This window comes from Quercus robur, chromosome 12 (genome assembly GCF_932294415.1).
Source record: "Quercus robur chromosome 12, dhQueRobu3.1, whole genome shotgun sequence".
NCBI classification, from domain to species: Eukaryota; Viridiplantae; Streptophyta; class Magnoliopsida; order Fagales; family Fagaceae; genus Quercus; species Quercus robur.
In genome coordinates this window covers 40860352-40932440 of record NC_065545.1, presented here as the reverse complement: position 1 = coordinate 40932440, position 72089 = coordinate 40860352, and the positions used below count along the sequence as shown (strand labels likewise).

Below are 72089 nucleotides of genomic sequence, written 5' to 3'. Positions count from 1 at the left end.
TAATTCATGACAAGCACCAAAGTAAACAATGCAAAGCTTACAGAAAGCGTGAGCTCAAGCATTTAGAACTTGACATCTAGTACCGGTGCAGTAGGTTGTAGTACTGAATACCGAATGTGCAAAGTGCGGCCTCCAAGCTCAGGACAAGGGTGTCCATCCAATGCTTCCAAGGCAGCTCTGGCAGTACTCTCATCACAATAAGAAACGATAACACGTGCACCACTCTCATCAGCTGCAAAGACTCCATTCACTTCCCCAAAGGCAGCAAACACTGATGCAATGGTGTCATGAGAAAGCCCTACTGCTGGCCCACAGTTGGCCACAAAAAGGTTGGGACTCAACTTGCCTTGCATATCCACACCCTTCGGCCGCCCAAATCTTGGCAACCCCATTATTGATAGTTTATCTCAACTTCTAGTCTGGGAATCAGCCTCTCCAATAAACCCGCTAAGGATGCCTTCCAATCACCTCTCCCTGCAAAAATAGGAGCTTTGTGATCTGGGTATGACCTTTTTTTCTAATCCAATTACAAAGTCACTTTGTTAAAGGTATTTGCATATTTTTAAAGTTAACAGACAATTAATCTTGTAGCACAATTGGATAACAACTTTGCCTTAAGACTAATGAATTCGCTCTAACTAATCATCCAAAAAACATAGTAACCGTATAAATTAAAAATCTTTAAATGGTAGAATTTTATACAAAGATCAACAATATATTAAATGAACCCAATTCAGCAAATCCAAAAATATAATTAATTGATACGGTATTTAACAAAATTAATCAGTAAATCCAATTATCAAACAGTTTATGAAGCAAAACTTTCACGCAAGGAACATATATTACTTCCATTAAAAAAAAAAAACACACACACAATTGATGGGAACACAACGTACAAATTTATCGAGGGAGAGAGCTTACTTTGTGATTAGTGAAGCGGGAAATTGTGAGAAACGAAAATATTTCCAGGCGAGCGAGGGCTCTTGTATTTATAGTATGAGGAGTCAGGTTTTTAATTTTGGCAAAAATAACTGGGCCGGGCTCATAAGACTCCAATACAAAGTTTAGTTTTTTTGTTTTTATTTTTATTTTTTAAAAATGATTAGGGGCAATAATAATAATAATAATAATTATTATTATTATTATTGGGAGGAATTAGCAGGAGATCATGAGGAATCTGTAGGAGCAATAACTAGTGTCCAAATCTTGTCGAAAGAGAGTTTGGAATGACAGAAATCATGAAGAATCTCTTTTTCCAAAACATCATCATGGGACAGTAGTGTGAAATAATAGTAGGAATTATTATTATTATTATTATTATTTTGTTGAGAAGAATGATTAGAGGTAATTAGTGTGACTTTCCCAATTATAACAGTAGCACTCTAACGGCTCTCAAACTAAGTCATTGCATACACTCTAATTGCTTTCGAGTTAGACCAATGTTGTGTATGCAATATAGAGGTACAAGGAGTACTAGGTAAGGGGGAAACACGAATCCATAACAAAAGTTGTGTTGGCCCAAGTTCCTTACCACTAAACCACCAAATTAATTAGTGACTCTGAATTCCAATACAAAGTTACCGGCAAACTTTCATACCGAATTAATTAATAAAATAAAACACATTCTTAAATATTGGGTTGTATGTTTCAAAATTTCTATTTAATTTCTTTTTCATCTACTTCCGTTAGTATATGAATTCATATTATTTTTTTCTACCAAAAATCATGCATTTTACAATATTATAAAGTTTTTTTTAAATAGTTATAACATGCTGCTGATCTCGCGGCTCGAATCATTTCTCCCTAAAACCCTCCAAACACTTCGTGTAAAGAGATGCTAATTAAGCTAGAATGCTCTTAATCAGTATCATTGATATGGTATTTCATGAAATAATTAAATATGAACGACACTTAATAGTTTGATTATTAATAAAATTGGATGGCAGGACCAATATGAAAAGTTACCAAACATAAAAGGCCAAAATATAAATTCTGAAACTTATTTGAATTAAACTAATTAATGTCTTAGCTTGATAATGAAGAATAATCATTATGGAGTGAAAAAAAAATTAAAACATTTGTAAGCTTTAAGGTCAAATGTTTATCCAAGTAAAGTTTAACTCAAGTTTTTAAGGAAGATGATGCTATAGACACAACAAAAAATTACAACAATTTCGCAATATTTTCAAATTAGCATGTTACATTATTAAAAATATTAAAATTGAAAATTGTGGTAGACACTTATACGAGTTGATATATTAATTTAAGAATGTTGTGAATTTATTGACTATCCTACCAATGCACCATTGCTATAAGAAAACATTTACAATTCAATTTCTCTTTTCCTGTCTATCAAATTATAACATTTTTTTAAAACCAAAAATTAAGAGGGCTGGGCCGCCAGGATCAGTAGCTTATTAAATGATGCCAAACCTTGTAGAGTTTTAGGTTTAAAATCAATACAACTATTGTGGGATCCTCGTTATGCCACGCCCGACAGCACGCGCGTGCTACATCTCCTTCCGACAATTACACATAACCAATGTTCACACAGCGTCTAGCTATAACACCGAACCCAACAATCTTCTCAACAAGGTGCGCGTGCTATCCAATCGCGGCCACCTCCAAGAAGCGCTCTCAATATTCTACACCCAAACCCAAACCCAAGCCCAAAACCAGCAAACCTATGCGACTCTGTTCCATGCATGTGCTCGCCACAGAGGCCTCCATGAAGGCATATCTCTACACTATCACATGCTTTCCCACAACCCCACAAACCCTTTTGATCTCTTCGTTACCAACCATCTCATCAACATGTACTGCAAATTTGGATACGTAGACTATGCCCACCACCTGTTCGATGAAATGCCTCGCAGAAACCTTGTTTCTTGGACTGCTCTCATTTCCGGGTACGCGCAGCAAGGGAGAGCGGACGAGTGTTTTCTCTTGTTTTCGAGTATGTTGGTGGAGTATTATCCGAATGAGTTTGCAGTGGCAAGTGTGCTTAGTTCTTGCTTTGGTGAGCGTGGACGGCAAGTGCATGCGCTTGCGTTGAAACTGGCTTTGGATTCTTGTGTTTACGTTGCAAATGCTCTTATTACCATGTATAGTAAGAGTACTAGTTTTGGGTGTGTGTATAATGATGATAAGGATGAGGCTTGGAGTTTGTTCAAGACCATGCAGGTTCGCAACCTTGTTTCGTGGAATTCAATGGTGGCAGGGTTTCAAATTTGTGGGCTTGGGACCCAAGCTATGAATCTTTTTACGCAAATGCACCGTGAGGGAACTGGTTTTGATCGTGCCACTCTTCTCAGTGTCCTTTCTTCCTTGTATGGAAGTGAAAGCAGTGGCAATATACAAGTTGATGATGTGACGAGTAGTAGTCTCAAGTTTTGCTTTCAGTTGCATTGTCTCACTATCAAAACTGGGCTTATCTCAGAAATTGAAATAACAACTGCATTGGTGAAGTCTTACTTTGATATTGGAGGAGATATTGGTAACTGTTATAGGATTTTTATGGAGACAAGTACTTCTCATCGAGATATTGTTTCATGGACTAGCATTATTACGGCACTTGCAGAACGTGACCCTGAAGAAGCTCTCTTCCTTTTCTGTCAGTTGCGTCGAGAGGACTTAATTCCAGATTGGTATACTTTCTCAATTGCCTTGAAAGCTTGTGCAGGCCTTGTGACTGAGCGGCATGCTATGGCAGTTCATTCTCAAGTTATTAAAGCTGGGTTTGAGGGTGACACTGTACTTGCAAATGCTCTGATCCATGCCTATGCTAGGTGTGGCAACATTGCTTTGACTAAGCAAGTTTTTGATGAAATGGAATTTCGTGATTTGGTTTCTTGGAACTCAATGCTAAAAGCGCATGCCTTGCATGGAAAAGCTAGAGAAGCATTGCAACTCTTTTGGCAAATGAATCTCCAACCTGATCCTACTACCTTTGTCGCTCTCCTCTCAGCTTGCAGCCATGCTGAACTTGTGGATGAAGGAATCATAATTTTTGACTCTATGGTTGGAAAATATGGTATTGTTCCTCAACTTGATCACTATGCCTGCATGGTTGACATTCTTGGGCGATCAGGGCGAGTTCTTGAGGCTGCAGAACTTATAAATAGAATGCCGATGAAGCCTGATTCTGTAGTTTGGAGCACACTCCTTGGATCATGTAGGAAGCATGGTAAGGCAAGTTTGGCAAAGTTAGCAGCAGATAAACTGAAAGAGTTGGAGCCAAGTAATTCATTAGGTTATGTACAAATGTCAAACATATATTCCTCCAGTGGTAATTTCAATAAAGCTGTCCTAATTAGGAATGAAATGATGGGATCTAGTGTGAGAAAGGAACCTGGATTAAGCTGGGTTGAGATTGGAAATCAGGTGCATGAATTTGCCTCTGGAGGCCGATGTCATCCAGAACGGGAGGTGATATTCAGGCAGCTCGAAGGATTTGTTGGGCAGTTAAAGGAGATAGGTTATGTACCCGAGACAAGCTTGGCATTGCATGACATAGAAGAGGAGCAGAAAGAGGAGCAACTGTATTGTCACAGTGAGAAGCTAGCTTTGGCATTTGCCGTAATTAATGAAAGAAGTTTGTGTTATGGTGGGAGAGTAATAAGAATTAATAAGAACATTCGAATTTGTGTGGATTGCCATAACTTCATGAAGTTAGCTTCAGATATGCTTAAAAAGGAGATTGTTGTAAGAGATGCAAACCGCTTTCATCATTTTAAAGGTGGGGTGTGCTCTTGCAATGACTATTGGTAGCAAACTAGCATCACTGACTCAAATTTATGTGGTTTGCACTTGTCTTTGGCTGCATGGTTCTTCTTTTTAGTAAGTAAAAGAAATGGGTGCAACACAAGGACTTTCCAAGAGGTCACCCATCCTAGTACTAATCTTTCCCAAGCATGCTTAACTACATGGTTCTGATGGGATGTGGTGCATTAGTACCAGTATCATTGATTCCAGCAGAAATGGATTGAAAAGATTCATGTTGAGTTTCTAAATGATAAAATTGGGTTTTTTGAGTGATTGGACCATTGTAAGACTCTTGTGGAGTTCAATCTATGCCTGGAGTAGACCATTCTATTTATGTGGTTCAGGGGACCAATTTTAAATAAATCACTTTTACTCTTACAGAATGAGTAACATGCCTCAATTCTAATGGAGCATTTGATCTATTATCTTGAAAGAAAGTCCCACATAATTTGACTGCCATAGAACCAGACTTGAGAGTGCCGGGGTGGGACCTTTTGCAGGGCCTTGAGAATTCAAGATTACCTAATTATATGGCAATGTAGCTCACTGAATGTATGATCTGGCTCTACTGTTGAATTAGCACTAATTATTCAGTTTGTTTTCAGATGCAAGGAGAGGAACTGCAATTGGATTTTAGAAGGGTATGTTCGAGTATATTTTACACAATAAACTAAATAAGCTGATGAAAATAAGCTCATATAAATACATACTAAACTATTTGCAGTTGTAAATGTTATTTATTTATTATATTATATAGAAATTCCTTTAAAATTGATTTCTAATGGGTTTCCTTCAAGAAAGGTTGTAAACGTTTACTTACTGTGTTATATGCAAGGCTCTTTTTCTCTCTTTAGGTAAACATTTATTATTATTTTGGTCAGGTTGAGAATCCTGTGGAAATTTCATTTGCTGGTCTTTGAAAACAAATTTGTTGCATTGAATGATTTCAGTCTGATTTTTCATTTGGTCTATATTTAGGCTCCTGTAACTGAATGATCATTTCTTTATCTGGGTCTCAAATAAGAAACTTATGGATTATGGTTCATAATTTTCTGTTTTCATTTAAGAACAAGTTGAACATAGAGATTTATATTTTGTATAGAATTATACTCCTGATTTTTGTATGTGAATCACATAAATAATCTTTATTTGTGTGTGAATCACATAGAATTATACTTCTTCATCCCCATATTGGAAGATTGCATCATCAATGAAGAGGAGCATGTTTGTTTATAGGGAATTGTTTTTTGCTACTCAGGATCATGTTCAGTTGATACACTTAGTTAATATTTACACAAAATTACAACAAAAGGGGGAAAAAGAGGCCACATCTCAATCAGTACAACATGTGTGAACTAAAATTGTTCAAATCTAATGGAAAGTGTGCATTAATTATTTAGATTGTCTCTATTTGCTCTGTTTCTCTCAGGGAAAGCTTCTTATTTTCCAATGTTTGGTTCTTCCTGGAAATTTTCACTAATGTGTATGCACCCTAGACTTCTAATTTATTGCTTCTTTCTATTTCATCTTAATATGCATGAATGCTGGTCCAAGATACGTTTCTTCCTTCTTTTCAATTCTTGAATAATACATGCTTAGGGTAGACTGTGAATGATAAAAACATATTACTAGGATGAACCATAGAAATAGAACACCCACCCTAATGTATGTTATGTGTGAGCCTTTGTGTCATTTGCCTAATTATTTACTTAAAAATATTATGTATGTTTAAGAGGGATCCTGCTTAGGGGGAACCCTTATTAGAACTAGGAAATACAAGTGGAGGGATTCAGATTTTTTTCCATTTGTTTGTTTTTGAGCAAGATCCACCTCTTGTTTTTGCGATTTTTTGAGCTTAAACTTGTTATCTAACATACCCAATTTTTATTTTTGGTGATTTTTGTAGCCTAAGCTTGTTTCCAAAGAGACCCACTTCATGATTTAGTGCCCAGATCTATTTGTTGAAGCTGGGTTATTGGTTTTCATTATAGATGTTTGGTAATGGGTTGTGTAATTCAAGCTTAGATCTTGGCCTAATCTTCCTCTAATATGAATTTGAGATTTAAATATAAGGTACCTATTTGGAAAAACTGTTACTTTTTCAGGGATGTTGGGTTTGTTTAATGGGACTTACAGAGATTTGTGAATGTGTGAGGGAGTCAATTAGATGGTGGGTCTATGTTTGTTTGGCTTTATAAAGTTGAAACATTGACTCTCGCCTTATAACAAAGTTTTATTGGACAGTTCTTTGATCAACTAATTTTTTAGTTTGCTTTCATATTGTGGTTCTCTTTTTCCTATTCCCACCACCATTGCCATGCGTTTGGAGAAGTTTCAAAGGGATTTTTTTTGGGATGGAATAGGAGATAAGTTTAAATTCCATCATGAACTGATACACTTGTTGGGGGGGGGGGGGGGGGTGTCTTGGGAATAAGAAGCTTAGTGTCTTTTAACCAATCTTTATAGGGCAAGTGGCTATGAGTTTTGCCACAGAGAATGGTGCTCTTTGGAGAAAATATGATAGTGAATGAGTTGTCTGGTGCTCGAAGGTAAGTAGGGGTCATACAGGTGTATGCCTCTGTAAGTATATTAGAATGGATTGGGGTCAGTTTTCCAGATTTATCAATTTTGAGGTTTGTAGTGGGACTAACATTTGGTTTTGGTGAGACTGGTGGTGTGGTGATGGGGCTTTCAAATATGCATTTCCAGATCAATACAGAATTGCTCAGAATAAGGAGGCTGTTGTGGTGGATTATTTGCTCTGGAATGCAAAAAACATCCATTGGGATATCACTTATATTCAAGCTATTCAAGATTGGGAGATGGATATGTTAATAGCTTTTCTTGATCTCCTCTATTTAACAAAAATCAAGAGGAATGCTGAAGATCAGATCTGCTGGAGGCCAACAAAGAGCAGATTATTTGAGGCAATATCCTTCTATAGAATGCTTTTTGCTGGAGGTGCACAATCTTTTCCTTGGAAATGTATTTGGAGGGTTAAAATCCCTCTAAATGTAGCTTTCTTTACATGGACAGCTGCTATGGAGAAAAGTCTCATGTTAGATAACTTATGTAGAAGAAATATAATTGTTTTGGCTATACGTGTAAGAAGGTTGAATAAACAATTAATCATTTGCTGATACATTGTGATTATGCTAGAGAATTATGATATCTTGAATTGCAGTGGGTTATACCAGAGTAGTTGATTTGTTGGCTTGTTGAAATGGGAGGTTTGCTAGACATTGTAATGGTGATATTTGGAATATGATCCCGTTGTGCATAACGTGGACTATTTGGAGAGAATGCAACAACAAGGCGTTTGAAGGATTTGAACGAACTATGAATGATCTTAAGATGATCTTTTTTGTTCCTTGTATGAGTCAATGGCTGCTTTAACTAGCCATTCTTTCTCTAATATGTTAGAGTTTCTTGATAGTTTTACTTTTTGTTGACTTTGATGCCATTCAAGTACACATCCTGTGTACTTGGTGGTGTCTTTCCTCTTTTAATAAACTTTACTTATTTGTCAAAAAGTCTTTATTAGTTAATTAAGTTATTTATATTTTCTTTTATTTCCTAGAGTTAAGGTTATTCTTGTAATTCAATAATTAGGCTTTCCTAAGTCAATTATAATCAGGGCTAACTCATATTAATATATATGAGCACGCTGCACACTATTGTATTCCAATAGAGACAATTTATAATTTGCTTGAGTAATAAAATTATTTGTTAGAGTTTTCTTCAATAGCATGAGCTGATTCTAGGCGATTGTAGGTGCAAATTCCTAGGTTATGCTTCCTTGTTTGCTGGCAATTCTAAGCAAGCCTATTCCAATGGAGATAGTTTTATAATTTGCTTCAGTAATAAAATTATTTGTTGGAGTTTTCTTCAATAGCTTGGTAATGATTCTAGGCGACCCTAGGTGCGAATTCCTAGGTTATTCTTCCTTGCATAATGATTTCTAGGTTATTTTATTTTTCATTTCTTTAATTTCCGAGTTGCATCAGTATGGTTTTGTCCAGCATTTGGGTGACTGTATTTGTGCATATTTTTCATTTCTTTAATGAGTGTTTTTTGCTACATTTGTTAAGTTATCTGATGTTACTATCTGGGGAACTTCATAGGTTTCGTAAGCTGTCAAGTATGAAAACATCTGATCTTGTGGTTAATTGGTGCAACTTATTCAAGATGTTCATTCTGGGGAGCGTGGGAATGATTTTACAGGCACTCCATGTCCCTGTTTTTGTAAAGCTTCTGGTAGGTTTTTTTGATAGTCAACAGTGAAAACTTTATTGAAAACAGAAACACTATTACAACTGGACTAGATGAGGTTGCTCTGATACGATAACCTCTTCGAAAACAGGAGCAGCCCCCATAACAAAACAGCCAAACAACATGTTACAGAGAGACCAAGACACTAGGACATGAGTTGTTTGATCCTCCAGTAGTTCAATTGAAACTCACATTCTTAGTCATGTTAGCTACCCTTAAGGTATCCTGAGATAGAACTGAGAATCTCCACTGATCTGCACTGCTGGGCTTGGTTAGAGCCTCCACACAAACCTTGGCGTCACTCTCAATAACTGCAGCGGCTATATTGCAGCGCACAATCTGATGCATTGACCAATTAATTGCCTCTGCTTCCTCTTGGACAGGGATATTGGTTTTCACTTGTTTAGTAAGGGCAAAAACCAATGTCCCTCTCCAATCTCTAGTGACAATTGCTATTCAGGACCATTTATGTCCAATGGCAACTTCGCATTTGACTTTGATGACTCCTTGCAGTGGCTTGGACCAAATAGAGGATCTGGTTGAGGCTGGACCTAAATGGTAGGTGTTTTCTGTCTGTCGCTATTATCTCTTTTATTGAGATTAATCTTTTGATAAGTGCTTAGTTAATTATCTGCTTGCTTTCTTTTTCATATTTTAATTTTGTTTTTATACATTTTTCTTCTACGATTACAAATTATATTAAGAGTACTCTATTTTCAGATTTTGTAATTGTTTCAATGAATTGTAAAATCCTTAAGACTTCTTTGGCAGACTGATGTTATCAAAGATTTCTGCTAGTTGAATGATCCTGAAGGTGTTAGACAGGAGCTTAGTCATTTGAAGTCTTTAAATCAAGATGGTGTTGTTGTAGGTTGTTGGTGGGGTATTGTTTAAATCAAGATGGTGTTGTTGTAGATTGTTGGTGGGGCATTGTTGAAGGCTGGAGTCACAGAAATACGTATGGTCTGGCTATAGGGAACTTCTTAGCATCATTCAAGAATTCAAGCTGAAGTTGCAGGCAGCCTCACAGGATTCAATTGAGATATATTGTAACTTCTATAGTGTAACTTTTGAGGTTGACCATTCATTGCAATTTTGGAAAGAAAGTGATAATCAAAATTTTGCCAAGTGCCAAAAAGCCCTATAGCTCAATTTGGTCCCTTCTATTAACTTACTAACAAAAAATGCATGTGGCACACGGCGTGAATAGCCAGCACATGTAAATCTAGTTATAGATTTTTAACTTATATATTTTATTTTTTTAAGTGAAAATGATGTTTTGGCTCCTTTATCAATTATGTAGCAGATTAATTAATTTATGTCAATTATCCAATTATGTGATCAAGGTTTTCAAAATTTAAATAACACAAACTAGCAAGTCACCATAACATAAAAATAGTAAATATATAGTAATAAATATAGTGATTTGGTGACAAAATGAAAAATCGATGGAGAACACCTCAAAGAATAAACCACTACAGGGGCACTTATCCCAACAAGGAAATTCACTATTAGAAATTTAGAAGAAAAGTTACAAACTAGTTCAAACCCTTGGCACTAAGACACTATTATATATTTAACTTATTGATGTGAACCCACACTAGCTTTAGATCTTCTGAACTCTTTGTTCATGAATCCGTCTCTTGAACTGTGTTTGTGATCATGATTAAACCTAATAATCCATTCCAAAGATTATGTTGAAGAATTTTTTTTAAATTTTTTTTTTATTTATAGCAATGTATTGGGATTAATGATTTTGAGGCTTCAACTCTTCATCAACAAAACAACGCAATTGTGAATATGGAATTTTGAACTTATGGATTGATCAAACTAATGCTTCGTTTGTTTCAATGGAAACCTTGTGTAAAGATAGTTTTCCGTATTTTCCAGTGTTTGGTAGCATAAAAAAAGATGAGTCAAAAGAAAACTATTTTTGGTCAACATAAAAAGTATGATTTATTTTTAGAGATTGTTTTTCATTAATTTTTTTTTGGGAAACAACTCTATCTCATAGCAAGCTAAATAAGTGAAGTTAGGAGGTTGTTTTTCAACTTATTTAAATTTGCTACCAAACATTGGAAAATGAGATAGTTTTATAGAAAATGCTTCATGGAAAATGACTCATTTTCTAGAAAACGTCATTGCTAAAACAAACAGAATGTAAGGTCTATATTTTCTCCATATTTGATGCATGGAAATAGTCTCTAAAACCTCTTAATGAATTCATGAAATAATGTATTTTATATGTGTACAGGCAGGGAAAAGAAAATAATAGGCAACAATCGGTTAATAAAAACACGTTACTTTCTAGTTTCACAACTTTAAAACAATCAAGCTGCCATCGAACATCTATTAAAAATCATCTTTCAAGTGATCGAGTCGTGATCAAAAGTCTGTCGAAATACGAAGTTCAAATGTTCGAAGGGTTGTCAAATTCTAGAATTCAATTGCGTGGCTCATATTAATAGTATATTAACCTTCCATAGCAATAAGAAAACCTTTATTGGAGAAAATTATTACTTTATTACCTTTCATAGCAACAAGGGCTTACCACATTTTCCCTTGACAAGTTCACTTTACCTTCCTTATCTCGGTCAAATTGGCTATTTACCACTTTTCGTGGAAATTATTAGCAATATACCACTGTTTGCAAAATAAGTAGGAAAATACCACTTGTTGAAACTCAAGTTTGCTGTGTAAATCGAGTTTTAAATACTCGAGTTTCATAAAAAAACTTGTGCTAACGTGGATTCTTTTATTGAAAAATTGCCACATGGAACCCAAGCTCGGTAAACTTGAGTTCCATGCAACACAATACTCAAGCTTAGCAAGTTCGAGTTCTTTGTAAATAAAACTCGAGCGTAATTCTCTTGTTTTTCTTCTATGGTACTCGAGCTTACCAAGCTCAAGTTACTTGTAATATGGAACTCAAGTTTGGCAAGCTCGAGTTCCTTATACTTTTTTTCCCATAATCAACAAATAAACATAAACATAAAAATAAGTAATTTTTTTTCATTTGAACGCACAAACATATGTTTTTATTTATTTAAATAGAAGCATTGTAAAATATAGAAATTTTAATTTTTAGGCCACTCATACCCCTTGTTCATTCATTTTTAACACACTCATCAATTTCTAACTTCTCGGAAGCGTTATGGTCAAATTGGTTAAAATATTGGGGGTTACAATGGTGATACGTTGTTACACATTTATGATTAATATGATTTTTTGATACAATCAAATGAGCTTCTTAGGCCTTATGAGGTATCTTAAATGCCTTCTGCAATACTTCAAACTACTGCTCTATAAGACTCTCCAAGTCACTCTCATCTTCTACATTACCAGTGAATTCTAACAGAGTTAAATACAAAGCACATTGGACTATGACAAGATCCTCAACGTAAAGCATATCAGAGTCATTTGGTGGCTTCCTCCTTTTAGGCTGAAGATCTTTAAGGTTATACTCATGTTTTTCCTTAGAATCATACCGAATCCCTTCCAGTCTCCTGTTGTTCAAATGCTTCAAGACGCCAAGGTTGAAAATTTTACAAGTTGCAGTTTGGGTAGCTTGTGTTGGTTGGAGGTCAACAAGAGGATTAAACCAACACAACTTCAGGCATAAAACTTTTAGGCCTCAACCAACATTACTTAAGCTGATCCAGTTAGTTTGTTGCAACCAAATCAACTCTGATTGAGTAGGGATATGGCTTCTCCTAATAATGGTTGGAGAGAGGTGGCACTTATTTTCATTTGCCAGAGCTAGCTTTAGTCCTGTCTCAATGTCAAGGATACTTGGAATCAATACACTTGGAGTGTTTGGGACATATATGCTAGGCTGATGTGCAATCTTCTATCCAGTAATACCTTGAGTAATTCCGGGCAATGGGCCGACTATAGCTCACTTCATCTTCTCTTGCATAGGAAATCGAGACGATGCAATTTTATGGATCAAATTAATTAAAGCCGACTTGCCAACATTAGGAACACCAATCACCAAAATGAGTAGAGTAGGTTCCCTTGAAATCACTTCCCTTATCTTGAACTCGACAAGCTCAAGAAGCAACTTTTGCCATCTGTGGTACACTCCTGTGATGTTTTGCCTCTTCCATTGATCCAAATCAAAGATATTCATCCCATATGCCTATCCACATGCATGAGGGTCAAAATTATTTGAGATAAGAGGATTTGAGAAGTTTAGATACTGATCAAAATGATGGAAGCTCTCTCCACAAGTCTCAACAACACCATTAACATTCCCTTTCAAATCAAGGGACCAAAGGGCAGTGAGATCCTTAATTAATATTATTAGACATGATTTTATCAAATAAAAAAGCATTCAAAATGATCTTTGTATGATTACATGTTAAGTATAGTTTAAAAAATATTATAATTAATATTTTTTTAAGATTAAGAAGACAATCTGTTATGCTATGACAATCGACAAAAATCAGGGACTTGCCAAGTTCATTGTTCAGCCACGACCAATTGCACGAAGGACTAAATTTTTTAATAAAGAACAATTACAAACAAGAACTAGGATACACTGAAAATGTAGTGTACAAAGAGGTATTCAACAATCTCCCCAAATTTAAAACAACTTCTAAATTTTTTTTTTCATTAATGTTATTGTAGATAATAATATTACAGATTTGCTATACAAAATTCAGATAAAAGCAATTTGATACATGTAACTACAAGTCTCATTAGAGCACAATTTGTAAGTTACAAGCTAATAATTTTCTATTGAGGTGTTTTTGTTTTATATTTTCAGTGTGCCCATGGCTAAAAATGGAGTGAGATTTTTCTTTTACATATTGTTCTAATTTCTCATTTGTAACTCCCAATATTTTAACCAATTTGACCATAACGCTTCTGAGAAGTTAGAAATTGATGAGTGTGTTAAAAATGAATGAACAAGGGGTATGAGTGGCCTAAAATTTAATATTTTGAAATTAAAATTTCTATATTTTATAATGCTTCTATATAAATAAATAAAAACATATGTTTGTGCGTTCAAATGAAAAAATTACTTATTTTTATGTTTATGTTTATTTGTTGATTATCCAAAAAAAAAAAAAAAGTATAAGGAACTCGAGCTTACCAAACTTGAGTTCCATATTACTAGGAACTCAAGCTTGGTAAGATCGATTACCATAGAAGGAAAAAAAAAAAAAGCATTATGCTCGAGTTTTGTATTTACAAAGAACTCGATCTTGGTAAGCTCGAGTATTGTGTTGCATTGCACTTGAGTTTACCAAGGTCGAGTTCAATGTGGCATTTTTTCAATAAAAAAATCCATGTCAGCACAAGTTTTTTTATGAAACTCAAGTGTTTAAAACTGGATTTACATAGAAAACTCGAGTTTCATTAACTCAAGTTTCAAAAAAGTAGTATATTACTATTTATTTTGTAAACAGTGGTATGTTGCTAATAATTTCTGCAAAAAATGGTAAATGGCCAATTTGGCCTCCTTATCTCAATTTCAATCTCTACAATATTTTTTCATTAATTTTAACATGGTATTAGAGCCACTTTCTTGTCAATTTTAATAGCTTTCTAGATCGACCCTACATTGTCTTCTATCATCGCTTTCAATCCCTTCCACCACAAATTAATGGGGTTTCCTAATAAAAAAAATCCACCAAACAACTGTGAACAACTATTCACTCAAACATCCAAGCCTTCTCATCATTGGAACTACATATATTCTGTTAAACCAAAGGCCACCACACCTTGGCCAAAACTCATTATCGTACGTAGTTGTCACTCACCAAGAATAACCATGCTCACAACTCCACGGCTCCTCCACTGCCAAGCTGCACCACTCAGCCCAACCACCATCTCTCTATAAACTGTAGATCTGTCTTAGTATCACTACAATGCCTCTTGCACTCCACGCTCCCCTTCGAAGATTCCCATGTGTCCATGAGCCTACATGCATCTCACGAGTTGTCCAGCTCTCTAGTCACACACCTCCATGCGTGGTTCAAGTTCAACCTTCCATGACATCATGACGCCACGTCTCACACTGCAATCATGCTACACCAACCAACTTTTCCACAACTTTACTACGTGGCGACTCATTCAATCTTCAGAGCATAATATAATATATATATATATATATATATATAGAGAGAGAGAGAGAGAGAGAGAGGCTGCACCCTTGGTCCATTTAATTGAAGTCAGGCTAAACCCATGCGAATGAGTAGAGTTGTATTAGTACCTTTCAAAATGGTGGTTCGACTTATATCTTCACTCTAGATGAAGTGTAATCATCACTTATTTTATTATAAAGAAAAGTAACAAAACCATAAACATTTCTTTATTGATTTGAAAATTAGTATACATTGTCCTAGGAAGTTACATGGCTATGGTTCTAGATAGAATTTAAGATAAAAGTACATAACTACATCCTTACCATTTTCCATCCTTTTAAGCAAACAAACGTGAGTGAAAACTAAATCTTTTTCTATCTCATGACTTTTCCATTCTCTCAACCAAACGAAGCCTAAGCAAAGGTATTGTTTGGATATCTTTTTTCTCTCTTAGATTTTGAAGTACAAGAGAAATGGGATCAGTTAATTTATAGAGAAGCATAAATTGAAATTACCAAGTTCTCCTTTCCATTCATAATGCTTGAAAACAACTCAGTCTCCAAGTCCAAGTGGGACTTCAATTCCATGTAGTGAGACCAACATGGTTAGATGAAGTAGGACCAAGAATGAGACGTGTGATGCTAGGGTTGCTTCGTTTTGTTATTTAAGGTAAATGTAGTAGAGCGCTCTAATTTCCTTTTTGGCTGAAACAATGTTAGTAATTTCTTGTTGCTATGATGTGGCACAAAGTGATTAGTAAGTTTTGTGTTAATTGACACCGCACCAAACTTTTTTTATTTATATAATTTGATTTTTTTTTTCAGAAATAATTTGATAGTTACATTGTTTGGAGAAAAAGGATTCAAACTCTAATTCTCCTGATTGATTATAGCATATTATGTCACTGAGCTATAGGGCATCGGGCCACTTGGCAAAACTTTGATTATCACTTTCTTACCAAAATTGCAATGAATGGCCACTTTGTTGTTGGGGTTGTTGTTACTTTAGAATTATTAGTTTCTATATTTCAGTGGGTACAATAATGTTTCTAGGGCTCTTAGGGTTCAATTAGGTAATTTTGAATATAGGCTTATTTAGAATGAGGGGTTATGAATTATCATTTTTGGCATATGATATTCGGGTGATAGCATAAGATTGTGAGATTTTTGGATTTAGTCTGGATTTGCTTTGCTCAAATACAGACTTTAAGGTACAGTTAATTTTTTGTCAAAAAAAGTACAATTAATTTGACAAAATCTACCATTTTTCCCCTTTCTATTTTTGGACATTATTGCCACCTTTCAACAGATTTCATTTGCTTCTTTTCTTGGTGTCCAAGTGTTTGACATGCACTTGCTTCTTGTCTTTGCCACCTTTCAACAGATTTCATTTGCTTCTTTTCTTGGTGTCCCAATTGTTCAACATGCACTTGCATGTTGTCTTGGTGCCCAAGTGTTCAGCATGCACATATATCTTATTTAAGAGTTAATTGTTTTAACTTAAAATCTCAAATTATTTTTAAATAAAATAAATTCATACAAATAGACTCTAATAAGTAATGAGACATGATTCCTAGGGGCAGAAAGATGAGTACGATGTTTCAATATTAAAATTTCCATTAAATTCAACTCTGATATAAGTAGGATTCAATTGGGTGAATAATGCCAAGAGTGTTTTAGCTCAAGTGGCATCTCAGTTGTTTCTAATATAGATATCTATAGTCAAATCCTCCTCTCCTATTGTTGTATCTATTGAACTATCAAAAAATGAGTGAATAATAGATTTTGGGAGAGACCAATATTGGTTAAGGGTTTTAAAGTTACTATATTTACAAACATACCTTTAATACTCTCTCTCTCTCTCATAATGTTAAGTGAATCTCATGATATCAACCTCAACAGCTACTAGTACAATAGATTTGAATTGCAACTCATGAAATGAAAGTTCTAAGTTTTACTTTCTCTCAAGGTTACTCTTTTTTAGTGATAAGACATGCATCGAATAAACCGCATATTTTTTTCACTCCCTTTTCACAAGCAACTAATCATTTGGCTCCCACCACAGTACAAAGTGTGAGATGGAAGTGAAAAACTTCCATACAGGTTTTTGGTGCCTATCAAATTTTCGTTTTTTTTTTTTTTTTTTTTTTTTTTTTTGAGCGCTAGAGTCACCTAACAAAACATCCAAAATTTTCACATCCACTTGTTGGGAAATTTAACAGATTAAGTCCGATTATGTCAATTTAATCATTGAAAAAAATAAAAGCATATATGGCATAAGGCGTCACCAATTGCAATTCAAACAACTAGATATAAGAGACAATGATATCATGACAAACTGAAAAACCTAATTACGAAAACTATCTAAGGGAAAACCCACCATGGAGGAAACCTTCCCCAAAAAGTAACTACAACTGAGAGAGGTTTTTACAATATAGCATCAAACCTTTACCTATACTCTATAAAATCAGTAGATTAACTTATTATAGAAATTTTCTATAACTTCAAATCCTCTAAAGTCTTTAATTGACTGAATGCTTCACGGATGACATGCCTACATTCATAACCGAAATCTCTAATTAAGTCCAATAACATCTTGAAGATTGTTCCATAATATTAAAACTAGGATGATGGCTCTATGACTTCAACTTCTGATCTCACCAACGAGATTACAACTCAAAGAATATGCCTTCAGAACTCACGGATATACTAGATAGTAGTATATGCTAAAAGAGAATTAGGAAATCAAGAATGCCCGTATCGATAGCGTTGGGAAAACTCAAAAAAAATGCTGAACAGAAGGTGACTTTGCCATATTTGTTGAGATACCTAGCCATTACAATGAGTGCAACAAAGCATGCAGCTAAGCACTCCTTCCATGTCACAAACCTGTCACCAGGAGGACAGATAGTCCTAGAATGGTAGCAATGATGATTTTTGGTGGTGCGGAGTCCCTTGAAAACTATTGTGCCTACTTTTGCTATCAAAAGATGAGACATATTCAGCGTGTTGGTGGCAAAAGAAAACCTCCCAAATCTTCTTGGATGACTTAAGAGAAAAACAAGATTGAATCTATTGAATGTTACATATGGAGGAGAACAGTTTTCAATATAGCAACTGATGCCATTAGGAAGAAGATATAATGAATGTGGTTGTGTAATATCATATATTAAGACTAGTCTATGTGGGAAGGTGGTTGCATGTCAAGGAATGGTACTAGTTAAAACAAATAGGGGATTTAAGTGTGCGTTTGGGATTGCTTAAAAAGTTAGTTTTTTTTATTATTTAACTTATTTTTTTTAATATTCATGAGTTTTATTGCATTTTTTTAGTACTATTCATGGATCTTACTGTACTATTCAACTACCTTTTATTTTTATCTATAATACTTTCAGTAAAGAGTTTTTAGTTTCAATTAAATAAACTGTTTCAAATAGATACTAAGAGAAAGAAAATTCTTCAATCTATCTAATGTGAAGTTAATGTATGTATAATCACACATAAATATATATTAACTTTCTATAGAAATATATATTAATTTATGCTTTGCGGCATAAATTAATATATATTAAGTTTCTATAGATATATTGAGAAAATCTTTACAAAATAGAATTTCAAATTTATTAGAAACTATAGTAGCAACAAGAAAAAAGAAAATTTTCATGGAGGTTCACTTGTTGATAACATATCCTCATGGCGCTCACAGAACAATGATCCATCGAACTAGCTTCCTGCCCGAACAAAGTTACCAATTGCAGGTCAATGTGCAAGAGAACTCACTTCATCCTCTACCCAATATCTCTGTTCAAGTTCATACCATACCGACCGCGAGACTCCTTCAACCGAAGGTGCACTTTTACACGTATCACAGGACTTTGTCTGACAAGTAAGAAACTGTTTAAGCCGTGACCCCTTTTCAATGATTGACTGAACAGGTTCATGGTATAGTGTGAAGGAGGTTTCAGAGCCTTTTTCAAATTGTATAAAGAGGCAGTGAGAGATATTCAACACCTCCAATTTTTCCGAGTTGTCCAATATATGGATCAAAGCTTCGTTGTGCACTGTTTTGCATCGGAGACTTAACACCTTAAGCTTTCGAAAATTTTTAGTAAGGGCACAAGCTAAGTTTAGGTCAAACTGGAAATCAATTTTAAGTTCAAATAAGTTTTTGCAGTATGTACCAATCACCTCCATGTGTTTCATACGACTACAAAACCAAGGAATAGTCAAAGATTCAAGTCCTTCCCACATTTTGAAAGCCTCTTTAGTTCCACCAATTGTTATTTGATGCCAGGTAGCAGGTAGAACGAGTCGTTTTAGGTTACGGGTCCTGCACATAATAGTGTCTCAATTTTAGTATATATATCGTTCGTTTGGTAACAATTTATTTAGGTGAAATTAAAATTATTTTGATAAAAATATTGTAAATAAAACTAAAAATTAGCTAAAATATTATAGTGGGAATTATGAATAGTTCCAAAAAATACAATGAGACTTATAAATAGTACCAAATATAAGTTGAATAATAGCAAAAAAAAAACTAAATAGAAAAAAAAAAAAAAAAACTATCTTTTTCAGTCAATATCAAACATAACCATAATAGATTCTTTATTTTGATTTGAATATACTAGTAAATTAGGGAATAAAAACTTGGTACCTTTTGGCTATAAAGACCAAATGCTCATCTCTTATGCATTCAAAGAAGTTGAAAATCAAGAAAGTCACATTTCCGTGACTGAGATTTAAAGACCTCTTCAAAACTGACATTAGTATCGTAGCTGGAAGGCGGTTAGACCAAGGATATGGTTTTGGGGGATTACAAACGAAGCTAGGCTTCAACATACGTAAGTCAAGTTTCTTCCACAAGACAGGCTCACAACAAGCTGAGCGCCATGAGCTGCACACTTGAGAAACGCTAGTAATCAAATCCATAACATTAAGAGTCATGAATATCTTAATAAGTATATCATTGTCCATGTTGTTCCAGCTGTGATCACTTGAGCCTTCATTCCTCATTTGTTCAAAATAGATTTTCCCTTCAACATGAGTAAATAAAAACATAGTAAGCAACAAATCTATCTCAAGGATATACGTTTTTTAGGTCCAATTTCTACTTGTGTAAACTAAAAGTGCATTCAAGATTGGAATTTTAAGGTCATTTTTCCCACTTTCTATCCTCTTTTGCATAAGTTGAAACTTCTTATTACATTATAGATATAAATAAATTTAAACCACACAAATCATAGTAACACTTAAAGAGATAAAAGATCACTATCCTACAGTCATTACTTACAAAAGTTTCAAATCCACTTAAGCAAACTAGCCAGGCAACAAATTTGCATACATTTGCAATTACAAACCAAAAGGATATCATGAAATGATTAGGTTTCTTATGAAAGATTTTCTCAAAAAAGAAAAAAAAGAAAAAAAAAAAAGGCTACTTATGCTAGAAAGAGAACCCATTCTTAGAAAATTTAAAATTCTTTTGCAATAATGAAAATTTTGAGATCTCAATAAAATATTAAGGTCATTGCAAAAACAACATGAGAACAAGAATATTAGAATATAAATGCCACGTATAAGCAATTGCATAATTTTTTAGAGATTACCCTAAAATCTTTGAGAAAGTTCTATGTAGACACGTCAGAAGAGTTGGATTTCGTTAACAATAAATAGCGTCCATACAAGTCTAGAGATTAATTAAATACTCAAGATTCTCTAGACAACTCGTTACTAGAAAACTAACTACCATATAAATTACAAATTGTCATATGAATGTCAAATGGTAAAGATTCATTTTACACTATACACTTAATCATTTTATGTACCATATCTACCTAATCATAACCGTTCATCAAATTATCTTATATATTTAATGAAGCAATATCCTATGAACATGTAAAAAAACAAATGTGTATCGTAGAATTATCCTAAATTATTAAAAGATTTGCCTAAGATTTTCAATGTTAACGCATTCCTTTAGTTGTTCAAAAAATATATTTACAATAATATTTCAAGGATGTAATAAAAAAAATAACTTTTCAACAATATTTCAAGGATACAATAAAAAAAAGCCTTCATATTTCAAAATCAATGAAATCTACAAATATGGATGAGATCTCCTATAAAAATCATAAAGATTGATGGGAGTCACTCATATTTAAGAAGTAAATTAAGATGTTTCAGTAGTATATTTTATTGTTTCAGTTTGGACATTAAGGGTGGAAAAAGTGCTTACGGAAATTTCAGTTTGGACATTAAGGGGGAAAAAGTTTAAACTTTTACACATAACAACTAATGATATTCTTAGAATCAAAGGAAATGTCTCAAACAACTTGAATTTACTGACTTTTTCATAGTTTGATTCAAAAAGAACTCGTCTTTGATTTTCGATCCTCACAAATTTTAATTCCTTGACGGACTATTTTATGATTTTACGATATATCATGATTCCTTTAGCTTAACATGTAACGCAAATTCTAATTTATTTATTTATTTAATTTTATTTGGATTTCCTGTTGATTCTTAGTGAAAAAACTTCACCATAAATTATCACACACCAGAAAATAATATCAGGGAATTTTTTAGGAAAAATAAACGAGGGAGAGAGAGAACTTTAGATTATAATCAAGTCTCTTAAACGCAAAATTCACCCAAAAAAAAAAAAAAAACCTTTTAGCCACTTCATTAACCCAATTAAAGACTTCAAAATCAACATAAATAAGTAGAATATAAATGTATTGCTCACGAAGATGGAAAATCAAACCCCTCATATGTTACCTAAGGCACTACAAATGGGGTTTTTGTCATATTTTGATAATTTTGCAAACTTATTTTCCTTTCCAGACACCATACATTTAGACACTTCAAGCTTGAACTCTCCTAGTCATGAAAACAAAAGCACCTAAAGTACTACTTCAGATTAAGATAAGAAAATAATTTGACGGATTATTTTCTTGTCATTAAACCTTGAGCTATTTTATAGTGACATTGACCTTAATACTTTTTATAACATGCAAGAAGAGGAAATTTGTCTAGTTTGAGAAAATCCTAACACACATTAGAAAATGAAGGAAACAAAAGAAGAAAAAAAATGGTATCTTTGTGAAGCAATTGGCTTACCTTTAATTGAAGGTGCTGTTTGGATCTCTTCTTTATCTCTTAATTTTTGAAGACAGATAGAAATCAGACAGGTTAGATTTATACAGATGCAAGCCTTGAAATTACCAAATTTTCCTTTGCATTTGTAACGTAAGGTAACTACGCATGCTTTTACTTAGATTTCACCTCAATGCAGTGAGATTAGTGTAGTGACATGAAGTGAGACCAATGAGAATGAGACATGTAAGACACTGGGGCCTAGTTTTGTCATTTAAAGGAAGTGTTTTTTTTTTTTTTTTTTTTTTTTTTTTTTGATAGGCTTAAAGGAAGTGTTGTAGGGGAATTTACTGCATGGACCATGCCTTATAAGGTAACACAAACGTGGCACAAAGAGATTAACCAATGTTGATGTGTCAATTATTTCACCCGTCTAAACTAGGTTATTACTTTCTTACCATAATTGTAATGAAGGAACAAACTCAAATTTTTAAGTTTCTTCACTTCCAAAAACAACAAATTCAAATTTATTTTTCTCTATAAAGCATTGGAAATTGAGATATGTAATGTGAACATGAATTTAATATCATAACAATAAGTTTAGTAAGTTTAGTAAGTGTGGGTTCCAGTTAGCTTAACTGATAAAGTTTTTGAAGGTTGTATAAGAGATCTGGGGTTCAATCCCCACTTATACCAAAAATTGATTGGTGTCTTGGTCTGATAATATAATAAAGAGTTATTATCAGGAGCGGACGCCATAGGATTAAACTCTCTCAAAAAAAAAAAAAAAAAGTTTAGTAAGTTTAATGGTACATAAAATTTCATGATTATTACATGATATGTTCAGTTATGATTGATGTTAATAAAAGTGTTGTCGCAACATAATAATTTAAGAAAAGTTCTCGGTAGGTAGAGTGGTTCCCTCTCTTTCCTTACTGTAGCATAGTTTTGTCCCTTCCCGAGGGAGGTAGTTTGTCCCCTATAGTAGCTGTGGTTACTAGTAGGGCTTCAGTAAAGTTTTCTTAGTGGGTTTGCGAAGTGGTTTGGTATGGACGAGCTTGCTCAGAAGTGGAAAAAGCTGTCTCTCACTGACGTAGAGTGGAGAAGAGTTGATTTATCGAAGAAGAAGAAAGCAGGTAGTCATGTAGTGGCAGCAAAATTCCTAACGCGTCGGAATATTAATATTGAGGCTGTAGCTCGCACCTTCCGACCAATATGGAGAACAAGAGGTAATTTTGAGATCAATGATGCGGGTGGAAATGTGATTCTTTTTTATTTTGAACTGGAGGTTGATGCTGTGAAGGTGTTGATGGGTGAACCTTGGGCTTTTGATAGGCATCTAGTAGTCATGGAGCGGTATGATAGCTCAGTACCGATTCAAGATCTGAAGTTCAGGTCAACGTCCTTCTGGGTGCAAATACATGAACTCCCATTCTCCTTTATGTCAACAGAGGTTGCTATCAGTATAGGGGAGTCCCTTGGAGATGTAATACCTACGAAGGATTCATCAGAGTTGAAAGGTAGTAATTACATGCGTATAAGGGTTGCTATTGATATTACGAAGCCGCTGTGCAAGGGACGTAAAGTCACATGGGACCAAGATTCAGATGGCTGGGTACCATTCAAATATGAGCGATTACCAAACCTCTGTTACTGGTGTGGGAGTTTATGCCATGATGATAAAGAATGTATCCTCTAGCTTCAGAGTAATGGGACTTTATCAGCGGAGGATCAACAGTTTGGACCCTGGATTTGGGCTACTCAACCGAATCAGATGAAGAAAACCTCAATTGAAGTGCAAGGTTTCGAGGAGCATAGCCAGAGAACAAAAATTATGTCTCACAGAGTTACGGAGAGGCCGATACTAGGAAAGGATGTATCTCTGGTGAGTAATGGTCAAGTTACGAATCAGATGACAGTGGTTGTGTCCGAGGTTACATCGGAAAAGGGGTCGGTGGCAAGCAGAGAAGGCACAAAACTGAATCCGGTTAGTCCGGATTTTGAGGAGGTTTTGCGGGATTTGGATGAGTCAATCAACGCTTTTCCAGGGACTTTAAATGCTGATTCGAATATATCTAATCATCGTGAGGAAAAAGGGGAGGAGATGACGCTTTTGGAGGTATCGGTGTTACAGGCAAAAAATAAGTTGATTTTAGAAGACAAATTGCATGAAAGTGGGGGTAATCAAAAGGAGATAATTTCGGTGGGCAGTTTCCAAGTTGGTTGGACAGCTGGAGACGGAGAGAAAAAAGGTAGAAAGAGTGGTGGAGGCAGAAATAAAGATAAGACACATGCAAGGAATAAAAGTCCATCTAAGGGTGACGTAATAAACCTGAATACTCTAGATTCTATTCCTGATAAACGTAGTGGGCCAAAAAAAGGTACATGGTCCAGAATTATGCTACGGCCCAACCCCACGAGTGAGATGGATTGCATGGTTGAAGAGATAGGCCCAAAACGCAAAGACAATAAGTTGACGGATGTTGAGGTCGTGTCGCATGCAAAGAAGTTTAAGAAGGCAGAGAGTTCTGTTGTAGAAAGCAATGTTGCGGTTAACCACTCAGGATCGGTGGAGGTTGCGGAGCAACCCCGCCGGGTTCAATGAGTCTCATAAGTTGGAACTGTCGAGGGCTTGGGAACCTTCGGACAGTTAAGGCTTTGGAGAGGATGGTTTCCAAAGAAGATCCCAACTTTGTCTTCCTTATGGAGACAAAAGCAGACATGGAATGGATGATTATGGTTCGTGATAGATGCAAGTTCAAGAATGGTCTCATTGTGCCGAGTGAAGGGAAAAGTGGTGGGTTGGCTTTATTTTGGAAGGAAGGTATAAAACTGGATGTTCAAACTTATTCTTAATCTCATATAGATGCATTGGTACATGGTGAAGGAGAGGTAGGCTGGTGGCACCTGACTGGGTTTTACGGTGATCCGGACATGAATAAAAGACCTGAATCATGGAGAAAACTTAGGTACCTTAGTAAAACATCAGATTTGCCATGGTTAGTTATTGGTAACTTTAATGAGATTGCAAGTGTTTTTTAGAAAGAAGGTGGTAGTGACAGGCCACGGCAACAAATGGGTAACTTTGTGGACACAATAAACTGGTGCAGTCTTAAAGATTTGGGCTATACTGGTCCAAAGTTCACATGGCTGTATCAAACGGCTGCTGGAGTTCAAATCAGAGAACGACTGGATAGAGCACTTGCTACGAATGGGTGGACGGATCTCTTTCCGGAGGCTAAACTCTTCCACCTTACCTCCGCGGCCTCGAATCACTCTCCACTATCATTGCACATGGTAAGAAGGAGGCGAATGCGAAAAATGGGCCGGGTGTTTAGGTTCGAGTCAATGTGGCTAAAGGAACCTAGATGTGAAGAGATTGTCCATGAAGCTTGGGATGAAGGTAAGGCCATTGCCTCGGATTTTTCATTGATGTCATGCTTGGACCGTTGTAGGGCTAGGTTGGAGGATTGGAATAAGGTGGAGTTTGGCCACGTGGGAAAAACTATTGCTGATTTGCAAAAGCATTTAGAATGGCTAGAAAGACAACCTGTGTCTCCGGAGAATATACGGTCTATGAAAGCAACTCGGGTTGAACTAAATTGTTGGTTAGAAAAGGAGGACGCCATGTGGTTGCAAAGATCTCGCATCAACTGGTTACAAAATGGTGATAGGAACACAAGATTTTTCCATGAGAAAGCGTCATCTCGCTTTAGGAAGAATTTTATAGAGGGCCTATTGGATGAAAATGGGCAGTGGCAGGAAGATGAGTCTCAGGTGGAGAGCATTGTGGTGGATTATTACAGAAGCCTTTTTCAATCTAACAACCCTACGGATTTTTCTGAAATTTTAGAAGTTGTTCAACACAAGGTGAGCCTGACCATGAATCAAAACCTCACTAAAGATTTTAGTGTTTGTGAAGTGTCGCGGGCCCTAAAACAGATGTACCCCTTGAAAGCGCCTGGTCCTGATGGCATGCCTCCTTTGTTCTTCCAGCACTTTTGGCCTAAGGTGGGAGAAGAGGTCACAAAGACAGTTTTGGATTTTCTAAACTCAGGTATTGTTCCTCCAAACTTTAATGAAACTCATGTGGTGCTTATTTCTAAATGTAAAGAGCCAAAAAGAATTACTGATTTTAGGCCAATTAGCTTATGCAATGTGATGTATAAAATTGCTTCCAAAGCTGTTGCCAACAGGATGAAGAAGATTCTTCCTTCAATTATCAGTGACACCCAAAGTGCATTTATGCACGGCAGGTTGATCACTGATAATGTTCTTGTAGCTTTTGAAACGATGCACCATATCAGTCAGAAGAAAATTGGCAAAATTGGTGAGATGACTCTAAAACTGGACATGAGTAAAGCCTATGATAGGGTTGAGTGGTGCTGGCTGGAGAAGGTAATGCAGAAGCTGGGTTTTGATGACAAATGGAGAGCTTTAATCATGAGATGTGTTACGTCAGTCACCTACTCTTTCAAGATTAATGGTAAACCGCGTGGGAGTGTCACCCCTAGCAGAGGAATCCGACAAGGAGATCCTCTATCTCCATATCTCTTTCTTTTATGTGCAGAGGGATTATCAGCACTTATAAAGAAGGCAGTGGACTGTGGTCAATTGAGAGGGGTAGCGGTTTGTCGAAATGGCCCTAAATTGTCTCATCTTTTTTTCGCTGATGATAGCTTGATTTTTTGTAGAGCTTCTCTAGAGGAGTGCAATGCTCTTCAAAGTGTTTTACAGGTCTATGAGAGTGCATCTGGTTAGCAACTGAATCGTGCGAAAACATCGCTATTTTTTAGTAGCAATACGCCAAGTCAGATTCAAGATGAGATTAAAATAAAGTTTGGTGCTCAGGTAATTAAGCTGCATGAAAAATACCTGGGATTGCCGTCTCTAGTAGGTAGACGCAAAAGGAACACATTCAATGACATCAAAGAGAAGCTGAAGAAAAAGTTAGCCGGTTGGAAAGAAAAACTGCTGTCTAAGGCTGGAAAGGAGGTTTTAATCAAAGCTGTGGCTCAAGCTATACCAACTTATACTATGAGTTGCTTTAAAATACCTGACTCTCTTTGTGCGGAGCTTACTGGCTTGATTCGGAATTTCTGGTAGGGCCAAAAGCAGGATGAGAAGAAGATGTTGTGGCTGAGCTGGGATAAACTGTGTTCTCCTAAGGCAGAAGGGGGTCTGGGATTTAAGAAGTTAAAAGAATTTAATCTAGCTCTTTTGGCAAAATAGGGTTGGCAGCTTCAAAATCGGTATGACACCCTTGCATACAGAGTGCTCAAGGCCAAGTATATTCCACACTGTGAGTTTTCTCAGGCCTCTCTGGGTAATAATCCATCTTATACATGGCGCAGTATCATGGCAGCACAGACAATTGTGAAACAGGGTCTGCGATGGAGGATTGGAAATGGGGAGCATGTACGAGTCTGGGGAGACAAATGGCTGCCAACGCCCTCCACTTACAAAGTCACCTCTCCTAGAATGTTTTTGCATGGTCAAACAATGGTGAGTGAGTTGATAGATAAGGAGAAGGCCAGCTGGAAAACAGAGGTGGTTGATGCTCTGTTTCTACCTTATGAAGCAGAGGTTATAAAAAGTATTCCTCTGAGCGCGCATCTCCCAGCAGACAAGCAAGTTTGGGCATGTAGTTCTAATGGTGTCTTTATGGTACGAAGTGCATATTGGGTGGCAGTGGAAATGACGAAAGGGGTGAGGAGTGGGTCGTGCTCTGATGATAGGCAAAATAGGAAGTTCTGGAGAAAGATATGGGAGCTTGCTACACCTCCGAAAATCAAACATTTCACCTGGAGAGCATGCCGGGACATATTGCCTACAAAAGCAAACTTAGTTCGGCGAAGGGTGTTAATGGAAGATGTATGTGATGGCTGCAAGTTGGCGTCGGAAAATTCAAATCATTGCTTCTGGACATGCAAGTTTGCACGTGAGTTGTGGGAGAGTTCTAAGCTAGCTCTGCCTTTTGAACTGGATTGTGACTGTAGCTTCAAGGATATTATGTGGGGCTTGCTTATGGAGGAGGACAGTACACCGGAAATGGCTGCCAAAGTTGCGACGTGTGCTTGGGCGTTATGGGGGAATCGGAATGAGGTTAGAGTGGGTGGGCAACGCAAATCCGGGCTGACTCTGTCTTAGATGGCAGTACAATTCCTAGAAGAATACTATGCGGTTTTGGGTACTGACACAAGCACATGCACGCCAAGAACTCAACAGTCAACGTGGGCCCCTCCACAAGGTTTGGTGTATAAGGTGAACGTGGATGGGGCAATATTCTCAGACCTGAAGGCAGTGGGTTTTGGAGCTATCATCAGGGATGAAAAAGGAGCTGTAGTAGCAGCTTTGAGCAGAAAATTCCATGCTCCGTTGGGCGCTGCAGAAGCTGAAGCAAAGGTTGCGGAGATGGGGGTACAATTTGCAAAAGATATTGGCGTGCGTGAGTTTATCCTGGAAGGTGACTCTTTGAACGTGTATTGTGCACTTCAGGGCCTGTCAACGCCTCCTCCTTCAGTTGATGCAGTGATTCTTGGTGTGCAAACTGCTTGCTCAGAGTTTCGTTATGTCGAGTTCTCCTATATTTGGCGTGAAGGAAATAGACCAGCTCATCTTTTAGCAAAATATGCCAAAGGCATTGATGATTATTGTACTTGGATTGAAGAATTTCCTTGTTTTTTAGAACATGCTCTTATCCATGATGTAAATGTTATTCCAGTGAATTAATAAAGTTTTCAGTCTTGCCATCAAAAAAATAAAAATAAAATAAAAATAAAAATAAAAGTGTTGTCAATAGTTTAAATTGATTTCATTCTAATTACTACAATTTATCATGTTAGCAATTATTTAATAAGAAAAGTAAAATCAACATATTAAATTCAATAAAACTGTCGTGTAAGTGTTTATATTCACACCTTTCAATCAAAGACTGCCACCTCAAATTTTTTTTTCCTAAAATAAGAATGGAAAGTAATACACCCAATTACAATCCCGTTAGTAGCCAATAATTTGTAGATTTAAAAAAAGTCAAAAAAAGTCTAGTTGCAATTAAGCCATTATCAATTATTACCAGAAGAGAAATGCAAGGGACAAATCTTTGTGACAACTTGAAAAAGCTAATAGAGACAACAAATCAAATAATAATGGATTGAAGAGGCTTTGATCCATAATTGAGATCGAACACAACCCAAGTTGGGCCTCTTTGATCCATTATATTATTTGCATTCTGAAATTGAAAACTTTGCTTTGCACCAAATAGTTCCAAATATTTATGAAATTTCTATTCAAATTTGTCCAATTTTAGTTTTCCCAACCTGGCCTCTCTATATCAGCTTTCTCAAATTGAAGGTGATCCAATTAATCAAAATAAATCCTGACCGTTCAATTTATAGGGTACTCTAGTCTATACAACCCATGAGCCTGAGCAAGATTAATTACCAGTTTCATCATATTATGTTTTTTCAGAACACTATGACTACTATCAGGGGCGTAGCCAGGAATAATTACTTGGAGGGGTCGGGTTGTAGTTGAGATATACTAAAATATAATTCGACCAATTTTCATGTGATTCAAACCACGAAAATTGGAAACTACGACGACAATTTTTCGGTCCTTTATATGGATACTCTATGTTTCTAACCTGTTATGAGATAAGCAGGTCGAATTACATCTTGTTCGTTGATAGGGAATTCATATATTTATTTATGTGATCCTGGATCATGGTCTATCCCTTTATATTAAATTCTTGTACATTTGGAGGGACGCTCAATAGACATTGATGTATCAACATTTGTTTCTACAGATTACCTAAGTTTTGAATGGCATATAACTTTTTCTTAAAAAAATGCATTAATTATTTGTCATTTGCTCATTATTTGGCACCTAATTTCAATCCCAAAAAAAATAAAAAATAAAAAATAAATTCAAAAAATGATAAACTAACTTGGAAGAGAGATATAATAAATTATCATATAAATTCATTCTTATACAGTCTCATGACCCTCACCCCACCTGGACCCACTCAAGAGACAAACAACACAAAAGCCAAAAAGGCTGAGTCATAGAGTTAGTGGGTCAAGAATAAAGAATCCAATAACAATAAACACAAAAAGATAAAATCAAATAAATATAAATTGCTTTACTGGCAAAAGATATCACATACACATGCTTGATATTTCTATTATGCTATTAGGCATGATCGCATGACGTGAGGATTGGGAATTCAGGCAGCATGAACTGAGGCCGTCAAGCAGAGCGCAGAGGCATGACTACATGAAGACTAGGAATTTAGGCAGAAGCGTGAGGTGATTTTTGTTTGATTAGGATTAGGGATTTCAAATTTGGGGTTGGGCTGGGCTAGAAGTGTCTTTAGTTTAGAGGAGAAGAATTTTGTATGATTAAGGATTTTGGGTTGGCTGGCTGGGCTGAATGTGAACAAATATTTTTGTTTTATTTGAAGTTGTATTGGACTAGTTGTTGAAAATAATTTGGGGGGGCCGGATTTAATTCTTGGAGGGGCCATGTCTTTATTTATTTTTTATTTTTTTTTATTTTTTTTATATACTTAAGGGAAAATTTAAAAATTTTGGGGGGACCATGGCCCCCCCAAGGAGCTAAGTAGCTCCGCCCCTGACTACTATCCTAAGTTATGGTGCTGAAAATGATCAGCAATTCCGTGGTTTAGTATGAACTTAAGAAAAGGATTTTGTCAGTATAATGTTGTCTGGGAAGGTTGTTTCTTTTTTTCTTTTTCTTTTTTTTCCTTTTTCAAAAACAAAAACATGTTTGAATTTAAATCCTTTAATTCTAACTTTTTTTTTTCCTTAAAAAAAAAAATCTCTCCAGTTTTTAGCTAGATTTGTGACACAAATCATTTATTTGATTTAAGTTGTTTACATGGGTTTCTCTAAGACCATTGAAATAAATTTTAAACGCTGCATTTTGCACATAGATGTCTAAAAATTAGAGAAAATTGAAGGATTTATTTATTTATTTTTATACAAGATAAAAATTCTACTCTAACCTAATCTAAGTGTATATATGTGTGAAACTCTCATCCAAAAATTTGAACCCCGACCCTTGCTTCCCACACTCCCATAAGTACTTATACTTGTGTAGTGAATATGGAGCATGACCCTTATTTGAGACATTAAGTATCTTCACATCTAACCGTATCTTTAAAGAAAATATCAATACTATATATAAAAATGGAAGATTTAAAATTTGATTACGCTCTTCTCCCATTGTGTCACAAAAGATTATACCATTAGCTTTTTTTTTTTTTTTTTCTTACTTGATTATTTAGTATTTTCACAATTTTGGTTTCCCTCTTTTAATATCTCCAATTAATTCCCCTTTCCCCATTTAATTGTCTCTTCCTCTCTCTCCATCAAGCCCATTAAATTGCCCCATGCTATTAATTGTTTTTCCTTATTTGCATGCTCCTTCATTATTAATTGTGATTTATTAATGTATGAGGTTTTTTTTTTTTTTTTTTTTTGGTAGCTACTCAAAAATGCCAATACACCTCCTTGAACTTTTGGGTGGTGGCTATTATACTCTCTGAACTTTTATTTTAGCCAGTTTATTCATTAAACTTTTTACAAGTGCCAAATAGAAGCATAAGTTAGACTGCCATTTAAAGAGAAGTTAGTCACTCATGTGACACACGTGTAAATTAAAAATACCCAATTGCACTATCAGGAGAGAGAAACCGAGGGGAGAGAGAGGATCTCTCAACCAAGCTGCAGCATTATTGGAGTTCGAACTCCTGCTGCCAATCTAGGCTTTAAAGTCCGACCCTATCAGTCATGGTCCTATTATTGTTCGATAGCCACTACTGGTTGAACTCATTGTTGATCTAAGCTTTTGTGTGTGTTTTTCATCTTCCCTCTTTTCTTTCATTTTCTCGACATACAAACATAGCTTTGATTTCATATTTCTTTTATTTTCTCAACCAGCAAGCAGGCCTTTGGTCTTAGCAAACAATCAAGTGTTTGATTAAACTTGATGATGAATTGGACAAAAAAAGGAAAAAAATCACTATCTAATGGCTTTCTTAGTGACGTTTGTCTATATATTGACCAATAAGCAGGCCCATACTATGATTTCGTTAGATTGGTTTTATTTGAGTTGGATAATGAAACTTGTTCTTTTTTCAATACTTCAATTTGTGTGTGTGTGTGTGTGTGTGTTTTTTTTTTCAATGCTTTAGTTGTTTCATCATAGATGACAGTTTAATAGATGCCTCTATTTGGCACTTTTGTAAAGTTCAATGAGTAAATTAGCTAAAATAAAAGTTCAAGGATGTAATGGCCATTACCCAAAAATTCAAGATATGTCTTGGTATTTTTCCTCCCTCTTTTAACACCATCAACTATCCTTCCCTCTTCCATTCATTCAACTCTTCTATCAAAAAAAAAAAAATCTTCTTCTCTCCAAAAAAAATCATCCAATTCTTCTCATGTTTATTACCTCATTATTTCTACTCTTTCTTAATTATTCTTACACCTAGAAATTCAAAGGATATAGATTTCCACTCTTCTTCTTTCTTCTTCTTCTTCTTCTTCTTCTTCTTCCTTTTTTTTTTTTTTTTTTCCCTATTAATAAATAAATAAAGTATGCTCTTCCCATATTGTGCCATGTAGGGTTTTACCATTAGCTTTCTCTCTCCTTTTTTTTTTTTTTTTTTTTTTTTTTTTTTTTTCATTCTTCTTTAATTATTCATGTTAACGGATTCTTTTAGGGTAATGATTAACAATTCATTTTAAGAAAGTTTTGCCATTACTTTTTATGGGAAATAGAAAAAACTATCAAAACATTAATTTTTTTTAATTTTCTTTTCCTATAAAATTTTTCTTAAAATAGATTGTTAATTATTGCCCTAAGGGCATCCATTAACATTTCCCTTTATTAATTCTTTTGCAATTTTTGGTTTCCCTCTTTTAATTTCTCCAATTAATTCCCCTTCCCCATTTGTCTCTTCCTCTCTCTCCAACAAACCCATTCAATTTCCCTGTCATTAATTGCTCATTCATTATTTTTTTTCCTTTTACTAACCTTTTAGTTTTCATAATTAATGTTTTTTCTTTCCTCTTTTAAGGCCTTCAAATGCACTCTTCTTCCCTCCATAAAAATCAATCAATTCTTCTCATGTTCCTCTTTATTTCCACTCTTTGTCTTTCCTTTCTCTACAAATTTGGTTGCAGTTAATGGTTACAACTTTACTCAATATTTTTTTATTAGATGTGAATTTTTGATAAATCCATTGTTGAATTATATATTTTTTCTTATATCCTCTATACTTACAAAATTTTCTGAAGATTGAAGATTAATAGTTTTGTCATCAATTAAACGTTTAAATTTCAAGTTTTTTAGTCTAAAATTATGCATAAGAAATAAGTTCATGGATTGAATAGAAAATAACATCTGATTGACACGAAATTTTACATGCGTGTTAAAAACATAAAGAACATAGAATCCAGTGATTGGATTTTCAAAATATATGTTTCTAAAAAAAAAAAAAAAAATGTTGTAGTCATCTTAATTTTTAGCAAGAGTCATAACCAATGGTTACAACCAAGTTTGTAGTCAACTTGTCCATAGAGTAAGCCGACCCAACCCATTTTAACTTGGCCCATGGGCGCAATGGGATGGGCATAGCAAGCTATTGACCAATTTATAGACTAGGCCAAAAGAAAAAACTGCAGCCCATGTCCTTGGCCATGGGCAATGCCCATTTTGTATTTAGCGGGCAGGGATACTACGTTGGGCCTAGTGGGCTACCCATTAGCTTGTGTTAGCATCTTATTTTATTATTTTTATAAGGAAATAATCAATTTTTTTATGAGGGAAGAATAAATCTATTTTTTTATTAAGGGTGTATTTAGATACCGCTTATTTTGCTAAAATTGAAAACTTATTGCTGAAAGTACTGTAGATAAAAGTAAAAGTTAGTTGAAATAGAACATTAAGGCCTATAAATAGTACTAAAAAGTGCAATGAAGCCCATGAATAATAGTAAAAATAAGCTGAATAGAAAAATAATTTCAATTTTTAATCTGTTCCGAAACACATGCTGAGGCTTGAAATGGTTTTTTTAATCTTTTAATAAAAAAATGTGCAATGGTTAATTCAACTTCAAAGTACTAGAAAAATTTATATTTAGTAGACTAAGTTTAATACAATCACTTTAAGTATCTTAGTAGTTTGGGGAGTTCTCTTAAAAAATTCATCTATAATGCCTCAAGATCAATCCCCCATAAGACCCATACTTCCCTTACATATTTTTATAATGAATTATAAGATATCGGGCTGGGCAACAATTTGGGGGTGCCAATAGGCTAGGCTAATGGGCTAGCCCATCTAGCGCCCATGGGCATAAAAACTAGCTCATGACCTGACCAAATGGGCTAGTGGGCTACCCATGGGCCTCAACAACAACAGGCTGGGCCGCCTATTAGCCTGGTGAACCATCAAGCTACTGGGTCCGGCAATGGGCAATGTGTTATTTGGCCTAAGGTTACAAATTCAGTTGATACATATTTTATTGGATATGAATTTTGACAAATCTACCATTGAATTACATTTTTTCTTATACCTTTAACGTTTGCAAAATATCGAGAAGATCGAATATCAATAATTATGTCATCAATTAAATGTTTAAATTTCAAGTTTTGTAGTTTAAAATAATGTATAAAATATAAATTTATGGATCGCATAGTAAACAACATTTGATTGGTATGAAATTTGACATATATATTAAAAACATAAAGAATATGCAATCCAACTATTAAAGTTTTCTTTCTCAAAAAAAAAAAAGGTAGAATTTTAAAATATATAGCTATGTTAATTTTAATGGGATTTATAGCCTTAAACTACAACTAGGTTTGTAACAAAAATTTGTCATTTTTTAGATTAGCATATATCATCTTGTGAGAGTGCCTTTTTCGGGATACTCAAGCCCAAGGATCCCGGGCCTGAATGAAAAGGAAAGGATTTGGTGGACCGGGCCTTGACTCACCGCAGCTAACAAGCTGTTTAAGAATCAAGTGAATGCAGAGAATACTCCTGACAATATACAGAAAAAATGACAAACAAGGATATCGAAGAGTGCCAAAAATTAACAACGTAAGTTCAGAAAGAAAGAAAAACAGGATTAGCAAGACGATAAAAAAAAAGTGCTGTGGGGATTCTGGGAATTATGAAACAGTATTTCATTAATACATTATCTGTTTGATTACAGAAAGCTCACTAGGACGTGATACAAGGTCCAATCAAGCTCAAAAATTGCAGTCTTGAATGGCTATTTCAGCCTTCAAAACTTGCAAAGTTTGATTCTCGTTGAATCCGAGTATGTGCAATAGTGGCCTTTACAGGATATCGGGAAGCAGTATTTGTTTTCCCTTAGTATTTTCTTTCTGCACAGATTTTTCTGATGGTTTTTCCTAGAGAATTTCTTCTTTCTTGTGTTTCTTTTCTTTTTTCCTCGCTGCCTTCTTCACAACCCATCCCCTCCTTTTATAGTGGAGTTTTCTGGGCGTCCTGGGGAACCGTTGGTTCCCCTGTTTTGTTCTTTTGCAAACAGAGCATGTTCTGTCCCCATCGTCTCGGTAAGTCCCTTTTCCGTTTTCTCTCATTCTTTCCTTCTCTTGGTTCTGATTCCTTCGAAAGCTTCTGGTTGGCCATCCTCTTTGGGACGTGCTAAGGTATGCCCTTCTCGGCATCCCCACTTCTGGCGCCTTCTACTTTTCCGTTTCTTTCCTATTTGGGCGGAATCCTGTTCTGCCTTTTTAAAATCGTTTTGTTATCATTCTTCTTCCCTGTCTTGGTTCCCCGACGCCTCTTCTGTCTGTGCCATGAAGGGTCGCTTGCGTTCTTTTGTTTTCTTGTTTTCTTTTTTCTGTCTTCTTTCTATCGATCTGTCCCGGTCTTCTTTTTTATTTGTGCTTGAAGGGATCTGCGCTTATTGAGGATCCTTGCTTCTCTATACTTTGCCGTGGTCTCTTTTTTGGATGCTTCTTTCTTTTCTGGGCTTCAGGATCCTCTGGGCCTTCCTTTTATTCCCCCATGAGTCATCCGTATCTATTGCTTTGGGCTTAGCCTGAATTTTTCCTTTTGGGCTTGACTTGTTCTTCTGTTTTGGGCTTATTTTATTATGACCTTTTTTAGACCTCAACACATCTCTCTACTCCTATCTTACCTTATTTTTTGATTTGTTTTCATGCTTCTCAAGTCCATTTTCACGTACACCATCAGACCAATCACCCATTTAATGGGCCTCTATCACCATTTATTCCCCTCATATAACACTTTTGTCTCTATCAAAGTCAACCCACCTGAGCATTTTGCCTAATCTATTTTCTATTCAATCGAATAAGAAATATTTCACTCACGGCAAAAATTAACAAGGAAGCTCTTTCTTTCTTCTAATCACCAACTCTAGTAATAAAGTCCACATCTATAAAGGCTAATCAAGAGCTCATTATCCAAAAGGTTTTTGGTCTCAACTCAAGTGAGTGGGACATTATAGGAAGGATTGACCCTAATTTCGGCTGTAAAAAAAGAGGCTTATTCAACTTAGCAAGGAAAATAGAAAAACCCAGATGGGACTTCATCTAGTTTGACGACCCTTTGCAAATTTATCATCCCATCTTCTAAAAGCCCAAAAATTCAATAAGACTGTAGAAAAAATCCAATAAAAAACAAGACATGCACCACTTAGTTTTATCCTCTCCCTCTAAATCTCACTTACTCGTGTGCTCTTCTTCTAAGAAATACTTGTTTTTTTTTTTTTTTAAGGGAGAGAGAAACTGGTTCTAACATGAAGGCACATCACAAATTCTAATAAAAAATCATGATAAATTCATATTGTTGGGACGCGGAAAGAAGGTCGTCTTTGAGAAAAATCCCAAACATCATAGATTTAAATAAAATTGTTTGATAGTTCTTAAGTCTGCAAGAATTGTGGTCTAACCTCGACAGCCAAGAAGGAAATATCCAATGTTCAATCTGAAGGAAATTATTCACTAACCCATTCTAATAATTATAAATTTATAATATGTTTTCTGGGCTTTGGGCTTGAAATTTGTGCGCTGGTAGCGGCAAAATTGGATCAAAAGCAGATTTTGTAGGAGCACTAGAATCAACTTTCCCTCATTCGAAGGCCCACCATAAATTATCTATAATCTCCGTGACACATTTCTCAAGTACGACAAAGGGACCATACTTTAGTAAATATAGAATTTGTTTCTAACACAAAGCCTAATTAAGTTTACATCTCCAAGTGACTTTTAGTCTTTTACACTTTCAATGGTTATCACTTGAATGGTTACTTGGAAATTACATCCCCCATTATGACATGAACCTCGTGATTACTGTAACTTACAATGGTAAAAACAAAACTCAGAAGATAACTACAAATTAAAAAAGCAATCACAAACTTAGTATTTACAAAGCTTATTTCCAAAACAAAGACTAATTAACTAAGATGAAGTTTCTATATATACTTTTAGACTTTTAATGACTGCCATTTAAATGGGAAATGATCATCGTCATTTTAAATGAAATTACTTCATTTTATTTTATTTCCTAAATCTATAGAGTGTTGATGTTATATAAAATTGGAAAATGCTAACGAATGCCTTTAGAGTATTGGTTAATAATTTATTTTAAAAAAGTTTTTATGGGAAAAAAAAAGTAATTAATATTTTGACATTTTTTTTTTATTTTTTATAAAAATGGTATCAAAACTTTCCTAAATTGGATTATTAACTAATACTCTAAGAGTACTCGTTAAAACATGACCCTATAAAAATTTTAAGTGAAGTGACATTGATTTTTTTTTAATAACAGAAAAACTATATTAATAACTAAAACAGGCAAAACAAAACACAAAAACAGCAAAGAGGCTGCCAATCATGTCTTCTTGATCAACATTACACAACAGAAGGGTTATTCCCTAAATCAAAAGATCTAGAAACTTTAAATACACATTTAGATTTATAACATCTAATATAAACCATAAAATTGATCCAATTTAAAATTTAAACCAATCAGCCTTTCACAAGTTCAACGCAATTCTCTTTCACTTCTTTGGCCAATGACTCATCAACTTTCTCATCTTCTTGAGCAACTTGTTGCTTCTCTTTCTCTTCTTTCTCCACCTTTAACCGCATATCTTCCTCAGCCTTTTTTCGTGCCTCCTCCTTAGCAGTCTCAAAAGCTTCAATCAAATTCTTCAAACATGTATCAGCATCTTCAGTTAGAGACTTGGGCATCAAATTCTCTGCAACATCAGCAGGAGTCATATTGGTTTCCTCCAACAAATGGCCAATAGTCTCAAACAGTTGGTGTGAGTCAACATCCAAATAATTCTTGGCAAGCACCTTGAATGCTTGAAAGCAACAATAGGACAATTCTATGTGCTTGTCCATACGTCCCCTCCTGATGAGAGCTGGATCAAGCTTTTCCACATGATTAGTCGTAAAAATGATGAGCCTCTCTCCCCCAGTAGCTGACCAAATTCCATCTATAAAATTCAACAACCCAGAGAGAGTGACCTTAGTTTTGCTTTCTTCTTCTTCATCTTTGGCCATTTTACTAACAGGATCCTTCGGTTCTTCCTCCTCCACTTTCTTATTCTTCTTCTTTCTCTGACCAGTAAGATCAAGTGAGCAATCAATATCTTCAATCACAATGATAGACTTACTTGTTGTCTCGATCAAAAGCTTCCTCAGCTCCGTGTTGTCCTTAACCGTTGTCAGTTCAAGATCGTAGATATCATACTTCAAGAAATCTGCCATGGCAGCAATCATACTAGACTTGCCAGTTCCAGGAGGACCATAAAGAAGATAGCCACGTTTCCAGGCCTTACCAATCTTCTTATAGTACTCTTTTCCCTGGCTGAACTTAGTAAGGTCATTCTTTATTTCTTCCTTTTTCTTTGACTCCATGGCCAAAGTATCAAAAGTTGATGGGTGCTCAAAAGCAACATGGCTCCATTTGCGTGCTTGGTATCCATGCCAATTCTGGCTTGGATTGTTAGTGTACAGCTTCCTTTGTCGATTTCTCACCGTTATTTCCTTCCCTTCTTGAAGTACATGATGAATGTATGTTCTAGTGACAAATTCTCGTTTAGACTTGTGGAAAGTGAGCTTGTAATACCTCTTCCCATCCGCTGCCTCCGGGTACCAAGAAAATGACTGTGTTCTTGGGGCGTGTTTCATTGAAGCCCACAGAAGCTTGACACCTTCAAATTCATCAGTAACCTCTTCGTTCTCAGCCATGCTCAGTATCACAGATTGACTACTGTCTTTGACAACTTCTGCTTTAAGATTTTTAGCTTTCATGGAGGACTTGTCACTGAGGTATGTTTGAATGGCAGCATAGGCTTCACTGCGCTTGAAATACTCGCCAGAAAATTCATGGAACGTGATGTGGATATTGGGGGACAAGAAGCCCACAAATTTCTGACCATATTTTAGGATAAAGTCACGAAGTTGTTGAGGGAAATATTGGTTAAACATGGCCCAAGCAAACATGATGCTCCCAATCACTGAGCCTAGTTGAGCCCACTTCTCCCCCATCATCATCGTCATCATTTTCCTTCTGCAAACTTTTGTAAATTGTTACAGAATCTTGCTCAAGAAGGAATAGTGCTGAGCTACGCTATATATAGAAACATTGTAGAGCTTAGTGTTATTTCTTTTGAACTATTCATTTCAGAATTATTGGAGTGATAAGAGATTGTGATGGGTTTAAAGTCATTTTTACGTGGATTCAATCATTCAACACTAGTTTACAAATATATATATATATATATATCAAAATTGTTACAAATTTTACTACAAATTGTCTACAATTGATATGATAATGAATGTGTGGTGGATTGCAACAACGTATTAAATGACTGTTTAAACTATTTAAAATAAGATAAAATTAAATTAAAAAGGAAGTTGTATGAGACTCACCCGCAACACAAAACAAAAATGTTGTAAAAATGCTTTAAAATTTTGTTACATCCCTGCACTTTCTCTAATGAAACTTGTGAAATTATTTGGAATAATGCTACATTTACTAATATTTTATTACATAAATGTTACAAGATGATGTGTCAACTTTTAAATATAAAACCAAAAAGTAATTTAAACTTTAAATTATATTATTGATGTAACATACATCACATTTATCATGCATGATGTCGTGATATAAAATTTTAACAATAAATCTAGATACACAATAAATTTATTATTACTTTTATCTATCTATCTATGTATCTATATATATATAAAATAGGTAAATTTGAGCGAAAATCTAATTTAAATTCAATTAAAGTCTAATTTTGTGTCATGTATCCTATCTAATCTAAGTTTTAAATTATTGTGTCAAGTGAGATAAATTAGTATAAAAATTGGATTTCAATTAGAGTTTAATCTTGCGCCATGTGTCCCATCTAATCTAAGTTTTTTTTTAATTTTTATGCCAAATGAGTTAATTTAGTGTAGAAAACGAGGAATCCAATATAAATATAGCATAAAACACCTAATCATATAATTAAAAACAATTCAAATTTATAAGTTATTTATTTAATATACCATAACTATGTACAGTTCATTACTAACTAGGTTATATATATAAATATTAAACCTTAGTTTATAGAAAATTCAATTAGAATCAAAATTGAATTTTGCTTTTGTTAGCTTTCTATACATATGGCGCAAAATTGGATTCTAATTTCAAATTCTAATTGAATTTTCTCTCCAATTACAATTATATATATATATATATTGAAGGTACCAAGAATTTTTGCCTTTTGGCTTTGGCTTTTTTGGCTTGATTGCCTTGCCTTGGCTTGGCTTGAATTCTTAATCTCACATTGGAAAGATGACTTCCCTCTTTCTACCTTATAAGGCATGAACCAATGAGAAAGAGTACCACTAGTTTTAGAAAACCAAACTAGTGGTACTCTTTCTCATTGGTTCATGCCTTATAAGGTAGAAAGAGGGAAATCATCTTTCCAATGTGGGATTAAGAATTCAAGCCAAGGCAAAGGCAAGGCAATCAAGCCAAATAGCCAAAGCCAAAGCCAAGAATTCTTGGTACCTACAATAAAAGGATCAAGCCAATGTGGTACTCTTTCTCATTGGTTCATGCCTTATAAGGTAGAAAGAGGGAAGTCATCTTTTTAATGTGGGATTAAGAATTCAAGTCAAGGCAAGGCAAGACAATCAAGCCAAAAAAGCCAAAGCCAAAAGGCAAAAATTCTTGGTACCTACATATATATATATATATATATAATTTAGAATCTAATTGAATCTTGACTCTTCGGTTTTTGCATCCAATAATTCATTTGCCACAAAAATTAAAAAATGATATGGACACATGGCACAAAATTGAACTTCAATTAAAATTTAATTTAGAATCTAATTTATTTTTAGACTCTTTGATTTTTACACTTAATAATTCTCTTGACACACAAATTTAAAAATTAGATGAGACACGTGGCTCAAAATTAGATTCCAATTTAGAATTTAATTAGATTTTCTCTTAACTTTGGCTATTAATATATATATATAGGTAAAGCTGAGAGAAAATCCAATTATATTTTAAATTTAAATTCAATTAGAGTATAATTTTGCGTCACGTGTCCCATCTAGTAAAAAATTTTAAATTTTTGAATCATGTTAGTTAGTTCATTGTAAAAATTGGATTTCAATTAGAGTTTAATTTTAAAGTACGTGTTCCATCTAATCGAAGTTTTTAAATTTTTATGCCAAATGAGTTAATTTAGAGTAGAAAACGAGGAGTCCAATATAAATAAATTATAAAAAACATAATCATATATCTAACACTATATATAAAATTAGAGAAAGAGAGAGTTTGAATGATTTTTTATTTATTAGCCTTTTTTTATAACTAAAAATTATTCAAATTTATAAGTCATCTATATATATATATATATATATATATATATATATATATATATTGTGGGGGGTGAAAGGTTAGGGAGCCCATATCTATGTATATGTTGGGCCAAGGGCCCAATCCAAGGAAGAACCCCTCCTTAGCTAGGCAAGGCTGAGGACAAAGGGAATGGTTTGCCATTAAGAGCAACACTCCGGATCATTCCATGAAAGAGGATAAATATTGAGAAAGAACAGGATAAAGGAAGGCACGAAAATATCTAAGAGAAAGCTGCTACTATTGTATTAAATACTCTGCAACTAACTGAACCATGTTTTTCAGCATTTACAATCACTCCCAAAGACTTTAGGAAGGGGCTGATGGGATAAGTATCAACACTATCAATCTAAATCTACACGTGGATGGTGAAAATGAGAGGAAGATAGTATAAAATAGAGGAGAAGGGAAAAAAGAAAGGCCGGAGCAATCTGGGTACCAGACTTGTAACAAAGTTTTAAGAATAATATTTAAGAATCAACCTCGGGTAAAATCTGAGGACGTCTTCCCTTAGTAAACTTTTGTTTTCTTTCTTTCTTTATCATCAAAACATATTGGCCGATCATCTAATTCGCAAAAGTTCAGGTTTCCAACCCATTCTCTACAAATTCATTGTATTAGGCTCCTTGAACCAAGACTCCATACATTTTGGGCTTGGGCTTCAAATTGTGACCCTACAAAATACATGGCGCAAAATTAGACATGATTTAGAATCTAATTGGATCTAGTCTCTTCGGTTTTTGCACCCAATAATTCACTTGCCACAAAAAATTAGATGGGACACATGACACAAAATTGAACTTCAATTAAAATTCAATTTAGAATCTAATTAAATTTAGACTCTTTGATTTTTGCACCTAATAATTTACTTAATACACAAATTTAAAAATTAGATGAAAAATGTGGCGCAAAATTAGACTCCAATTTAGAATTTAATTGGATTTTCTTTTAATTTTGCTTATTAATATATACTAGCATGTAACTCGTGCTTACGCACGGGCATGATGAATTGTAGTGGTGCTATTGATATTAACTTAGATTAGAAAACATATAGGATATTAGTTCAATCAGGATATTTGGAGATACTAAAATAGTTTTTTCTTACAATTTTTATGATATTGGTTATGTGAAGTTTCTCATTATACTATTATTATGTATATAATTTTGAAAATTAGTATTGGATACTACATATACAATATTAATTCACAATTAATGTTCGTGAAATTCTACCAAATTCAACATAAACTAAAAGAATAAATTGGTCCAATAGTATCTCCTAAATTGAATGGAAATAGGTGCATGAGATCATTTAGCTTAATTACAATTTGTTACATTCAAGATCCTAACATACAAAATATTTGAATAGAAGCAATATAAAAAATATGTTCATTATTTCAGAGAAAAAAAATTTAAATAATTTAATTTGTATGGAAAGCTAACAAAAGCAAAATTCAGTTTTGATTATGTTTTAGTAATGGACCATATATAGTCATGGTATATATATATATATATATGTGTGTGTGTGTGTTTTTTTATGGTTCATTTATATTGAACTCCTTGTTTCTACATTGAATTAACTCGCTTGGCACAAAAATTAAAAAACTTACATTAGATGAGACACCTGGCGCAAAATTAACTCTAATTGAATTCCAATTTTTACACTAAATTAACTAATTTGGCATAAATTTTTTTTAAATTAAATTAGATGAGACACGTGGTGCAAAATTAGACTCTAATTGGATTTTCTCTCGGCTTTACCTATTAATATAGACTAACTTGTTACCTCATGCATATACATGGATATACTTAAAAGATACACATTAAGATGCATAGTATAATAATCTTACATTTATAATTTAAATATTATTGATAGTCATTATTATATTTTTTATTTTAACTCTTTGAAAAGTCTTATAAGAATGTTATTAGGTAGAAAATGTAAATTGTCCATTTTTTAAAATATTTTAATGTTTATAAATTCTAAACTCTTTGGTTTTTGTACATAATAACTCACTTAAATGAATATTTATGATATAGTCCCACATGATGCAAAATTGATTCCAAAAATAAGAAATAAAACTCTCTCTAAAAATAAATAATTTAGGATATATGATGCAAAATTGGACTTCAATTGTAGAATCTAATTGGATTTTCTCTAAGATTTACCTATTAATATATATATATGTAGGGTCACAATTTGAAGCCCAATCCTAAAATGTATAGAGTCTTAGTCCAAGGAGTCCAATACAATGAATTTGTAGAGAATGGGTTGGAAACCTGGACTTTTGCGAATTAGATGATCGGCCAATAGGTTTTGATGATAAAGAAAGAAAGATAACAAAAGTTTACTAGGGGAAGACGTCCTCGGATTTTACCTGAGGAGGTTGATTCATAAATATTGTTCTTAAGACTTTGTTACAAGTTTGGTACCCAGATTGCTCTGGCCCTTCTTTTTTCCCTTCTCCTCTATTTTATACTATCTTCCTCTCATTTTCACCGTCCACGTGTAGATTTAGATTGATAGTGCTAATACTTGCTCTTTCAGCCCCTCCCTAAAGTCTTTGGGAGTGGTTGTAAAGGCTGAAAAATATGGTTCAGTTAGTTGCAGAGTATTTAATGTAATAATAGCAACTTTCTCTTAGATATTTCTGTGCCTTCCTTTGTCCTGTTCTTTCTCAATACTTATCCTCTTTCATGGAATGGTCCGAAGTGTCGCTCTTAATGGCGAACCATTCCCTTTGTCCTCGGCCTTGTCTAGCCGAGGAGGAGTTCTTCCTCAGATTGGACCCTTGGCCCAACATATACATAGATATAAGCTCCCTGGCCTTTCACCCCCACAATATATATATATATAGATGACTTATAAATTTGAATATTTTTTATTCATAAAAAAAAGGCTCATAAATATAAAATTATTCAAACTCTCTCTTTCTCTAATTTTATATATAGTGTTAGATATATGATTATGTTTTTTATAATTTATTTATATTGGACTCCTCGTTTTCTACTCTAAATTAACTCATTTGGCATAAAATTTTAAAACTTCGATTAGATGGAACACGTACCGTAAAATTAAACTCTAATTGAAATCCAACTTTTTACACTGAACTAACTAACTTGGTTCAAAAATATAAAATTTTTTACTAGATGGGACATGTGAGGCAAAATTAGACTCAAATTGAATTCCAATTTAAAATATAATTAGATTTTCTCTCAACTTTACCTATTAATATATATATATATATATATATATATATATATATTAATAGCCAAAGTTAAGAGAAAATTTAATTAAATTCTAAATTGAAATCTAATTTTGAGTCACGTGTCTCATCTAATTTTTAAATTTGTCTGTCAAGAGAATTATTAAGTGCAAAAATCAAAGAGTCTAAAAATAAATTAGATTCTAAATTAAATTTTAATTGAAGTTCAATTTTGTGCCATGTGTCCCATATCATTTTTTAATTTTTGTGGCAAGTGAATTATTGGATGCAAAAACCGAAGAGTCAAGATCCAATTAGATTCTAAATTATATATATATATATATATATATATATATATATATATTTATATAATTGTAATTGGAGAGAAAGTTTAATTAGAATTTGAAATTAGAATCCAATTTTGTGCCATATGTATAAAATTATATAGGGATCACATCATAATTATCCACCTAAGTTTTTTAATCTTTGTGCTAAGTGAGTTATTGAGTGCAAAATACTAATTAAGAATCTAATATTAATGAACTATAATTTTTTTTTAAATAATCATATATACTCAATACAAATTATCACACAACAAAGATCACCACACGTTCTATTTTATTAAAAATTAGAAAAAAAATATGGTCATAAGTAGTATTAAGTTTGGGTAAATTTTTTAATATATAACTAATTACGTTTACTTTAAAAAAAATAATTTGACTAATTATTTATATTTTTATGATAGAAATTGTGTTTAATTTTAAATGTATCAACACACATGCACATGTTATATGTTTTTTCTTTAAAATAATTTGACTAATTATATGTATTTTTATAATAAAAATTGTGTGTAATTTTAAATGCATCTATGTGTTTACATGGATTACATGCTTTTTTTTTAGAAGATACATGGGTTACATATTAGTGATACTAAATGCTGAGTTGAATACTTATTATTGGATGGAACAAGGAACACAAACATAATCTCTCTCTCTCTCTCTCTCTCTCTCTCTCTCTCTCTCTCTCTCTCTCTCTCTATATATATATATATATATATATATATATATTAATAGGCAAAACTTAGAGAAAATCTAATTACATTTTAATTGGATTCTCAATTTTGCGCCACGTATCCCATTTTATTTTTAATTTTGTACCAAGTGAATTATTGAGTATAAAAATCGAAAAGTCCAAGTCCAATAAGATTCTAAATTAGATTTCAGTTGGAGCCAAATTTTCTTCCATGCGTTCTGTAAGGACTGGATTGGCTCCCTAGCCCAAAAGATGGATGGACTCAGGCCCAAAAAGCCCAAAACAATGAATTTGTAGAGAGTGGGTTGAAAAACTAGGCTAAAATGAGTTGGACAACAAATAGAGTGGGTTCAAATGATAAGAACAGGAAAATAAATTGATTTAACCTAAAGAAAATCGTCCTCGGCACAGTCCGAGGAGATCAGTTCTTATATATTTCTATTAAGTTTGATTACAAATTTGGTTCCTGATTGCTGCAGTGTTTCTCTCTTGATTTCTCAATCCTTTCTCCATGAAGGGTCTCTTCCATTATATAGTTCTCTTTAGTCGATTTTTGCCTTCCACTTGTTGACCATCCAAGCCACTACTTGAGTACTTGTCCCATCGGACCCTCTCAAGCTTTCTATACATTGGGGTAGCCAATGCAGTACTATTCAAGAGTCTTCTCCATATTAATGCAGTCAGAAAGTTAGCTGCAGAGCATTCAATGAGGTAGTAACAACTTTCTCCTTAGATATTTTAGGGCTCTTCCCTGTCCTGTGTTCCTGTGATGCTTATCCGTATCAACAGAATTTTCTTGGAGTGCTCCCCCGGATGGTAGACCAACTCTTCTGACCTCGGCTTTGGTTAGCCGAGGAGGCATTCATCCTCGACCCACCCTCCTGGGCCCTTATGACCAAAATTAACTTATTCATTTACTAACATGTACTCCCCTGACAATGTTTACTCTTCCTCGAATGGCTTCACGTCCTCAAATTGGGCCCTAGGCTCAATGTATACATAGATAATGAGCTCCTGGCCCCAATATCCCTACATGTCCATTCATTTAAAAAAAAAAAATTGTAATAAGTGAATTATTTGGTGAAAAAACCGAATACTCTCTCTCTCTCTCTCTCTCTCTCTCTCTCTCTCTCTCTATATATATATATATATATATATATATAATGAGAAACTATTATATATTTTAAAAATGTATGATTTAAAAAATGTATAAGCTAATACTATGATAATTTAAATCTCTTCTAAAAAAAAATGTATAGCTGTTGTTGTTTTTAAGATGACAAATATTAATTAGTGTACAATAAAAATAATTCAAATAAAAATGACATCTAAGTACATTCTATCACCTCAAATATTGTGAAAAAAAATTATAAAATATTTATGTAAAAAGCATTGTTGAATTTGTTTATGATAATTTTTTTATTAATGTAATAAAAAATTGAGAGCTCACAGAAACAATTAGCACCGAGGCTGGTCTTCGTCCTCTTATATATTTTATTCACAACGAAATCTGCATGCATGTTACTTTCTTTTACCCATCAATATATCTTTGACCATGATCTCGGGATGCAAACCAGGCCAACGAAATCTCACATGTACCTCCACAATCCGAAGTAAGATCCAAAGAAGTGCCTGGTTCCTAGTAATAAAATACTAGCAATTATTCACCGACCTCGGTGCCTGCCAGAGTTACACAACAGATTCTTTTTGTTAGAATAGAGATCAGTTGCAATAATATGAATCCCAACTCCCAATGCACCAGCCCCACAAAAAAGATTGCGATATGGATGGGCTTTTGCTCTAGATCTTCAAATTGAATGGAATATTATTATACCAGGTCTTTCCTGAAAATAATGATGTAATATGACTGATGTCATAGTCTACTCATGACCCTCGTTTGGTGGGGATGGACTTTTGCCCTTAATATTTTTTATATTTAGTACAATATTTTTATTTTGAAACTATTTGACCGAATGTCTTTATTTTTTAAATTCGATTTTAATCTGTATAAAATTTTATATCCTCAAAATTAAGTTATATATATATATTTTTAAGTGAAACTTGATATTAACAATGTTGAGTTTTACCTAAATTTTCAAAAAAAATAAAAATAAAAAATAAGTAGCAAAATATGTATAGAACTCGACATTATTAATGTCGAGTTCCAACTGTAACTCGATTTTTTAAAAATTGAGTTTCAAAACAAGGATACGGTACTTAATAGTTTTAAAGCATAGATATTATGCTGAATATATAAAAAAAATAAGAGTAAAAGCCAATTTTTCCCCATCGTGGGGGGTTTGAGTTTTATTGTGTGTGTGGTTTCATCTATTTTTCTTATTCTTGAAAAAAGTGTTTTTATTTTCGTTGTCGTTTTTCTCTTCATTTTTATTTTTACTCTCACTCTCGCTTAAGTAAAAATATAGTATTTAGGGGAAAAAAGCAATGTTTTAATTTTTTTTTATACAAACCTATGCAATGAGTGTATATAATTTAGATAGCAATCTCAACGACTATGATTAAAAAGTTTCGGTGGAGACAACACAGGGATGGGATGAAAGGAAAAGCAAATGGATCGAGTGGGAGGGGTGTGAAAAATTAAAATGTCACAAGATTTTAGGAACTAAAAGCTTATAACCTAATCCTTCTAACAAAGAAAGGGTGGAGATTAATGAGCAATAACCACACTCTTCTATATAATGTCCTTTTGGCAAGGTATTTCTCAAAATACATGACCTTCATGAGGAGGTGGGCAACAAAAAATGTTACAAAAAAATCACTACAAATGAACAATAACCATCCTTTTTGAAATTGTCCTGGTACCATCTCCAATCTTCATGTCACTGTTTTACAAATGGAGAAGGCAGATGGGTTTGGCCCTGAGTCTTCTTCTTAATATATTCGTAGTTAGTATTCAGATTTCAGAACCCAAAAAAAAAAAAAAAAAAAAAAAAAAAAAACAATTTTATATATTCCATTTGATTGCGCATCTTTTGTCACATTATTCCTATCCCAATTCATGTACCAGAAGTGAACTAACCTGTGTATTTTCTTTTTCCCCCAAGGTGCTCACGTCTCTTTCGCTCACTAACCTTTCTTCAAACGTTAAAGTTAATGTTACTTTAATTAGGATGAAGACGTCGTTCATATGGCTCTCTTTTTTTATACATCCTTGTGACGAGAAATTATTAGGTTCATGAAAGAGGACTGCTGAAATGGTCCCATCCAATGAAATGTTGTCATCAATACAAGTGTATGAGTTAGCTTTCTAATTAGGATAAGACTTAAGAGAAGCAGGGAAACAAAGAAAAGAAAAAACAATATGATGTTACACTTGCATAATTGGCAGCATTTTATTGGTTTGAGATGATCATTTCAGTGAAACAAGTAATTTTTCTCTTTTGGCAATACACCATCACATGGAGGTGGGCCACCAAAAAAAAAAAAAAAAAACCACTGCTATAGTTCCTATTTTGCAACGGAGTAAAAACCCGCTGCAATAAATAGTTCACCTATTGTAGCATTTTTGGCTGCTGCTAAAAATTTCAAAAAAATGAACTTGTAATTATATATTTAAATATTGAAAAATGTCATAACATTTTCACAAAAATTTCACAACAAATTTTAAGTAGTAGATTGTTATTAACTGTTATGAGTAGACAAAAAAGTAATTTAAGTTGTAGGTTTAAATTAGAAGTAATAACAACTTATCAACTATGATTTATTGTGAAAATGTTGTGGATGTAACGCTTTTAAAAAATATTTGTAATGGTTAAAAATTGACTTTTTTTTTTTTTTTTTTACATACCCAGGAGAGAGCACAACAGTAATATGGAAGCAGAAACAATGATAAAATAGATGATAAAGAAGAAAACAGCAAAATAGATATATTCAAAATAAGTTAAAACGGAGTATGAAATATGAAAACAAAAACTAGTAAAATCTTACTTGAATAAAAATTTTTTGTCTTTGATGCAAGCTTTGAAAATAAAACTGTTTGAAGAGTTACAAGAATACAAAGTAAAAACTGTCTTAGAAAACTGAAAGGTTACAAGATTTTGTCTGAAGGGAAGGGTTACAGGATTACAAGAGAGGAAGGATTACAAAAGTCTTTCTAAGGGAGAGGGAGAGAGCTATCTTCTTTTTGGAGTTTGAACTTTTGAACTTGAACCTCTAAACTAGACCTTAAAATTAGAACTTCTATTTTGGACCTTAATTCTGGACCTGTCTTCTGTCTTCAAAGTCTGTCTATTTATAGATGAAGTGAACCATAGTAAGTCTTCAAAAGTAACCTAAGTTAGTAAAGTTATCTCAAGTTAATCTGTCAGTGGAAACTTGTAGAATATTGTGGAAATTACTATTGATGAGCAGTAGTTTGTCTGGGAATCTATCAGTCTCTTTTTACACATGTTGATAAATAGTAGACGCATGTTAGTAAACAATAGTGACTTATGAACATATGTTTGTATCTATCTGGAAGGTCTTGGATCTGTCTGAAAGTTATTCATGCGTGCTGGTGAATAGTGATCTGTCGTAGTTGTCTGTCCAAGAGAGCATGTCTGTTTGTCTATCAATCTATATCTGTGTAGTTATCTATATACTGCTCATGCTCATGGATAACTCCATAGTTACCACATAGAACGCAGTATGATATAGGGAGATAGATAGGAACACGATCCTTTGTAGTCATTAGTCTAGGATCCTTAGCAATCTTTCTTTTCCCAATAAGCCTTCTTGTTGAAGGTCTTGGACCATATATGGCTATCCTGTTGGTGTAGCCATATAAGTGGAAGCCTCTGTCTAATTCCTTCTGTACTTCATAAATCTTGTTACTCATGAAATTAGACCATTCTTAAGCCAAAGCGTCTGGATCATTAAGTGATAAATAAGTATATCCTATATACCAATTGTATTCGAGGATACAACCCCAATCATGGATAAGGACCAAAATGTGTGCTAGCCGAGCTTCCATATAATAACTAATGTCCTAAGCTGGAAAAATGCTCCAGATATTGATCTTCATATAAATAAGTCCTCCAATCTATGCGGCTGCTTCTTGGATGACTTTGGGAAATAAACTAATCTGAATTCCAGAAGTTATGATTAATTTGCTAATGAACCCTGCTTCTAGCATTTCAGATAACCATAAAGGATCACAAATTACTGGATCTTCTGTCTCCGTGTTGATAAGTAGTCCCGGATAGGGATTGTATTTATCAAAAGTTCCTTCATAAACTCTGTCTATTTCTCCAAAGCTTTCATACCATGTAGCTTTATGAGATAGCCATATGTCATCTGTCATGTCTTCAGTTCTGATAAATAGTGTAGAAACTAAAACTTTAAAAAGATACATCCATCTATCATAAGAACTGGTTATGGCATTATGAGTTAGTATATTCTATTGGATTTTAGGAGGTAAAGTTCTAATGGCAAGTCTCGTTTTTTGCTAAATCTTAGAGTGGAGCTTTGAAAAGCTTGTTCCCATAAGATAGCCTTTTAGAGACTGTGATTCTGTCTTTGTGGAGCTTGAATCTCCATCCTCCTTGCCAGGGAGTTGACAACCAAATGCTTTAATAAATGCACTGGTACTAACAAGATGTAATTCCAAAGCCTTAAGGGCCTTTTGGGATAAAGGTGCCTGTTTGAGGGTGAAAGCTTCTTGAAGATTATTAAGAAGTAATTTAATATGAAAAGGAAGGTCTGTAAATTTTCCTTCCTGAAAAATGAGATCAGTGTGGAGCACTTCTTGCAGAATTTCACTTTTTCCACCACATGAATACATTGCCTCTACTAGCAACGTATCTTGAAGGGATATTGTCTCTATTGAGACACCTTCATGCTTATCCGAAATCTTCACTGAAACCTTTCGGATTTCTTTGGGTTGCACAACTGGTGCCTTGCCCTTTCCTTTCATGTCTGCCTTGGAGGGTCTTTTATTCATAGTAGTTTGCAATTGGGTTTTGGGAAAAGGATTATGTCTTGAAATATAATTTTGAAAAAAAATAAATATTTTCTTGCAAGGCTTCTTTCATATTCATTTTAAAAACTTCTCTATCAATGCCTTTTTGTAAAATTCCTTTGAAATGTTTATCTTTAAAATTTATAGCATATATAATAAAACAAACTTTTTCCTGAACACTTTTGTGCTCTTGTTGAGTAGTGGTATAAGAGTAGCCATGATGAAGTTTGTCAGTGTAAGGGTGACTGGAATTCAAAAACTTTACAAAATCTGCCATGATTCTATCTGTTTTGTATGTATTACTATATATCTCATTCTGCGAGAATATGTGAAATAAAGCTTCTCCATGAAGTCTTTCATCAATGATTATAATATGAAAATCTGTCAGGGACTTATAATTAACTCTTTCTGTTAAGAAATTAAATCTATCTTTGTTCAAGAAATTACCACAATTAATGTTTTCTTTAATGACTAGTAAAGGGGTATCTATCAAGACTTCTTTTATTAAAACGTTTGTTGTATGAGTATCCGAGGATACTATAAAGGGTGTAATTATGTTATTTATTATAATTTTATTTGGTACCTTTGTCACATTGTTAGTCCATTCACATTGACTAAAAGAAATTGTGAGCATAATTCTTTTTTTCATATCTTTTCCACTAAATTCTTTTTTCACAAGGTGTTTGGACTATATGTCAGTGCCCATGCAAAAAAGTAATAGGAGAACAAGAAAAAATCTCTATCTCTATAACCTGTTTCTGCCAATTGGTTAACAAGTGCTATTTTTGTTTTTAAAGATGACAAATGTCTTTTTGTCCAACAAATTCTTTCTCTACTAATATCTTTAAAGATAGTGACTTTATTAAGGAAACGAATTCCTTTCGGGATTAGGGGTGAGGTGAATCAAAAAACTAGCACATTAATTTTAATTCCTTCATCTGTCATAAAAAATGGGTAAAGTAAAGCCATAAAGGGATTTCTTAAAATAATTTTAGAAGAAAGGTCTTTAATTAAAATAGTTCAAAACATATTTCATCATTACATATGTAAACATTAGGTATTTTGTAATTAATTATGAGCTTTTTTCCATTAGCCTAAGTTAATCTTTCAGATGATTTTCATAATACTTTAAAGGTATCAATCCTTCTTGTATACAGTTCATGTTGTCATCACCTAAGACTGTTAATGTGACTTCTATCAAAGAAAACTCTTTATTAATTATTAAAATAATTTATGTATCCCTATTTTGAAAAATAACTCTGTCAATTAAACTTAAAGAATTCTGTTTATTGCTATCAATTTTATTATTATTTGAAACATTAATATATGTAACCTTTTTATCTGTAGGAGGATCAGGGGGCTCTGTCATTATTATGCCTATTATAGGAGAATCTGTCAATGGTCTAGGAAAATATTTCAAGCTTGCTATTTCTGCAATACTTTGTTTATTTATCTCTGTGGAGTTATCCTCTTTTATTTCTTGTTTTACTATTTTTGCTTCTGTCATTAAGTCTTGTAGAGTTACAGGCTTTATATCTACTCCATCTTGTTTCATTTTTGTTTGTTCCTTCTTATCTTTTTCTTTCTTAGCTTTTTCTCTTTTTCAACATTCCGTAGCATGGTGTCCATATTTCCTACAATTAATACAAGCAATAGGTATGTCTATAGATTTTTTTCAATTTTAGTAAATAGTCTATTTTATCTTTTAGGTGATTGGGTAGATTTTCTATCAATTTCCTTATTATGTCTTTTTGTTTCCTTTTTCTTTTATTGACTTTGAGTGGGTTGGTTGATTTTAGTTCTTCATTTTTCTTTACTTGGTCTATCTCTTTCTGCTTAACGTCAAACATTTCCATTAATTCATTTATTACATCTTTCTCAAACTCTAATTTACTGATTTGTTTAACAATTTTATTATGTCTGTCACATTGTTTCTTAGCATGTCCATATTGTTTACATTTATGACAAACAAAATTTCTAACATGTCTGTCTGTTTTCTCATTATCTGATGACTCAGTATTATTTAAAACTATTATGTCTCTTTTTCTGTCTATATCTAGAGGTGAATTTAAAATTTCTATCTTTTTAGTTAATTCTGCTAAACCATTATCTTGGGTATATGTCATAGATCTTTCAATTGATTTTAATCTTTCATCAATTTTCTCTTTTAAATTATCATTATTATTTTTCCATCCTTTGTTGATTGTTTCTCTTGATTTTAGTCCATCTTTTTCTATCTCTTCTTTTAGCTCTAGCTTCCTACGTATTTTTTCATTATTTTGTCTTTCAATCATTTCTATCTCTTCTTTATCATTCCTTTTGCTTTGTCCTTTTACTTTGTCTTTATCACCTATGTATAGTTTGTCTTGCACTATTGTTTTATGACTTCTTTCATTCTTTTCCATAAAAGTTGGCTTTAAGTCTTTCAAGTCTTGAATTTTGTTTTCTTTCTCATCCATCTTCTTACGTATAGTTTGTATTGCACTATTTTCTTCATTCCTTTTTTAAGTCATTTCTTTCATCATTTTTTCTATATGTTATGTTTATAAGTCTGTCAAAGTTATTCATTTGTCTATCATGCCAATTATCTGTCATGGGTTTTGTTAGAGGTGATCTATGATGGGGTTCAAATTCTCTTTCTGAATTTAAAGCTTTCATTTTTTTCAAGTAGGTCCAAAAAACTATCATTTTTTTTTCTACTGTAATGGATCTTTTAATATTTTCTAAAGATTCTAATTTTTTATTAATTTTGTCTAAAAAACTATTATTGTAACTATCAGTTTGTCGGTTGATTCTATCTCCTGTTAATATACTCCAATTATTTGTGCTATTGTTATAGTTATAATCATCAGTATCACTGTCAGAATCAGAATCTATTTCTTCATAATCCATATTACCATTTAACTAATTATTGTCTATATCTCTTATGCTATAACCTTCATCATAATCTATATCATCATAGTCCATGTTTCTTATTAGTATGTGCCTAGCCTAAGTGTGAACAAGCAAACAGATGATGAGCTGATAAACGTATTTATTCTATTTTCAAGCAATTAATAATTACTGGTGGAACTATTTCCAAGCAAACAAATAGATGGATGTATCTTTTTAAAGTTTTAGTTTCTACAGCATTATCAGAACTAAAGACATGACAGACGACATATGGCTATCTCATAAAACTACATGGTATGAAGCTTTGGAGAAATAGACAGAGTTTATGAAGGAACTTTTGATAGATACAATCCCTATCCAGGACTACTTATTAATACGAAGACAGAAGGTCCAGAATTTAGGTCCAGTTTAGAGGTTAAAATTCTAAAGTTCAAACTCCAGAAAGAAGATAGCTCTCTCCCTCTCCCTTAGAAATACTTATGTAATCCTTCCTCTCTTGTAATCCTGTAACCCTTCCTTTCAGACAGAATATTGTAACCTTTCAGTTTTCTAAGACAGTTTTTACTTTGTAATCTTGTAACTCTTCAGACAGTTTTATTTTCAAGCTTGTAACAAAGACAGCAATTTTTTTTTTCAAGTTTTAACCAAGACAGAAGTTTTTATTCAAGTAAGATTTTACTAGTTTCTGTTTTCATATTCCATACTCCGTTTTATCTTATTTTGAATATATCTATTTTGTTGTTTTCTTCTTTATCATCTATATTATCATTGTTTATGCTTCCATATAACCGCTATGCTCTCTCCTGGGTATGTTATGGAAGCATAAACAATGATAAAATAAATGATAAAGAAGAAAACAAAAAAAAAATAGATATATTCAAAATAAGTTAAAACGGAGTATGGAATATGAAAACAAAAACTAGTAAAATATTACTTGAATAAAAACTTTTGTCTTTGGTAAAACTTGAAAACAAACTGCTGCCTTTGTTACAAGCTTGAAAATAAAACTGTCTGAAGAGTTACAAGATTACAAAGTAAAAACTGTCTTAGAAAACTAAAAGGTTACAAGATTCTGTCTAAAGGGAAGGGTTACAAGATTACAATAGAGGAAGGATTACAAAAGTCTTTCTAAGGGAGAGGGAGAGAGCTATCTTCTTTCTGGAGTTTGAACTTTAGAATTTGATCCTCTAAACTGGACCTAAATTCTGGACTTGTCTTCTGTCTTCAAAGTCTGTCTATTTATAGATGAAGTGAACCATAGTAAGTCTTCAAAAATAACCTGAGTTAGTAAAGTTAACTCAACTTAATCTGTCGGTCGAAACTTGTAGAATATTGTGGAAATTACTATTGATGAGTAGTAGTTTGTCTGGGAATCTATCAGTCTCTTTTTACACATGCTAATAATAGTAGACGCATGCTAGTAAACATTAGTGATTTATGAACATCTGTCTATATCTGTCTAGAATGTCTTGAATCTGTCTTGAAGTTATTCACTTGTGCTGGTGAATAGTGATCTGTTGCAGTGAATAATGATCTGTCATGGATAATAGTGGTTTGTCACAGTTGTTTGTCCTTTTTGTTAGTAGCTATATTAGCTATTCTGTTATTATGTTTGTTAGTCGGGCTCCTGTAATAATCACTACTTGAATATATTGTCATTGTTGACCTTGTATTCTGAAGGGATGTGGCCTCAATCGAGACGCCTTCATGCTCTGTCTGAAGATTTCTATTTTGGCAAAATTCGGTCTGAGATTTTAGCCTTAGGATGGCTATCTTGCTTGCCAGGAAATTGACCATTAATTTTAAAATTAATAAATTAATATAGTGCAAGTACGCCTTAGCTAAAGGCCTTCATGCAACTGGTGATCAAATCTAGGCATTGTAGTTTCATATACTTCTGAGGGGGTTTATTCAAAGGGTTCTATTAGAAGGCTGTCTATTTCTGCAAGGAATTCAAATATTTCTGAGAAGGACATTGTTAGATTGAGTAAAATCTCAACATAAAATCTTTCTGAAAACAATCTTTAAATAGACTTTTTGAAAACAAACTTTAAATAAACTATATTATATTTCAAATAATATTGAGATTTCTTTCAGCAAATGTATATCCTTAGGGATTGGAGGTAGGATGAACCTAAAAAATAATACCGTTTCCAAAATATTAGTACATATTCCATTGTTTGTCGTGGAAAAAGGATAAAGTAAAGCCAAAAAAGGATTCACTAAAATAGCTTTAGAGGACAACTTGTCTGCTAAGAAGAAAGGTGTTCTAAAATTGATTCTATTATTATATATGTATGTATTTGTCAATTTATTACTTATTTTAAGTCTATCACCATTAGCCTGAGTTAATCTGTCTGTTGTTGATTCATAATATTTGGAAGGTATTAATCCTTCTTGTATACAATTCATGTCAGAGTCGGAATCAACAAGTAATTGTTAACAAGAATTCTTTATGAACAACCAAAGTTATTTCAGTATACCATTTCTAGAATATCATTCTATCAATTATATTTAAAAATTCATCTTTATATGAACTTTTATTCGTATAATTATTTTTGTCAAGAAGAGAGGAGTCTGTCAAGGGTTCATTACTATATTTAATTCTATCCTTTACACTAATTACTTGTGCGGCTATCTGCTCAATCATGTCTTTTAAAATGAAATTTTCTGATTTTAATTCTTTTCTTAGATTATTAATATCTGTCTGTAAATCTGTTACTGTTACATGTTTGCTGGGTTTAAATCTATTAGTAGTTTCTGCAAAATTATAGGTTGACTTATAATCTTTCAAATCTATTTCCAATCTGTCAGTTTGAGTTAAAGATTCTTTTGGTTTAGATAAATAATTCTTCTTGGACTTTAAATCCGGAAGTTTGTCTATTGAATCTATTATTATATCTTCTTGTTTTGTTAAAACACTTATTTTTAATTTTCTTTTACAGTAACAGTTATCAGGATTATTGCAATTACATAATTTAACCTTTCCATTATCTAAAGAAATATCTGTCGATGATGAGGTGATATCACAATTATCTATCTAGTGAATTTAATTATCTGTTTCATCAAGATCTGTTTGTTCTAGTATACTCATTAATTTATCTTTTAATTTTCCTGATATGTCAAGTTTGTTTATCTTTCTTTGAAAGTTATAGTATCTACTAGCGTGTCCCTTTTTACCACATTTTTGAAGCAAACAATGTCATTCTCTCTATATCTACCACGTTTCTTTCTTTTGGAATCTTCTCTCTTTTCTTTAGACCTACTTTTATTATATCTTCTATTATTGGTTTTATATATGTCAACATCTTTCTTTTCTTTCCTTCTTTTCCTAGAAGGAGCAATCAACAGATCAAAGCCATATTGTTCACAAAAAATTCCTAGCTCCTTTTTAGCATATCTTTTTTCTTTCTCTATTTGATTTTTTAGCCTTAAATCATTACACAGCCATATACTTGTTTTATTGATTGAGGATATTATGTCACCATATGTTAAGCTAGGATAGTCTATAGTTCCGTCATTATTGGCTATATCAAGTCTAACTTTTTGAGCAAAGAAATAAGGTAGACCAGCAATAAATTTTTCTTTCCAGTAGGATTGTTGACTGTCATTTCTACTTAAAACTTTTGAAATAAAAACAACTTTATACCATCTAAAGTTTGAAAGTTGTGGACATCTTAAATTAATTAAAACATCTGAAGCTCTTTCTTTATATTGATTAGGATCTCTAACAAAATATTTACTTATGGTAAAAATTAAAGTATTAACTGCATCTTGTGAAGGCTGTCTATCTGTCATTATAACACTCCCATCTATTTCTCTTTTAACAGTTGTCAATATTTGATTTCTGTCATCATTATTTAAATAGTGATCCCACCAGCCTTTCAATTGGCCAGTAAAACCGGTAACAATTAAATGGGCTATCTGGTGATCTGATTTTCCATGATTCTTATAAACATTAGTGAGCAAGGTCTTTTTATGTAAAAGATTTATTATTTCATATTCTGACATTCCATCAATATTCCACTCATAAATTAAATTTGGTGAATAAGATGAATTAACAAAAGTATATCTTTCTTCAAATTGTAAATCAGGGGGAGTAGGTTTAGGATACCAATTCTTTTTGGGGTATATTTCTTCAATCCTTCCTTTTTTGCGATCTTATGATGACGATGCTAAATTTATTAATTTGTAATTTATCTGTAAATTGTGATTCTAAATTATCTATGTCTGATGAGTCTATCAAATTTGTTAATTGATTGTCTTGTGATTCTTCATCCTCTGAAGACTCAGTTCTTCCTATTGTATTTATCATCATATTTTTGTTTTTTAGTGGCTCCATGTCTTTTTGTGATTCTAGTTTCATTAAGTCTAACTTTTTATTTATTTCATTAAGTAGATCATCAGTTTTCTCTGTCACAGGTCTCTTTAAGGTGATCTAAGGTGAGGAGGTATTTCATGAGGGATAAACAAAGGGGTATTAGACTCATTTTCCTTTTTTATGGAGGTGGAAAAGGGTGTTATTTTTTCTTCTATGTCTTGTAGCTTTTGACCTATTGATTTTAGATATATATTAGTATAATTATTTTGTTGAATTATACTATCTAGGTTCTTATTATCATCACTTAGACTAGGTCTTTTAATAGGAGTAGCCAACACTTGGACTCCACTATCTTGATTCAATATAATTGATTCAAAGGGTGGATAAGTTTGGTACACCTTTTCATGATTTTCTGTCTTCATCCATGACAATGTTTTTTTTATCACACTTATCATTTTGTTATGATAGTCCAATAAGTCAAAGAAACTAAAGTGTGTCTGCAAGTCTGTCACCATTTCATAATATTTGGTTCTTAAATTATTCCTTTCTTGTTTGTTATATTCTTCAAAAAACTGGTTTTTTTTATTAGTGTTTTCAGGTTTTAAGTAGTCATGTTTTAGTAATTCCTTATCTTAAACAAATTCCTTAGATAAAACATTAATTCGTCTGTCATGATCTGTGAATCCTAATATGTCTGTTTGAGTAGGAAAACTAGGTTGAGGTTGGGGCTCATAAAGGGCTTGATGAACATTAGGGGTTGGTTGCGTGGTTTTTGTTGGATAATAGGCTGTTTTTGTCTGGGCTGGGGTTCTTTTGGTGTTTATAGGAGGAAGGTGTATAACTGGAGGAAGATTTTGAGGAGGTAAAGGTCTGGAATCAAAGAAAGATGTCCTAGAGGAGAAGGAGCTTCTAGGGGTAAACATCATAGGGGTCTTCTACCTGAAGAACTACTGGGTCTAATAAGGTTGTCGGTTTGTCTGTCATTATTATTGAAAGAAATAATACCTGTATCATCTGTCTTCTGTGTGATAACGCCTTAAAATGTACACTTGTTATATATTTATGTGGGTGTTATCTCTTTATTACTATGCTTAATTTGTATAATTAAGCCATAATTTGCATTAGTCCCTATTATTTATTTTTACATAATTTCTTGAATAAGATGCTATTCATTGTGTGTAATTTTCTACTTTCAGGAAATCATGTGAGAAAGATGAGTTTACATGAATTTGTGAGAGAATGGAGGCCAAACTAGAATTAAAGTGGAGCTAAAGGACCATACTTAAATGTTTAAGGAGGTGCAGCTGGAGTGCTTGGATCGTCTACCATGATTGGAAGCTTCAAATAAGGAAAGAAATCAAAGAGGCAGAATCTGAAAAGGAAAAATCTGATTTGAGCACTGATCAGTATTTTGGGTGTATCTCTCTTCTCAAAAATCCAATTGACACAAGGCTAGATGAGTTGGAACCGTGACTTAAATATCTACAACTTTCCAGTTTTGAGTTTTTTGAAATTATCAATTTTTGAAGGCCGAAATTAACTCACAAGTTACTGCTGTAAACCTGGACGGAAATTAAAATAGTAAAAGTTTTATTTTCTTTGGACACTTAGACATTAGGGCTGTGAAGGGAGGCCGGTAGAACGAATTTTGCAGAGAAAACCTTGTATTTTTCTTTCTCCAATGGCAGCCTAAACTCTTTGCTAGGGCTAGGGGTTATGTTTCTTCTATACGGCATGAATATTCAATGTGATTCTTTCTAGGATTTTATCAACAATATATTTGATTGTTCAATTAGATTTCTTTTGATGTATTAGTTCTTCCATGCTTTCAATAAGTTCAATCATGTTTTTCTTATTGTTTAGATGAATTTCTAATAGTTTCAAATAGAAATCAGGTTTTAAAGTGAATGAGTTTTTTTGAAAACTTTTCTAACCGCATTATTAATCGGGGTTATCATACGTTCTTGAATTGTCTCAGTTCAACCGAATCACAAGTTTTTAATTGTATAAGAACAATCAATTATGAAATAGATATTTTCTTAGATCACAAAGAATTTATATCGATATAGGGAAACACCTCAATGCCCTAGTATTTACATTATTGATTTAAATAAGTTTTTATTATTATTCTTGTTAACAATCACCAAGCAAAAATATTTTTTTTCTTCACCCAAATTGTTATTTAATTATATTGTCTTTGAATTTACCCTGCTCCTTGTGGTTCGACCTCGATACTCCGAAAATTATATTGCTACTATCTCCTGTACTTGGGAGTGAGCAAGCAATTTTGGCGCCGTTGCCGAGGAGCTGCTGCGTGTTCAGAGGCAATTTTTGGGAGCAAAGCACAACCAGTGAAATTCTTCTATTGGTAACTTCGTTCCATTTTTTCCCCTTATTTTTTTTTTTTTTTTTTTTATTTTTCTGTTTGTTTTTTATTTATTTTATTTGATTGGCATTCATTGTTGCATGAGCATTTGGGTTAGAAACAAGAGAGGCAGATTAGAAAATTTTGAAACTTACTTTGGTAATCTTTTTGACACACCTTTGCCTTCACCTTCTTCATCAATCATGGGTGATGAAACACGTAATAATCATGAGGAGAATAGAAGAACTATGTATGAATTGTTACATCCCACACAAAATTCCGTTCCTTCATGCATCATGTTTCCACCTAATGCACCACATGTAGAACTGAAACAAGGTTTATTAACAATACTTCCTGACTTTAGGGGACAAGAAAATGAAAATCCTTATATCCATGTTAGAGCTTTTGAAGAGGTAATTAATAGTTTCTATGCACAAAATGTTATTGAGACTACTAAGTTATGTTTCTTTCCTTTTTCACTTAAGGATAAGGCAAGAAGTTGGCTTTACACCTTGAAACCTAGGTCTATAGGTAGTTGGGGGGAGATGGCCAAAGAGTTTTTTAAGAAACATTTTCCTCCCCACAAAGTCCAGCAAGTAAAAAGAAGGATAGCTAGTTTTGTCCAAGGAGAAAATGAGACCTTATACCAAGCTTGGGAAAGGTACAAAGATCTTTTCAATTTTTGCCCAACTCATGGGTATGAAGATTGGAGGTTGGTTAGCTATTTTTATGAAGATCTTACACCTAGAGACCGATAGTTTGTTCAACTCTCATGCGGAGGGGACTTTTTACAAAAAGAACCCGAAGATGCAATGGATTATCTTGATGAGATAGCTGAAAACTCTAACACATGGATTGGACCTAGCCCTATGGACTCCACTGATAGACACTACCACTTCTAGTGGAAGTGTTTTCAAGTTGAGGGAAGATGATAACATGAGTGCAAAAATCAGCATGTTAACTAAAGAAATAGAGGTACTCAAAATGAAAGGAAGTAAGAATGTTAGTGCTGTCTTTAGAGAGGACCCAATGGAGGTGTGTAAAATCTGTCATGAGATAAACCATGCTACAAATGAATGTGCATCACTTTCATCATTCTTAAATGTGCTAGAAGAACAAGTACATGCATTTAATTCATACTGGCCAAATAATTCTTCATATTCTAACAATTATAACCCAAATATTCGAAATCATCCGTATTTGAGTTATGACAATGTGTTGAATCCTCCTGCTCCAAGGAATTTTAATTCACCACATGCATCATTATCATCTAGACCTTCCTTGGAGGATGCACTTAGTACTTTCATTCAAAGGCAAAGTGAGCAAAATCAAAAGTTTGAATCCATGCTCACTAGGCTAGATGAAGAGGTAAGAGAGACCAAGAGTCATATAACTACGCTTACAAATTCATTGAGTGGGATAGAGAGAGGGAAGCTTCCTTCCTAAACTCAACCCAATCCCATAAATCAAAATCTAAAAATTGGCTCTAAGGATAAACATGAGGAAGTAAAAGGTGTCTATTTTGAGAAGTGGTAAAGAGATTGATAAAAGTTCTCCTTTAGTAACTAAGAAATCTAAGGAGACCCCAGTTGAAAAAGAGAAGGATGAAACTGAGTCACTTGGATTTGGTGAAATTGAACAGTGCCCAATCCCTCCACCATTTCCACAAGCCTTAAAATTACCTAGGAAATTGGACATCACATCTGAGATATTAGATCATTTGCATCAAGTCAAGATAAATTTGCCATTATTGCATGTTATCAAGCAAGTGCCTGCATATGCCAAGGTAATTAAGGACCTATGCACCATCAAGAGAAAGCATCATGTGAAGAAGACCGCATTCCTAACAGAACAGGTAAGTGCAGTTATCCAACATAAGACCTCACCAAAGTATAAGGATCCGAGTTGTCCTACGATCTCTTGTACTATTGGAGATTACATCATGGAGCATGCATTGCTAGATCTTGGGGCAAGTGTTATTTTGATCCCTTTCAGTGTATATCAAAAACTTGGACTTGGTGAGTTAAAACCTACTTCAATAACTTTACAGTTGGCTAACCACTTTGTAAGGGAGCCAAGAAGGATTGTTGAGGATGTGTTGGTAAAAATTGAACAATTTTATTATCCTGTTGATTTTATTGTTCTAGATTACCAACCTGTTTTACATCCTAGTGTTCATACCCCTATTATTTTGGGTAGACCTTTTCTTGCCACAGCTAATGCTTTAATTAATTGCAGGAATGGAAGAATGCAACTCACTTTTGGTTCCATGACTTTGGAGCTAAATATATTTCATGTGGCTAAACAACCACATGAGGATGATGATTGTGCTTATGTGAACCTCATTGGGGCGGTGGTTCAAGAAGAGTTTAATAAGAATTGTTTTTCTGATCCTCTTGAAACTCTTCTTAATAATTCTGTTAGTTCTTATGATTTAGAATGTGATATTTGTGTTTCTAAAAATTTTTCTTTGTTGGATTCCTCATAGGTTTTGGAAGAATAACAGATGATGGCAATTAATAAAGGATGGAAGCCTTGCTTTAAGGAGCTACTAGAAAATGAAAAAAAGCTCGTGCATTCAAGTGAAGAGGCACCACAGCTGGAGCTTAAGCCACTGCCCGGTGGTCTTAAATATGCATATTTAGGCCCAGGTAAGTTAAAACCTAGGTGGGACGGCCCTTTCATTGTTAGGGAAGTGTTTAACCATGGAGCTGTAGTAGTTGAGGACTCCAGAGGTGGTAGGATTTTGAAAGTAAATGGACAAAGGTTAAAACCATTCTTAGGGGGAGTTATACCAGAGGAGGAGACTATGTCACCGAAGATCCTTGCCTATTGGGATGCTACGTGAATTCTGAAAGAGCCTTATGAAGTTGTACCATATTTGTTTTAATTTTCTTTTCTTTCTGTTTTTTTGTTTTTGTTTTTGTTTTTGTTTTTGTGAGCTAACATTTGCAGGTGTGAAAGAAATTTTGTGAGCTAACATTTGTAGGTGTGAAAGAAATGCTTAAGGTAACTTCTTCCCTTTATACTTGAATTTATTTTGGCTTTGATACATTGAGGACAATGCAATATTTTAGTTCGGGGAAGAGGTTTAAACTTTTTGCTACACCTTGCATTATTTTTCTCTCTTTTCTTCAAAAAAAAAAAAAAAAAAAAACCTTGAATTTGAATGCAGTAGAGTTATAAGCTTTATTTTTATATCATGTGATGGAATGAATAATGTTGAGTTGGTTATACTATTTGCTATATTAAAACTCTTTCATGAAGAGCACAATACAATAGCCAGGTTAGCGGATGGTTGGATGTTGGATATGCATGGATCATAAACAAGCTAGATATAAGCTGAAACTCAACCCATATAGAGAGTTCTTGAGTCTTACTTTTCTTTGTGAGAGTATATCTTTGTTTGAACTCTTAAATTTCTCTCATATGCTTCAATTTTTGTAAAAGATCTCTATATTTTTTGGTTGACTATTGGAAATATTATGGGGAGATATACAATGATCTTACTTATTTTTGTCCTTAGGCATGTTGGTTATGTGGAATTTTAGGAGATGAGAGCTTAAGGCCATCAATCTTTTGTCACCAGCTAAACAAATATTCAGTCTATCTTTACATTAACCATTGTCACCATCATTTGAGCCATGAGAAATACTTCTACAATACCACGAAACATTTTTATTTATGGGTATTCTCTTGGGGGCTCAAGTTTTGAGCTATTGAAGAATTTAGATATCACCATTGTCTCTATTTTCTTCTTCTTTTTAAAAAAAAAAAAAAAAAGAATCCAAAAAAATAATAAAAAAAAAAAAAAGAAAAAAAAAAAAAAGAAAGAGAAGACATACATATAAATCATTGGTGTCTTACACATCTTTCAAGTATTTCAGAAGGGTTATATGGTTGAGTAAATGTTATATTGATTCAAGTTGGTTGTTACTACTATGAGTTGGCTTTGGCTTGAATTTTCTGCATTTGATTCATATACCTCATATTTCAAAGAGAGCAATTTACCTTTACCTAGCCATAAGATTATACTACCACTGAGCTTAAAGTCCTACTTGATCCTAAAGGTACATGGCTGGTATGTGTTTGGGATAAAAACTAAGGATGAGAATGGTATTAACCTCATGTTTCCAGGAATTCAACATCCTTTCCAAGAGATCTTTTTCCGTTGTTTTAGCGGCTATTTTTGTATACACATGTGATATTCTTAAAACTTCTTTCTTTTTTGTTCACATGTGATTTGAAGAGAGAAACCATTACTTCTATGTGTGTTCTTTTAGAGTGTTGATGACTTAAGAGAGGCTTTGGAGTAGACGCTCTAATCTAGATTATTCTTGGTCTATGCATGTTTGGAAAAGCCGGTTTGATTGGATGGGCCATGCACACACACACTCCAAAAGTGAAGCTAGTGAAAACTCTTTAATATGATGAATAGTATCCCAACTCAAAATTGAAAGTTCATTTGTATGATATAATGATAAAGCAGACTAACATTTGCTGCAGGAATTTTCAGGAAACCTTTGACTTTTGTAGGTAGAGTCACTGCAAACCCTCACGAGAGTAAACTCGTCCACTAGGGTGACCTAGGGGTTCAAAGACTTGCTGCACATGGGAAGTGCAGTAGTGTAGCCTACGAAAGTGGCTTATATTTTAGTTTTAATTTTTCACATTTAGTAGACATGGGTGCTTTGTGGATTGCTAGGGACTAGCAAGATTTAAGTTGGGGGTGTGCTATGAAGTCTGGTTCTGTGTTTTCTATCTTTGGTGTAGGAGCAATGGCCTGTAGTTGCCATCGTTCAGGAAGGTTTATATCTTTCCATTGTATCTGTTGGGGTACACAAAGTCTACTATTTGGGGTTGAGGCTTGAAGAAGGAGAGTATGTCCTTTAGGGGATGGTTCTACCATGGATTGAGGGTCAAGGGTGGTTTTCATAAGTTTATAATAAATCCTATAAATAATAGCTAAAGGTTCTGAGTCTTCTTTCATATAATAACCATTTGTTTTTACATTCAAAGTTAAAGCATCCATAATATTTCTGTCAGATAGACTTAAAGCAAAATTAGGATAACAATTAAAATATATTGGTCCATTATGTAAACTTATTTCCATCATTCCTAAAAGTGAGTCATTAAATCTTAAATGTTTGTCATCTCTTAAGCAAAGTAAAACACTTGTATTTAAAGCTTCTCTTGTTAATGGTTTTACAACTACCTAGACCAAACCAACATGTAAAAAGACATATTTTTCTCTATGTTGGTTAATTGAGTCTATTGAACATAACTGAATTGTTTCATATTCATCAAATAAAGGGTAAGTTCTTTCAACAGTTTTTATTGTGTAGTATGTCAAGAAGGATAATTTAGAAAATGAAGTCTGTCGATAGATTTTATCAGTTTTTTTTCTATTGGTATATTCCATTTATTCCATTCTAACAAATTCCTATCTATATCTTTCATGCTATGTTCCTCAGAATTAACTCTTCTATCATTATCCATGTTCTTATCAGTGTGTGCCTGACCTAAGTGTGACCTAGCAACAAATGATGAGCGACTAAACATATTCATTCTATTTCCAAGCAATTAATATATAATTACTGGCGGAACTATTACTAACCATTGATATCCTTGCAAGCCGGTTTTTAATTGTGAGTTCTAACCAATGTTATGAATTCCGTTCTGTTCCGGCCGGAACGGACAGAATTTTTAGTACCGGTATGCAAACCGAAACAGGAATAGCCTTTGTTCCACCTCGGGTCAAATTTCAGCCAATTTCGGCTAGTTTCGGCATTCTGGTCAATTCCAGGAAATTTCGGCCGAAATGTAATTTTCGTCCGGAATGAGTTTTGCCTTTTTTTTTTTTTTTTTTCTTTTTTCCCTTCTTCAACCTAAGGATATTTTTCACCATTACATGCAAAAACATTTTGAGTTCCACAGATTCTATTCTACATCACAGCATCAAATACAACCCAAAAATCCACAACAATGAAGTGATGAACATACAGAGAGAGAGAGAGAGGGGTAAGAACCGGAAGGTGAGCTTGGATCATTCTTTGAGCCTGAGGTAGATTACTCATGAAACTTCAACCTTCACATATTTACAATTTTGCAGCACAGAGAGTGGCAGAAAAAGTCTTGCGGCTAGGACTGGAGTGCTGTGAGTTAAAAGTGAAAAACTCAAACTTAGTAAAGAGTTTGAACACTAGACTTGGGTAAAGGAGCTGGGTTTAGGTGAGGTAGGTGGAATCTCTTAAATGGGTAAGCAAGCAAATGATGCCATGTTTTCTTTCTTTTCTAGCAAATAGTGCCACATATCCTAAGGCTAAAAGTCTAACATGTGTTGACAATTAAAAATAGTACTACACTACTACTTGTTTGGAAGAAAAAAAAAACACATTGTTCTAAAAAAGGCACCCAATTAATAGTATATAAATAATATTTAAAAAAGAATAATCACCTCATTATTAGCTTATTTGTGGTTACTTTGGTAATTAATTAATAACTTATTATTATCTTTTGAAAAATTTATTGAAAGATATATGGGTAGGAACTCTCACGCCCCATACGGGGGTAAAGGGTGGCTCTCTGCCTACCGGCAAGCCTTGAATCCGCATTGGGCTTGTGACTTTGATAGGTACCAGGGGTACCCCTGTTACGAAGAGATGTAAGACCCTGAGTGTCTGCCCTGGGGTGTTGCTCTGTAACTTCCCCCCTTTTGATATATATATATATATGAAAATCCGAAACACCCTGAAACGGTACGCCGAAATCGGCCGGTACCGAAATATTCCATTCCACTGGACAAATTGAAACGGGCTCCAAAACGGTATTAATAACAATGGTTCTAACCATGGGTTCCTAATATTTGGTTTCATAGCCAACCACCACGTTTTGTGGTTGGGTCTTCTACCCATTTGGCAATAGTGTTTGAGTATTGTTATTCAGTCTTCAATGTTATGAAAATACGTGTTTGAATGTTATAAAAATACATTTCAAAAGTGTCCCAAATTGTGGCACCCTAAATGATTGTTTCCCACAACCTACTAGTTGTGAGATTTGAGTGGCATCTCAACACTATTACTTTTCTTGCCTGCAATACAAATAAAAAATAAAAATGATGAAAGTTATTAATATTTTATTTATAAAAAGAATAATTCCAACACATTTCCATTGCCCCGACCGTTTAGAAACTTCTCATTGCATATTTCATTAGTTTCAAAAAAGTCCAACATTTTCCTATTACAAATTTACAAAAACAATTTACAAGAAATACTCATCCTTACCATGAGTTGGAATTTCTTGACATATAGAAGATACTTATCCTACTTGTGGTGAATCCACGTTCCACTGTTCCAGTTCCACTACACTTCTCTGACCTAAAATGTTGAATGAATAAATAGCAACACGTGAACACAATAACAATAAGCATTCAAATGAGTGAATTATTAATATGTCTTGCAACAAATAACGTGTTTTTCATTCAATATTATTAGCCATATAACTATTATTTTTTCTAAAAATGTCTATTATTAATAGAGTAATTCTACGGTACCCCCCCAAAAAAAGGGGGGGTACGGTACCCACTAGTAGGTAACCTGTTACATCAGGTTACTTTTTTTTCACATTTGACGGTTTCATGCTCACATTGTGCAGTTCCAACATCACATGTGATAGTTCTTTTCTCACATTTGGTGGTTCCCTTACTTTTTTCTCACATATGACGGTTCTATTCTCACATTGTGCAGTTCCAACATCACATGTGACAGTTTTTTCTCACATTTGGTGGTTCCCTTACTTTTTTTTTCTCACATTTGACGGTTCCATCCTCACATTGTGCGGTTCCAACATCACATATGACAGTTCTTTTGTCACATTAGATGGTTCCCTTACTTTTTTCTCACACTTGACGGTTCTACCCTCACATTGTGCAGTTCCAACATTACATGTGATGGTTCTACCCTCACATTGTGCAATTCCAACATTACACGTGACAGTTCTTTTGTCACATTGGGTGGTTCTCTTACTTTTTTCTCACACTTGACGGTTCCATCCTCACATTGTGCAGTTCCAACATCACATATGACAGTTCTTTTCTCACATTTGGTGGTTCCCTTACTTTTTTCTCATATTTGACGGTTCTATTCTCATATTATGCAGTTCCAACATCACATGTGACAGTTTTTTCCTCACATTTGGTGGTTCCCTTACTTTCTTTTTCTCACATTTAACGGTTCCATCCTCACATTGTGCGGTTCCAACATCACATATGACAGTTCTTTTGCCACATTGGGTGGTTCTTTACTTTTTTCTCACACTTAACGGTTCCATCCTCACATTGTGCGGTTCCAACATCACATGTGACAGTTCCTTTCTCACATTTGGTGGTTCTTTACTTTTTTCTCACATTTGACGGTTCCATCCTCACATTGTGTAGTTCCAACATCACATGTGACAGTTCTTTTCTCAAATTTGGTGGTTCCCTTAATTTTTTCTCACATTTGATAGTTCCATTATCACATTGTGTAGTTCCAATGTCACATGTGACAGTTTTTCTCACATTTAGTGGTTTTCTTACTCTTTTTTTTTTCTCACATTTGACGGTTTCATCCTCACATTGTGCGGTTCCAACATCACATATGACAGTTCTTTTGTCACATTAGGTGGTTCTTTACTTTTTTCTCATACTTGACGGTTCCATCCTTACATTGTGCAATTCCAACATCACATTTGGTGGTTCCCTTACTTTTTTCTCACATTTGACAGTTTCATTCCCACATTGTGTAGTTCCAACATCACATGTGACAGTTCTTTTCTCAAATTTGGTAGTTCCCTTACTTTTTTCTCACATTTGATGGTTCCATTATCACATTGTGCAGTTCCAACGTCACATGTGACAGTTTTTCTCACATTTAGTGGTTTCCTTACTTTTTTTTTCTCACATTTGACAGTTTCATCCTCACATTGTGCGGTTCCAACATCACATATAACAGTTCTTTTGTCATATTGGGTGGTTCCCTTACTTTTTTCTCACACTTGACAGTTCCATCCTCACATTGTGCAGTTCCAACATCACATATGATAGTTCTTTTCTCACATTTGGTGGTTCCCTTACTTTTTTCTCACATTTGATGGTTCCATTCTCACATTGTGCAATTCCAACGTCACATATGATAGTTTTTCTCACATTTAGTGGTTTCCTTACTTTTTTTTTCTCACATTTGACGGTTTCATCCTCACATTGTACGGTTCTAACATCACATATGATACTTCTTTTTTCACATTGGGTGGTTCCCTTACTTTTTTCTCACACTTGACGGTTCCATCCTCACATTGTGCAGTTCCAACATCACATATGACAGTTCTTTTCTCACATTTGGTGGTTCCCTTACTTTTTTCTCACATTTGACGATTTCATTCTCACATTGTACAGTTCCAACATCACATGTGACAATTTTTTCTCACATTTGGTGGTTCCCTTACTTTCTTTTTCTCACATTTGATGGTTCCATCCTTACATTGTGCGGTTCCAACATCACATATGATAGTTCTTTTGTCACATGGGGTGGTTCCTTACTTTTTTCTCACACTTGATGGTTCCATCCTCATATTGTGCAGTTCCAACATCACATGTGACAATTCTTTTCTCACATTTGGTGGTTCCCTTATTTTTTTTCTCACATTTGACGGTCTCATCATCACATTGTGCAGTTCCAACATCACATGTGACAGTTCTTTTGTCACATTTAGTGGTTCCCTTACTTTTTTCTCATATTTGATAATTTCATTGTCACATTAAGTAGTACCAACATCGCATTTGACTCTATTTTTGTCATATTCAATGGTACCCTATTTTTTATTCTCAAATTTGACAGTTCCATTATTAAATTTGGTAATACCAACATTACTTCTGACTGTACTTTTGTCACATTTGATTATTCTCTCATTTTTACTCACATTCGAAATACCCTTAGAACCTAAAAAATGATTGAAATACCCCCCAAAACCTAAAAAAAGACTAAAATACCCTTATAACTAAAAAAATGACCAAAATGACCCTAAAACCTAAAAAATCCGTAGAACTTAAAAAATGATCAAAATACCCATAGAACCTAAAAAATGACCAA

The 72089-nt window shown here is 33.8% G+C and overlaps 5 protein-coding genes and 1 pseudogene across 9 annotated transcripts in view; 3 read left to right on the top strand and 3 right to left on the bottom strand.

Annotated features, from left to right (window-relative positions):
* LOC126709333 (alkylated DNA repair protein ALKBH8 homolog) overlaps nucleotides 1-1032 on the bottom strand; it is a 6630-nt gene extending 5598 nt beyond the window's left edge. For both annotated transcript variants that reach the window (XM_050409536.1, XM_050409537.1), the window contains exons 1-2: nucleotides 922-1032; nucleotides 84-474 (exon numbers count right to left, since the gene is read on the bottom strand). In XM_050409536.1, the coding sequence (XP_050265493.1) occupies nucleotides 84-392 (309 nt within the window). In that variant the 5' untranslated portion in view covers nucleotides 393-474; nucleotides 922-1032. The remainder of the gene's footprint in view (nucleotides 1-83; nucleotides 475-921) is intronic.
* Nucleotides 1033-2306: 1274 nt separating this feature from the next.
* On the top strand, nucleotides 2307-10174 carry LOC126709763 (pentatricopeptide repeat-containing protein At1g71420). 4 transcript variants are annotated; one of them, XM_050410102.1, is made up of 4 exons: nucleotides 2307-5405; nucleotides 8889-9021; nucleotides 9128-9594; nucleotides 9808-10174. In XM_050410102.1, exon 1 carries the CDS (start codon nucleotides 2485-2487, stop codon nucleotides 4768-4770), a length of 2286 nt encoding a protein of 761 aa, XP_050266059.1. In that variant the 5' UTR covers nucleotides 2307-2484; the 3' UTR covers nucleotides 4771-5405; nucleotides 8889-9021; nucleotides 9128-9594; nucleotides 9808-10174. The 4 variants fall into 4 exon arrangements, with proteins under 4 accessions (XP_050266059.1, XP_050266061.1, XP_050266060.1 ...); XM_050410104.1 differs by having other exon boundaries at nucleotides 8889-9594; nucleotides 9952-10174; XM_050410103.1 differs by having other exon boundaries at nucleotides 8889-9594; nucleotides 9908-10174.
* On the bottom strand, nucleotides 4854-4972 carry LOC126710648 (5S ribosomal RNA; annotated as a pseudogene).
* Nucleotides 10175-24829: 14655 nt separating the features above from the next.
* Nucleotides 24830-28378, top strand: LOC126708515 (uncharacterized). Its single transcript, XM_050408304.1, has 5 exons — nucleotides 24830-25052; nucleotides 25095-25227; nucleotides 25339-26965; nucleotides 27080-27223; nucleotides 27461-28378. The coding sequence occupies exons 1-5, from the start codon at nucleotides 24830-24832 to the stop codon at nucleotides 28376-28378; spliced, it is 3045 nt and encodes a 1014-aa protein (XP_050264261.1).
* Nucleotides 28379-38120: 9742 nt separating this feature from the next.
* LOC126709652 (AAA-ATPase At3g28580-like) lies at nucleotides 38121-39952 on the bottom strand. Its single transcript, XM_050409962.1, has one exon. The coding sequence runs from the start codon at nucleotides 39832-39834 to the stop codon at nucleotides 38287-38289; it is 1548 nt and encodes a 515-aa protein (XP_050265919.1). The 5' UTR covers nucleotides 39835-39952; the 3' UTR covers nucleotides 38121-38286.
* A 22949-nt stretch (nucleotides 39953-62901) lies between these two features.
* LOC126708514 (uncharacterized) lies at nucleotides 62902-64940 on the top strand. The gene is made up of 4 exons (XM_050408303.1): nucleotides 62902-63333; nucleotides 63479-64384; nucleotides 64472-64616; nucleotides 64921-64940. Exons 1-4 carry the CDS (start codon nucleotides 62902-62904, stop codon nucleotides 64938-64940), a joined length of 1503 nt encoding a protein of 500 aa, XP_050264260.1.
* The last annotated feature ends 7149 nt before the right edge of the window (nucleotides 64941-72089 follow it).

Coding starts and splice junctions, on each gene's coding strand:
- LOC126709763 (XM_050410102.1), top strand. CDS start 2,485: ATGCCACGCCCGACAGCACGCGCGTGCTACATCTCCTTCCGACAATTA.
- LOC126708515 (XM_050408304.1), top strand. CDS start 24,830: ATGAGTCTCATAAGTTGGAACTGTCGAGGGCTTGGGAACCTTCGGACA. Junction 25,053..25,094: donor GGCTTTATTTTGGAAGGAAG/GTATAAAACTGG, acceptor AATCTCATATAG/ATGCATTGGTACATGGTGAA. Junction 26,966..27,079: donor CTCTTCAAAGTGTTTTACAG/GTCTATGAGAGT, acceptor TTTGGTGCTCAG/GTAATTAAGCTGCATGAAAA.
- LOC126709652 (XM_050409962.1), bottom strand. CDS start 39,834: ATGATGACGATGATGATGGGGGAGAAGTGGGCTCAACTAGGCTCAGTG.
- LOC126708514 (XM_050408303.1), top strand. CDS start 62,902: ATGAGTGCAAAAATCAGCATGTTAACTAAAGAAATAGAGGTACTCAAA. Junction 63,334..63,478: donor TCACTAGGCTAGATGAAGAG/GTAAGAGAGACC, acceptor AGGAAGTAAAAG/GTGTCTATTTTGAGAAGTGG. Junction 64,385..64,471: donor AAACTCTTCTTAATAATTCT/GTTAGTTCTTAT, acceptor GAAGAATAACAG/ATGATGGCAATTAATAAAGG.